Raw genomic sequence first — 72,089 nt, 5'->3', positions numbered from 1 at the left:
CTCATTTCTATCTCTTCACTGCAAACTCTCAATGCTTCACATTCTTCATCCTCAATTTTTAATTTATTAATTACCACTTCTAACTTTTGTCCCTTTGCTGCTCACTACTCACTGCTCACTCTCTAAAGCCCACTTCTCATTGCATACTTCTCACTGACTCCTCATCACTAATAATTCACTGCTCATTTCATATTACTCAATCTTCATTCCCCACTTCTCACTCCTCTTCATTACTTCACTGCTCACTCCTTACAGTTCACTTCTTATTTCGCATCTATCTTTTCTTACTTCTAACTTATCGCTGGCTAATCCTCACTGCTCACTTCTCAATGCTTAGCATTCCATAGTACTCACTTGTTATTCTTCTCTTTACACTGCTACACAACGGTAAGCATGACTATTGCACGGTTCGATTCGTATTCATAGTGGCTGTGTTTATAAGTAGAAAAAGTTAACAAAATCAACTTAAAAAGAAAGAAAATTGAGTAAGTAGATCAACACGATCGAAATGAAACCAATCTAGAGTGCGGTGCAGCAATGACCTCTATAGTTGTCAAACCACCACAGTTTGGCAAGACAAAGTTTGCCAGGGCAGCTAATACTTGATACAGTGATAGAGATTCGTTTAGCCGAGGTAAATGAAAAGTTGATTTTCAAAAGGTATTTTTTGCAATTTCGTGACTATTTTTCGAGGATATACCATATAACGAGGCATTTAGTTTATGACGAGTTAGCAAGATACTTGACCTTAAAAATTTATTTATTTGTGAGATTCAGAGAAATATTATAAAAAATGTATCGATAAGGAGAAGCGATGATAAACAAATTTATTTAAGAAAAATGATTCCTGTAAACACTCAAACGTAAGCTAGATTAGCAGTTTTGAAAATATGGCACAGAACAATTGTTAGAAATGTTCAAATTATTGCATAAAATGTCATGAAAAAATTAAGTATATTGGTTTTTGGTTGGTTAAACCTTAAAATGGGATTGATAAAAGCTATAATAAATAGTTCTGCGTTGAAATAATGACGTACCCTAATGCCTGTGGAGTATACCTTTTTGATACTAGCATTACTAAATGAGTTAGAAGACTGCAAAGTGAAAAAAAAAACTGCAAGAACTGTCAGAATTTTTGTACCCTGTTTATTCAAAAGCAGATGTTCATACAAAAATGTATGACATGGTCAAAACATTGGCTTATTTCATTCAATCTGAAGAAATATATCATAAACGAGTCTAAGATTTGAACAACATTCATTTTTACCATGATTTATCTGAAAAGAACGTCTAAATTATAAAACAAGTAGTTCGTGCTAAAATTTTGAATACTTTCGGTGCCATTTCTCGAAATGTGAGCCATCCAAAGTATGTTATTTAAGCCAGAATACAGTCTGGAAGATATTGGGAGCTATAAGAAAACGTCATAGTAGTAAACGCTGTGATTTATGCAAGTGAAAGCATCATATTTCATTAAAACAATACTTAAATACTTGATTTTTTGATGGTTTGCATTAATTTTTTCTGTTAAAAACATTGTTTTTCGTAAATTTTCATCCTGCACTCGCCATGAAACTTTCATTTGATTCTTTTAAAACACTTCCGATAAAAATAACTACATCAAATCTCAATTTGGAAACATTTACAATATTAGGGTGGGGCGGGGCAAGATGGGTCGCCTAAGGATGGATCACCATAACTTTGTAAATACAAATCATATTGGTTCGTATTGGTCCGCTACTCTTTAATACACTAGTTTGCTATGCTAAAAGTCGATAAAAAGTTCATTAAATACAAAATGTGATGTTAAACAAGCAGTTTTAAAAAGTGATCGATTTTGCACCGTGAAAAAAGTGCGGGGCAAGATGGGTCACCTTTTAAGTATTTCACATTTTCTCAACGAAAAACGTCAAAATGTAAGATTTGTTCCGCATTCATATATGCTCCATATCCATACTGAGTAAACAAGAGCTACTAGTAAACATATAATAACTTTATTTGAAATATAAAAAACTTTACGATTTGAGTGGTTCAAAGGCGACTTGACCCAGTCAACCAGTCATCGTATAAGATGTTGTATAAGATGTTAAAGTGGAGGCGATATGCGTACATTTTACATGCGCCTAAATGGAGGCATGTACGCATATGGCCTCCACTTTATCATCTTATGCAACATCTTATACGATGACTGGTTGTCTGGGGAAAATCGATGTTTTCACTAAAAAATTATCTTAATTTTATGTTAGAATTTTGAGCGTTCATTCCGCTTGATTGAAGTCGTTTATGAGATAGTCTTGTAATAAAAAATAAATAGCTTTTAAATGCTCCAAAAATACGTTCAAAATTGAAGGTGACCCATCTTGCCCCGCGGCCGTTTATATGGCGATTATATGGAATGTATCGCATAAGAAAAATGGCTAAAAACCATTTTATTTTTTATTTCCAATGAAAATGAATAATTTTTCAATCAATGCCCCAAACTTTTGTATATTCATGCAGGTCATCTAACAAAATTATTAACATAATCAAAACATGAGTAATGCGCCCGAAAATGGCACTGACCCATCTTGCCCCGCGACCCATCTTGCCCCGCCCCACCCTATGTCATACATATTTATATGAGATGCATGTAAAATTAAAATGGCAACACTTCCAAAAACGATCTAATTCATGATGTACAAGTCGATCTATAATGCAGGTCACCAAACCAAATGATTTTTTGGATTTTTTTTCGAAGAAATGATTGCTTGCGCTCTGAATCTATCAAACGGGCGTATCTACAATGATGGATTTCTCTTCGTCGATTGTCTCTTAGGTTCATTACTTGGCCTGCAAATTATTTTCGGTTGTTTCAGATGCTAGTTTTAGTCGTCCTTCGCTAAAACACACCGAGAGATCATCTGAAAATTGGTCGAATTTTCCGAAATAATCCGAAGAGAAAATCGATGAAGAGAAATCGATCATTGTAGTTACGCCTACATGATGCAAAACGCGAGACTGAGAAATGACAATCTAAAGTTGAATAGTTTATACAGGAAAATGATTTTGGAGCATTTATATTGTCCGATACTGTAACTTTTCGTCATTGCTTCACTTTTCAATACCCACTGTACACACCTCACTACACTACATAATCCAAACTCCTCACTTATAATTCCACTGGTCACTTCTCGATGCACATATTCTTCACTCATCACTAGTGACTCCTCCCTTTTTTTTCACCTGATCATTCTTAATTGCTTATCGCTTCTGATTCACATGCAGATGGTCCTGGTGTCAATTACTGGCTCGTCCCTTTTGTCCTACTTTGTATCTTTCTATCTACTTTCTCTCTCTGCTACATATGTATGCATCTCTAATGTTTATTCGTATGTTCGTAGCGATCGCTAGAACCAGAAACGGATTGAATAAAAAACAGGTACCACATTTGTCACACAAGAGTCACTGCAGCGCAGAGTTTGGTTGCGGAAAAGTCACTGTGACCTACATCTTAGCAAGTAAATATTTATTTGTAAGAAGTCACAGTGACTTCTGCAAAACAAAAACCTGCGCTGCCGTGACTCTTCCGTGACAATATTGTGTTACTTGGGAAACCATTTTCCTTCCTTCCAGGCTTGTCCGCACTGAACGCATGAAAATTCTGCTCTTTTGATTTACACCACCAAAACCATCGTATTTATGCAATCTTCCTATCTTACTCGATAAAAGGATATTGGAATTAACTAAATTTCATTTAGAACTGTCAAAAAACCGCATCGCAGAGCCACAGTGTGCGCGCATAGAGAATTTCACCCGGGTGAATTCACCCCAGTGAATTTCTCTTTGCACGCTCAGTGCGGCACTGCGGTGCGATTTTTTGACAGTTCGAAATGCCATTTAGGATATTCAAACATCCTTCTGTCAGGTAGGATAAGAAGATTACATAAACATAAATGTTTTTGTGGTGTAAATCAAAAGAGCAGAATTTTCATGCGCTCAGTGTGGACAAGCCTGCTTCCTTCATTATAACACAATGCCAATCTATCATATAACACCTACAGTTTATGCAACCAAGCGAACTGTGCCGCTTCACAGCAATATTCATATAATCTATAACTTAACGCCTGTCATCCACGCACCAATGCAGGAGCCCTGTGCCAAAAATAAACATTTCCCACCAATAGAGTAATAGTCAGGGAGTGATAAACTCGGCACAAAGTGTTCGGTACACTTCGGGCACTCCTGCCGGCATGTTTTGGAAGCACTTGATCTCTAGCAGCAAGATCAAGGCTTACCTGATTTTATTATGATTGAGCGCAGAAAGCTGGGGATTTTCATCGATACTGATTCACTCGCCGGAGTGAATTATTTTGCCAAAAATATGCTTTCAAATATCAGCAAGATCGCAGCTTGATCAGGAGATTGCTTTGATCACAAGTTGCAAGAATCGAGATCAGAACACAAAATCAAAAACAAAACAAGCGAAAGGTTGCCAGATACACAAAAAGTAAAGAATCAACTGACAGCATGACTGCCAGCACGACGGCACACTTCAGCGCATCACCAAGACATCACGTATACCAGTGGTGCTCATCCTGCGGCCCGCGGGCCGCATGCGGCCCTCCAAGCCATAAGATGCGGCCCGCGGAGTACTTTAGACGAATCAAAATTTTAGAACGATTATTTGAAATAACTCGTTAAATTTATTAAGAAATCAAACAAAAAAAAATTGCTGATCAATTTTTACAGTGTTGAACAAAAATAAATAATAAATAAACAAAAATAACAATCCGTTCTGGTGAGATTCAAAATCGCAACTCCGAAATATTTAGGCATTTCAGCTAAGTCATGAAGCCAGCTTATAGTTATTTATAAGTGGTACGAATGAAATGGAAGTTTTAAAAATAGTTGCAGTTTTTAAGCGCAGCCAATGCAACGCAGAGCAAATATTTCACATTTCGCCTTTCCGTAGAACATAAAAACACAAAGCACGAAGTTTTTGACAAAATTCTCAACAAATCTCAACTTGGTTGCCAATATTGTTTAATTTTCACTGTTTGTTTAAATTTCTTTTAAAAGACTCACACATTTTTCGAAACAAAACTTACGAATCCAATTTGAATTGTCCAAGCGAAACTCTTGAACGAACTTAAAGAAAAAAAAATATCTCAGGCGACATTCATAAAGCGTCTCCTGTGCACTTTTTGAGAAACTTTTGGATACATTTTTGGAGAAACTCCAGGAAACATTATTGGAGAAAAATTTCAAGCAACTCTAATCGAAATATATGGAGAAACTCAAATCATCCTGGAGAAAATAAACCTGAAGAACTCAATGAGAAAGTTGTGGCGATACTGCATGGAAATTATAGGAGCATCTACTGGAAAAAATTTCTGGTGCCACTCTATCAGAAATTTCTTAAACAAATTTAGAATAAATCCCTCGAGCAACAAAAAGAGAATTTTCAGGAGTAACTACAACCAAGATTCCAGGACCAACTGCACCAAGACACAAAAGATGCCTAGAACACCTGAGGAAAATTTGAACAATAAATTGAAGCAACTTATGCAGCAACTTTAGAAGATAATGTTGAAGAAACTTCCGGAAACAATTGTTAAAAATCTAATTTTTGGAGAAATTTAATGGTGAAGTATTTCATCAACTTTAGAAGAGACTTATGGAAATAATTTACTAAAATCTTCAAGAAACTTTTGGACTTAACTTCAGGGCAGTTCAAAAAGCTAATCTAAGAGGAGTTCTTGGAGATGTTACAAGAGAATTCTAGAAAAACTAAAAGAAACTTCAAGAAATTTCTCGAAAACCTTCTGGAGCAACTCCACAAGAAATTTCAGGAGAAAATCCAGCAAAATTTTTTGGAGCGATTTATAAGAAATTCTTGTAAAAGCTGTTGAAAAGGTCTTGAAGTGGCTTCAAGGCAAATCTAGGGGCAACTTCTAATTGTTTGTTTGAATTTCAATTTGAAGCTCACACGTTTTTCTCAACCAAACTTATGAATCTAAATTGAACTCCACGAAGGGCAATAGATTATAAAGTTTGACCCTTACACATGTTCTAAACAGTTTAGATTCTTAATAAATATGCTTTAGAATTGTTCTTTTTGTGGTTTTTGTGCATCGTTGTTTTATGCGGCCCGCAGGTCGATCCCGAATTGCAAATTTGGCCCGTGGTATCCTCCAGCCTGAGCACCACTGCATTAGGCACAAAATGAAGTGTGCCGAGTTTCTCACTCCTTGAGCCATTTAGGATTTTCAGGTCATCTTTTTTGGACACCGAATATCTTTCCCAACTACTAAAGAGTTCCATATTGTATGGTTTCAGGGCATAAACTTCAGAAAACAATCGCCATCTTAAACATTGAGAAACCATTGTTTATATTCTGGTACTCATTTTTTGACTCCGGACGTATTTCTCATGCTGAATATATCCATATTGCTTGGTTTTAGCACCTAAAATTACATTAAACAGTTGCCAAATTCTGGTCATATTGCATGGTTTAAGAGACATCGTAAAACAGCGGACATCTTGGATTTTCTGAATACAAACTTTGAATTCTAGACATGTTTCCTGTATAAAATATGCCCGTATTGTAAGATTTCGAAACCCTACAAAATAGGCTCCAACTTAAGAGATGAGTCATCTTGGATTTTGGATCGCCATTTTGAACTCTGAAGTGACGATTTTTGTACTACAAACATCTTTTCCATACCAAATATGTACACTCATCTTGTATAGTTTTGAAACTCACAGCTGTATTAAACAGGTGCCATCTTGCATTTCGAACCGCAACATTAGATTTTTTGTTCATCATTTTTTGGACTCCGTACATCTTCCATGTCAAAGTTCAAGCTCAAAAATCCACAAAACAGCCATCATCTTGAATTGTTGTTGGCCATTTTGGGTTTTAGATCGCCATATTGGATTTTCCGGTCACAAATTTTTCACTCCGAACATTTTCCGCATGGTGTCCGAATGCTGTTTGGCCGAATCATGATCAAAACAATTTAGAGAAGTGTTTGACATTCTAATTGTCAATATGATCATCAGAAATATGTCCTTCTTTTGAGCATAGGCTATTCTTTCTAATTTTGATATTCAGGGATTAGTTAAGGTTGAAACTGCCTATATTTTATCAAAGATTTTTCCTTCTTTGAATCATAAGCTGTTCTTTCAAGTTATACTGAGGCTGGGAACAGTGGTATGGTCACTTTAGTTCATCATTCATTTTTCGGCCAAACGGCATTCGGCCAAATGACCCGGAACCTCGTCTACCATCTGGGATTTTAGAATGTCATCTTAGATTTTCTGGTCATTATTTCTGGAATCCGAGCATCTTCCTCATACCAAACATTCCCATATTTCATAGTTTTAAAGCTCAAAACTCAACAAAATAGCCGCCATCTTTAAGTTTAAGTCACTACATTTATACTGCGAACAAACTTCGTCTACTATGAGCAACATTACCCAATTTGGCGTGATTTGTTATGTCGCATGATAGGGTTTTGTGCAGTTTTGAATTTGCCCCCTCCCGCCGGTGCTGATCCGGATCACTAAAGTTTCCATAACTCCGGAATGCCTGCACCGATCCAAACGGTTTTGAAAAACAAACAACGGAGCGATTTCCGGTTCGATTCGTGCTTAAATCCGAACAATTGGCCAATTGGAAGTGTCTGAAAAGTGAGTGACCTTCGTTGTACCTATACCTATACATACACACATATAAACAACACACACACACTCATACAGACAACATCTCAATTCGTCGAATTGAGTTGATTGGTATGTGTGATATGATCCTCCAAACCTACTATCAAAAATCCGATTTTTGCGTGACCTTACAGCCTTACAGCCTTCAAGTACAGTATGACCCATAAAAAATGCGACAGTTTTCAAAGTCATCGTTCCCCTACTTCGAACTGATTAACCTCGCATGTATCTATTGGGTAGTATAGTAGAGCCACTAATCTTATAATGGCAAAGGAACATAGACTGATTCCATGCAAATACCTTCGGAAATATAACGTTGAACATATGGATGTCGAAATCGTCCACGCGCCAGAGGCCGTTTTTTAAGGATATAATTTTCTTTCAATTGCTTTCAATCACATTCAATCAAATTTTATTTTCAAAATAGCACTTTTATGGCTGGATAAGGTCTTCAGGAGTTGGTTGATTCGTCGGACAAGCACGAACAAAATATTAACTTATAAATTAAGAGACATTTTGTGAAAATTGAATTATTTGACAAATGATAATTTTTAGAAAATATTATGTTTTAAGCATGAAATTGTTTTTAAGTACATAGTATTTGTACCTATCATTAAGGTAGGTATATATGCCTTCATCGACAAAAAAATTTTTTGAAAAATGTTCTAACAGTGTTAAGTTTTTTTTATTAATTTATCTTAAATACGGTTTTTAATATGTAGCACCTTTTTAGTTTTTGTTTCCTAAACATTTGAAATTATTTTTAAAATATTTTTCAAACATGGGCGTATTAAAGAGTACATATTTCTTCATGGTTTCCATGTGTTTAAAAGTTTTTATCTTAGTTCATTTTGCTATGAAAATTATAGGAAAACTTGATTTTATTTAGAAATTGTTAACAATTATAAGGTATCCCATATACGTAACCAATGAATATTTTGACAAAAATTTTAGAGATCCTGTATGACAATGATCTCCTTATTGTATCCTAATCCAAAAAAATTTAATTCATTGGGATTAATTCATTAAAAATCATCAAATACTGCAAAAAAATGGAATGTCGCATTTTTTATGGGTCATACTGTACACCTCGGTGTACGAGAAGGGCGAAAAATAATAATAAAAGATTTGAATTGGAACAAATTCAGCTGAGGGAAATTGTTTATTTACGACAGTTCTGCTATTGAACTCAGAGTTGACCCCAAATTTGTCTCAACCTTTAGGAAATGAACCAGCCTGTGGCTAAAACCCTCACCAATAAAACAAAATCTAAACCAAGTTCAGGAAACTTAGCCGACACAACCCCCCATGACAAAGAGAATAAATCGGCCGATAATACCCATAGTCACCCTACACAGATCGAAAAAAGAGTGTAGAATTCTGTGATATATGATGCACATAATTGGAGCGTGGGATATCACAGAAGTTTACATGACATATCATGTAAAGTTCATGAAATATCATGTGAACTTCCATTATATGTCATGTAATTCAGCATGACTCTGAGAGTTTACATGGCATATAACACAAATTTACGTGATAATCATGTAAACCATCATAACACAAAGTTTACATGACTAAAATGAAGTTTACATGACGTGTAAATCTCATTATTTTTATCTGTGTAGTATTGAATTTCTTGAACATTAACACGTTATATTTCATGGTAACAAAACGCATCCCCTTTAGTATGAATTTTACTAGCTTCCTATCTGAGAGTAACTGAAGGGAAGAAAAGGGACCGGAAGTCACGATTTTTTTCACCCCGGTCTCTGTAGGGAAAGGTCCAGTTTAACGCCGTTGAAAGAAGGAAAAGGGCCAAAGCCTTTGATGATGGAGAACATCGTGGAGAGAGAGCCCATGTGCGTTTGATTATGATGGGAAATTTATGGGACAGAATGACGATGACGGTGGCACAAATTTGAACATCCAATAATGTAGAGCTGATTTTATGCAAATATTGTGTTTTTGCTTGATTTTAAATATGCGTTACAGAAAATTGTTTCCATTCGTATCGATTTTGCTCTGCAGGCATCCTATTCGCAGCAATCCTGATGGGCATTAACACACACATATTCCAGCGCATTTCAGAACTTGGCATCATGCTCCACCGAGCAAGCCTCATTCAGCCAGCCAGTCAACCGACCGGAAATGCTTTCAGAATAATGATAAGACAATAAAATGTACTCCAATGAATATGAAGAGGCTGCTCTTGCTGCACTTGCAAATGAGAGTAGGTGTAGTCCGCAGACAGACACCCATGCTCATGCTCATGCTCAGTCAGGCCCAAGTCAGACCAAAACGCATTCTCTCGGTCGCAAAGCTCTTCAGAATATCCGGCTCGAAGAGGCTGGCTGTATCTTGTACGACGGCTCATAAACCGTTATGCTTCTGCAGGCTGCAGGCTCGAATCTTCACCGTACTTTCAGGGAAATAATGGTAATAATTTATTCAGCACGTACATGTCATAATATTTAATACTCATAAGTCGCAAGCAGCAGCAGTAGCAGCAGCAGCATGATTGCAGTATACTGTCTGCGTCTGGTAGTTCTCACTGGCCGGAGAAATTGTGATCCCAATTCAATGCTTTTCGCATGAATCCCCACGAGCGTCATCGGATGGCCGTTCGGTGTGCTGTGCTCACTTCCGGCTATCTGGAGCATGGCGACATTTGAAGCAGTGAAGTTTGCAAAGGCAAACTGCGTCAATGGGGAAGAAATGGTCTCAGCTTGAAGCTATGATACGGGGGATTACGGGGACCATAGAGTAATTGAAGATATTATAATTTTGATCCAGTTTGTATGCGGTGGAAATTGTGTTTAATTAATAAAACATAAATCATCGTTTATTTATTGACTACTGATATTCACTCAATTATTTTACTTATTAACATGTTCCAAAAAACAATACTCTCTTGGAACGAATCTATCTTAAACTTTAATTTTCTAGTACAATTGAGATACTCCAGCCTGGTGGAATTTTCATTTCGAATAATTTGAGGGCAGCCACTTGAATGCCCCATAATAAATAAAACAAATTCCATAAACATGTCACAAATTGTCCATAAATAATAAGGGGTGGAAGCAATAATAAACTAAAAAAAAAAACAAATCCAAAAGAGCATAAAAAAATCAAAATTTCCCATAAATAATGGATTTTCGAGCAATCAAAATAATTTCCACAAATAAATCAACAATTGCAATAAAAAAACTATATTTTCCCACCAAAAAATTTCGAATGTGTTACATAATAGAACTATAAGAGAAAGACGAAATAGATGATAAAAACTATGTGTGCAATTTAACAGGCAATCGCTTGCTGTTCGAACTCGCTACAGCTCTTTGAAATATAACATCTCTATGTGCATTATATTGTGCAAATTCTTGGATCTATGCATTGCCTAGAACCGCATCGACGCAGTTTTGTCCTGCATAAAAAGAGGGAAAGCTACTCAGAACCAATATTGTGCACAATAATATTTAAAAATTACGGTAACTATTGCAACGGTGGCCGGGGGCTGTTTATAGGGATGAGCAAATGGAAGTCACAGGGAAGTTTCAGGGGGTCCCAAGGTGTTTCCGCGAGGTATCAGGAGATCTCAGGGGGGTTTTCGGGGGTCTGAGGGGGTTTTCGTAAGTATTGCAGAGAATTTCAGAGGTTTTTCAACGGGTTTTGGAGGCGTTACAAGTACGATATCAGGGGTTTCCAAGATCTCACGAGCAATGCATGATGCCCAAGTGGGTCTTAGAGGGACTCAAAGGCGTTAGGAAGGTGTTTTAGGGGGTTCATGAAGTTTCAGAGCATTTTTGGCGGGCTGTAGGGGCCTTACGGAGGCGTTTTCGGGGGTTTTGGAGGGTCCCCGGTGTGTTACATTGGGTCCGAGAGTATTTCGGGGGGATTTTAGAGGCATTTCAGGCAGTTTCAGCGCATTTTCGGCGAGATTCAGAGGTATTATGCAGGAGTTTTCGGGGGTTTCGAAACGTCTCAAATGCGTTATATGGGGTCCGTGAGGAATTAAAGGGGATTTTGGGGTTTCAGAATCGTTACTGAGGAGTTTTCGGGAGTTTCGGAGCGTCTCAGGTGCGTTACATGGGGTCCAACGGGGTTTAAAGGGGATTTCGGTGGCATTTCAGGATGTTTCAGAGCGTTTTCGGCGGAATTCAGAGGCGTTACGGAGGAGTTTTAGGGAGTTTCTGAGCGTCTCTGGTGCGTTACATGGGGTCCGAGAGGGTTTTCGGGGATCTTCGAGGAGTTTCAGGAAGTGGCTTTGGGACAGAAGGTCGAAGGACAAAAGGTCGAAGGACAAAAAGTAAAATGGACAAGAGGTCGAAGGGACAAAAGCTCGAATGGACAAAAGGTCGAATGCAACAACACTTTTAGCTGTGACGTACTTCGTGGATCAATCTTATAATACCCAAAGATCAGTCTTTTTCTAATTCATAGACGGTTTGGCTTTATTTAATCGCTGTAATGATTGGAGTTTCAAACAAGGATCGGTAAATTCGCCTCACTCCATTCATATTCACACCTCTTTGCTGAAGCGAATCGAGAAAGATGCAGCAAACGGATAGTGGTGATCAAACACGCAAGCCCATCACCAGTGGGAAGCGATGCGCAAGCTGGTTGACATGGATATTCGTGGCCGATCGTCGCAGTTTGGATCGCAAGCGAATGAATGAATGGCGAATGGTGACGAATGCTGGTGAGCGATCGAAGCGGCTATTATCATAACTAGAAGAAAATTTCTACATGTAATGCATACGTTTTTAGTGTATTGTTGTTGAAATGCTAGATTAGCAAGAATAAACATTTTTTGAAAACTTCAAATATTCGTACGCGCAATATCATTCACGAATCGCATCACCTCTCCATCGCTTGCGATGCGAATGTGGACGAATGTTCAAATTCCATGTATGGCTTCCCACCGTTCGCCGGTGTTTGCTGTCGTCGCTGACAAGCAAACACACAAACTAAAGCGACAACCGTTCGCTGCTGACTGTATTCGAGTGTGGAAGAAGATGAAAAGTGGAAATCAGGAACCCTGGTTTCAAATGACAATATTCTGATCTATGATCTATCCTTTTTCAACCAATAGGCTATTCTTTCAAGGATTATTGTTTTCCACATTTGAATTTGATGAATAACATTATTTTCCATCATATATGGGCCTCTATTTCAATGCGGTAATAATTGCAATGCGGTAATAAATTGCTGCATACAAGCCATTGCAAGTTTTAGTAGACACTTTCCTAACATCATGATTTTTTTTAAGTTGTTGAATATTTTTTTCATGTCTTCCAATTTGTCTTTGGTCTAGCCAATCCGTTCATTTAAGCTTCTGTCCATTCGACCTTTTGCCCTTCGATCTTTTGTCCGTCGATTTTATGTATTTCGACCTTTTGTCATAGATTCTCATGAAGTAGCAGATAATTTTCAGGGACCCCATCCCAACATCTTTTGATAAGCCCCTGAAATGCTATTTGATTTAAAGATGTTCTTGAAATCCTCTGATACGACCCTGACCTGAAATACCTCGAAACGTCCCTGAAATGCTATCATACATCCCTAAAATTTCTAGGAACGCCCTTAAAATGCTCCTGAAACCCCCAGAAATTCTCTGAAATTACTCTGAAATGCCGATTTTGAAAGGCTACTGAGATCCCCTGAATTGCGCTTAAAGCACCTTGAAACGTCCCTGAAATCCCCTTAAATCTATTACTTACCTTACCTTACCGATCAGGTAAGGCAAGTAAAAGAATTCTAAATTCTATTGAAATGCTCTTGAGTTTCCCGGAATCCCATGAAAACGCCATCAAAACCTGACAGAACGCCATTACAATGCACCCCAAATCCCCTGAAACAAACCCTTGGAACCCCCTTTTCTGGGCTCTCTGGGAACTTTAAGGAAACCCCCTTAGCTCCACCTCAAATGCCCAGAAGCATAACCTGTTCTAGTGGAAAAAAATCATTTTGCAAAAACCATTTTTTTTAAATTTTGTTTAAAAATAGTTTGTGCATGAACGAAAATCATTTTCTACAGGAAATAAACAGGAGACTCTTCCTTTAAATATCTTCGAAACCCAGTTTTAAAAAGTTTTCTCCGTTATTTTTAGAAAAAAAATCAAAAACCAAGAGATGTATCCAGTTTTGCTTGAATTTTTTTTCCAAAATAGTTGAGAGAAGTTATTTACTCATGATTCTTAATAATATCTAGAAAACGGACTTTAAAATCAGCATTTATCAGTATAGTATAAAACCTAGAGCTACAAAATGTTTACTAAATTAAGTATACTGCAAGAACATTGTAATTCTATTTGGCAATGACTTGTAACATAATATGGATTTCATTCGGGAAATGCCATTCATTCCTTTGATAATGTATTTTGAAAAATTTTCGATAATTTATTTATACATTTTTTGTTATTTTCATAAAAAGTCCCTTAACGATGGGGGTTCTTTTAGCATTTTTGTTTTAATTTTTTATTGCAATTCCTTTGCGATTTGCTACAGTTATAACTTGTTCGTTTATTTGTTTAAGAATTTATCGGAAAGATTTTCAGAAACTTTGTCGACAACTCCTTCGAAAATCCTTTCTTGGAAATCTTATTGACAACTCCTTCCTTCCTTACTCTTTTGAAATTTTTTGTGTAGAAAACTAGCTAGTAAGTCAAAATTCGAAAAAATATAAAATAAATAAAATTGGAAATTTGGACGGCAATTTTTAGTAATTCCATTGTAAATTTATGAGGAAATTGATAAGTAAATTCGTTTTGCTACACCATTTAAAAATTCCTTTACGTTTCTTTGTACTAATAGTATTGTTCCTCCGAAAACAACTGAAGCACTCCGTCGGCAAATTGTTTGGAATTTTTTTTGAAAATTTCTTTGAAAAATTTGTTATGGACTGCTAAAATACTTCTTCAAGAATTCATTCGGCAAATTCTAAAAAAAAAATTATGGTAAATAAAGGTTTTTTACTTTTTTTTTAATTTCACAGGCAACAATAATACCTTCCACAATTATGTCGCAAACTATTTTGAATGATTTTTTTCAGAGACAACGAAATTTCTAAACGAATCACTGAAAGACCTTTCAAAGAAGAAGGCTATTTAAAATAAATTGATGAAAATTTATACAGCTGAAGGAATTATCAAAAAAAAAAAATCTTAAAAAAAAACAAAAAAAAAAAATAAAAAAAATACCGAAAAAAATTCAAAGATATTTGCCTGAGAAAAGGTTAAAAGAATTCCTTAAAAAGCAAAAAAAAAAACAAAACCATGATTAAAACTTTTTGAAGAATTCATTAGAACAACAGATGTAATTAACAAAAAAAATATACATTCATTCTGCAAACATTTTTTATGGGAATAACAGTGAGATTTCCAATAAAATACGATCAGTACAATCGCCTATACTATGCTATACTATTACTGTGAGATTCCTAATAAAATTCGACAGCATGTGCAGAAAACATGCCCAAAATGTTGTGGGAATTCAAATGGAGTGGCCGAAAAAATGTCCAAAGATATTTCCGAAGCAATTCTCAGAAGCATTGCCCAATTATTTACGGATGGCAATACTTAAGGAATTCTCAGAAGGAATTCTCTTACTGGAGCAGTTGCTGGAACAAATCTAGAAAAAAAAAAAATGGCAGAACAATTGCAAAGAAAACTACCAAATGAACTGCAGAAACTATCACATATTTTTTTGATAACTTCCCTGAATGTTCGAAATAACCTGAGGCAGCTGCTCTGGCAAATTGTGATTGTAATTGTAATTTTTATTGAAAACGATAACCAGTTAGTTTACACTTTTTATCGGGTCAAGGAAACTGTCGGAAGAAACTAGTAAAACGTTGGAAAGACAAAAAATTTACAAAAACTACTTGAACTTGAAAATAATTGAAATTGAAAAGCTACATGGACAAAGTTACACAAAAAAATTAAACTATCAAAAATGGTTGCAATACTTCTAAACTAATCTTTTAACAGTTGCTTTGAAGGACGTCAACGTTGGTTTCATCTTTGCTTCGAGTGGTAGGCCATTCCAGCAGGAGACACCGTATATCAGCAAACTCTTCCCGCTTGACGTTGTGTGGCGAGGGACGATGAAGGAGCGTTCCTGGCGTCCTTGCTGCATGTGGTCCATGATGTAACTGGGTAATTGATTGAAATAGGCCTGTCGCATTATGCAACAGATCCGCAGCTTGTAATTAGATGGCAAATCGTGTCCCAAAATTGAACTCCGGACGGCTTCGGTTGAGTCTCTACGACGAAGACCGTGCACAAACCGTAGCGTTGACTTGAAGCATCGATGTAGTCGATCCTTAAGGGAAACTGTGAGACCAGGATAATACACAGCATCGCAGTACGTGAAGATGGGCATTATCACCGACTGCACAAGTTTCATTCTGGTCGGCATGGAGAGCACAGGAGCAAAGCGACGAAGTGTTCGCAGGGTGTTGTAGGTTTTCTGTATTACACCGTTAACTTGGTGGGTCCACGACAGATTGTTGTCTAATTCCAATCCCAAATTCGTTTGTTTTGTTCGAGACTGGTATGATTTCTCCGCAAAACACGATGTTTGTTTGGGGGGTTACGACTCCGGTCCTGCTAAAAATAATTGCCTTCGTTTTTTTAGGATTTGGTGACAAACAGTTCGCCTCAGCCCATGTGAGGATTGATCGAAGATCTTCGTTGATGGAACTCACAAGTCGTTCGACTTCCGAGGATGGACCGGAAACATAAACTTGCAAACCATCCGCGTATAGGTGATATCTACATCTTAATGTTGACGGAAGGCTGTTTATGTAAAGGCTAAAAAGCAGTGCACTTAGTGATGACCCCTGGGGAGTGCCATCAAGTACATCGCGCTCGGCCGATACAGCATTTCCCAAACGGACCGATTGTTTCCGTCGCGCGAGGAATGAAGATACCAATTCGCAGGCTGCCTGAGAAAACTGGAACTCGTTCCGCAGTTTAGTTTCGAGGATCAGGTGATTAACGCAATTAAATGCCAGAGAAAAATCGACAAAAACCATAACCGTACAGAAGCTGTCAAAATTAACTTGAATTACTATCCACCGTTTATTTTGAAATTTCACAGGCAATTATGTTTATGTTTTCTTCCATAATTCTTTCGCAATATTTTTGGGACTTGCCCAGGCAGTTCTTTGATGAAATTTCTTAAACAATTTCTTTGTATATTCAGAAACTCCTAATTCGAAATAATTGCTGAAAAAAGAATACTTCAGAAGGAATGTCGAATAAAACCTGAAGAAATGTTGGGAAAATGGCATTGCCGCAAGAATTTCAATAAAAGTTTCCGAAGAAATCGGGGAAACCGACGTCTCATACGAATTGACAAAGAAATTTCTAAACCGATAGAAAAAAAAACAAATCTTTTGATTTGTTAAAGAGTTTATAATGAAAAAAAAAAATAAATCAGCAAGAATTCCAGACAAAAAAAACTGAAGAACCTTGTAAAGAACATGTTGATATTTTTCTATACGGTTTTCAAATGAATTACAGATGATATTTTTATAAGATGTGTCGAAAGATTTTTTGAAGAAATTTCCAAAGGGAATCTAAAATAATTTCTGCGTAAATTTTCAAATGCATTACTGAGGAGTTTCCCAAAGAAAAAGTCGGAGGAGCTCCTGAAACACTAGCCTAAAAAATATAAAAATAACACAAATAAATAAACACTGAAGAAAATTTCGAGAAAATTTCCAATAGAATAACTTTCACGCTGGAATTTCGTTCACAAAAATTAGGAAAAATGCTCTCAATTAGAGGGTCTTGCCCGGGATTTCCCGGGACAAAAATCCCGGGATATCCCGGGATCTGAAAAATCCCGAATCCCGGGATATTTTTCAGAAATTCCCGGGTTTTCCCGAAAATAAAAAAATGGCAATACTAAAACAAATCTTTTCACTTTGAAATCTTCTCTTTATCAATGTTTCCTTTTTTCCATCCAATTCTACGCTATCTGTCAGGTATAGTTTATTTCTACTTAAATCAAGTTTAGATGAAAGTCCAACTAATTATACCAAAGATATTTTGGCTGAATTTATGTCATTCATTTTTCATTTTTCTTTTATTTGGAAGGCTCGGGCGCCACATGGGCCTAAACCTTTTGTTTTTACATTGATTTTACATTTTACAATTTATTACTGCCTTTCCATTTTTCATTTATGTGGCGTTACATTACAATTATAATCAAACTGAATCAACAGACAGAATATCGGAATGTGAAATAAATTGATTTATTTTAAGCTACATTGTTCTGATAGTATTCTTGGAATTTATGGCAATGTTCAACATTTTCACAATTTGTGAAATATGTAAACTGTTGCAAATATTTTTAGATGTTTCTGGAGTTATCCATTAAGAATACTGTGGTGTTATATAATATTCAACAGCACTGATCAATTGCTTGCACATTTACGTTTAAATTATGAGAAAAAATCGCAGAATTTTCAAAAGAAAACGGATAAACAATCCCTAACCTCTGCAGGACTTTGAAAATCTTTGAAATATTTGTTGACGATTTCGTAAAGATATTTCTGATAAAATTCGTTGAGACATTTTGTTCTTAAGTCCAGGCGAAATTTTCTGCGGAACTCATTTCAACAATCACTAGAGAAAATACAAGTGCTAATTTTGACGAAATTTCTAAGAGAAATCAGTAATTTATTTACAATAAGGAACAGCACACCGTTTTTAGATCAACTGCAGAAATTTCTGTGAAAAAACAGAGCAATATCGAATTGCAAAAAAAAAATAAAGCGAATCGTACAATAAAATCGAAGAATATAATTTAATACCATATACTAGGAATAACAGAAATATAAAAGTTGTTGTAAAAACCACAAAAAAAACATCTGAAGGAATTGTTAAAGTTGTCATGCTGCCAAATAAATCGAAAAAAAAAAAGATCAATGGACTTTTGGGATAGAAATGTTGAAATGGAAATCATAAATAAATTTTTGAAAGAATTTTATAAGGATTTTTTTTTTCAAGATATTCATAACAGTTTAACAAGAAGTTTGTTGAGAGGATCTGTCTTGAATTATTCTGGATTTTTTTCCACAGTTTCTTCAATGTATTTCACCAAAAAAACTAATCGAAATTCTAAAATGTTAACATGAATGTATATCCAAATATAATTGAAATAGTCACACATTTTCTTAAAGAAAAAAAAATACAAAATGCGGACAAATAATATCTTAAGAAATTGCCGTTTGAAATTTTCAAATCTCCATTCTAACACTGCCATTTTAACTCCGTCATAAAATTCTCACACAGAATTCATTCACGTCTCAGGGTAAATTATAAGGGATTACTCTAGAAATATCATCAAGTTCTGTCATAAAATTCCTTCGGATAAGTAAGGCAGAAATAAACCTATAGCCCAAGTTAACTTATTGCGGAAGAAAAACTTTATTTGATGAACTTTATTTGAAAGTTTTCAAATTACTTTGAATGTCTCCAACTGCCCTCACACAATCAAATGTCTATGAAATATGTATTTTCTTTTGAATATAATGGTTTTTTTTTTTGTTTGTATTTATGTGTATTTTAACTTATGCTAATTCTACACTTAAATATAATGGTTATTAGTTGATCGAATTAAATAAAAAGTGCTTAAGAAATCGTTTCATTAGCTTTTTCATCGTTTTTTAGAAAATTTAGATTTTTTCCGGGATCCCGGGAAATCCCGGGATTTGGAAAATAAAAATCGCGAATCCCGGGATTTTTTCCAGTCCGGGAAACAAGACCCTCTACTCTCAATATATTCGATCAATTGAATCGAATATTGATAATAATTGTTCACTTTTCAAAACATCACAAATGTTTCGTTATTTCTTAGAATTTATGATGTAGTACTACAAATCTAGATAGAGTTTGAATAAGAGTGAAAGCAACATGATCTATTTCTCTTCATCGATTTTCTCTTCTTCAAATTAAAGTGACATTTGATTGTACTTGGTTACCAATGATGCACGTAACCATTAGCTAGCAAACATTATCAGCACTTGGCATTTTAACACATTCAAATATAGCTTACAAGTGCAGAGCTTCACGGTTGGTGATCTCTTTCCTCACACCTAAAGAGTAGCCTCTATGCATTAAATTCGCTGAGATATTGTAACTTTGGCAGAAAATATATTCCATTCTGTCTGCCAATTCACTTAAACAAAATCATTTCAGGTGTCATCGTTAAGGCGAAACTGGAAGCATTTCCTCACTTTTTGGTTTTTGATTTTTTATTAAATAATAAAGCAATATTTTAAAAATCGGTTTTCGTGCACATGTAGAGTATGGGTCAAGGTAACTTCTGATTTTTTTTGAAGTGGAAAATATTTTCCATTTTTGCAGAAACCATTTTTTATGAAATTTTGTTCAAAAATGGTTTCTGCAAAAACGAAAAAGATTTTCTACTACAAAAAAATTCAGAAGATACCTTGATCCATACTCTACATGTGCACGAAAACCGATTTTGAAAATATTGCTTCATTATTTAATAAAAAATCAAAAACCAAAAAGTGAGGAAATGCTTCCAGTTTTGCCTTAAGGGCAAAGCTGTTTAGGTCCAAAATCTGAAGCAAAATTCTTCATATATTATTATTTTATTTATTTTTATTGGAAAGTTGTAGCTAAATGTGAATACAGGATTTTTTTCTGTATTAACGAGATTTTTAGCCCTAGGCTAGTTCATATCGGGACCCACGCTTAACTTCCCTTCCGAAGGAAGAACTCACATTTTGTGAGTTTGTCGGGAGTGGGATTCGATCCCGGGTCCTCGGAGTGATAGTCAGGTGATTTAACCATCACACCAGGTCCACTCCACATACAAGAAAATGCCTCACGAACACATTCGCCTTAAAACCCATAAACTTCCACTCGAGTTCCACCGTCACGCCTGATGTCGACCATAAAACGTTAACGGTAATCCTCAAAAAGCTCAATCCAGCTTTTAATGTCGAAAATTTTGACGACGCGACACAGGCAACCATCAAATATGTATGATTTTATCGCGTTGCTTCTCCGCTGCCAGCACAAACCATAGCCGCATTGAGCTCCTAGGAATTTCAATTTTGACAGATATGCAAGCGTTGGCGTATACAATATCACCCATTCGTTCGTCACCGTCACCATCCAGGCAGGAGCCAGTCAGTCAGTCACTGCAGCCAGTCAGTGGTGTGAAAAACTTGTTTCACCAATAGCAATTCATCTATGCTGTACCAACAACCAACGGCATCAAATCGGCAGCTGTGCAGCTATGCATGTAGATTTATATCATTCTAACCTACCGTTTTCACGGGAAGAGTTTTTGTCGCTGGTTCACGACGATCGCCATGCCAACACTAGGTATCTGAAGCATCCTCCAAAGTGGAGTGCTGCTGCCGTGTTCGTCACATTTACAACCCTCTACCAGATTGTGGCGTTCCAACGCCGTTTCCTAGATCTGCGGCAAACTTTCAATTTGTCCATTTTTCTTCAAGAAGCGCAACTTCGGTAACCAAGAAGGTAGACAACTATTCATCGTGACGGAGGCTCTCAAATGATATTGGTGTTTTTGTGGAATGCATCATGTAAATTTATTGCGCCAAGGGGTTGAAAGCGATTTTCGTTGCTTTATTTTATAAAGGGGAAATATTTTGAATTCCTAAACAAATCTTCCATGGAGAAATTTACAGTTTGTGGACATATTTCCAGAGAGTCAGCTCTCTACAATAATATCAAAAATAGTTAGTACAAAATATTGCAATTCTTCAACTCTTATGATATTAATGGGATTATTACAGTATGAGTTGACGGTTTTGAATTCTAACCTCTCCTAGAGGTCCTCTAGTTATGCTCCAAAATTAAACGTGTAATCTGAATAGTTTTCATAATTCCAAAAACTCGCCTTATTCTATCAGCAACCGCAATCTGTAGTGGGAAAACCCAGAAAACTAACGTTCCGCCAGCTCAACTCTTTGCAGTTGCCGCCTGTCCAGTAGTTACCGCTCTACTTTTTTTCATTTTCATAAAATTTACGACAAACAATACCAAATTTATAGTTGTGCCTTCCACTTTCGCTCCCGGCAAAATGTTCATCCATGGCCGGCCAGGCCAGCACCCATATTTCCGAGTAGCGCGAACCATGAGACAGAAGACAACGTGACGGACGCAACGCAACGCGGAAGCTCAGCATTTTGATTTGGGCGAAACTTCGAGCCGGGATTTATGTGGAGCAAGCAACAACAGCAGTAGCTGTACTTATTGTTTTATTTCCGACAAAGGGAAAAACTTTTACGAATCCACACTGATGCAGCGAAGCAACACAACAACAAAAAATGTGTTGTTGGTGTGATTTGGTTGGGTGGGATAGGGGGGTGGGGAAATAATTTAGGCTGGCATTTTTCATGGATATTCTTCTTTTTTCGCACCAAATAGAGAGATTTCGAAAAAAAAACGGCCACTTGTGCTTTGTTGAAAGCGGGGAAATAATTGTAGTTGGGATCTTGGTTGGGATTATATAACAATGCTTCTTTTCTTTCGCGTATTAACTGAAAATAATCTTTAGGACTCATCATTTGTTAAGCAGTTCTCCTTCCTCTTATTTCTTATTCTGCCCATGATCGCATATCAGTCCCATCGTTGCTGGGTTTCCTATTCATATGGGACAATTATGCGATCATGGTCAGTATTCCTGTGATAATACCTCTACAGAAGTTTATCCCAATTCCTTACATTGTGTTTTTAGAGCAGTGGTTATGTGTATAGATAGTAGAGTAAACATAGATCCGTGTTGATGAATCCGTTGTATCCAAACGAACTGTCAAAATCTGTATCCAAACGAGCATGTCGTCACGATTTGGACAACATCAATGGAGCACATGACGTCATATTCAACCGCCGCACTCTTGAAAATTATTACTTACACGCTTGAAACATTTTAGTCAGCGGTGTCCGCGGATCTATGTTTACTCTACTATCTATAGTTATGTGTAACGGAACCGACGGAACGACTGATTTGTCTGCGAGTGTAAAGAACTTTCGCACGCGGGTAATTACAAATGTATACTGCAGCATGGAACTGGGCAGAACGTTACATGACATAAGTAGAAGCGTATAGCAGCAGCCTCGCTACCTGTAAAAAGCAGTTTGCAGAGAAATAGCTACAAACAATCCACATTTTCATTCCTAGTATCACTCACACAGATCACATAGTAAATAAACAGACTAACAATGATGGATTGAGTACGACATACGCAGCAGTGTTGTACGACATAAAAAGTAGAAGGCAGTAAAATGCCCTAAAGATAAATGATAGCATAAATGAGGGAGACTCAATTAGGGAATCGCGCCACTTGGGCGGTGGCTTCTATATTCGTCTGTTTTCCACTATAACTCAGTCAAATTTGAACCAATTGACACAACTTTTGGAATGTGGTGAGATAGGTATAGTATCTACCCGTGTACAACATTTCAAGTCAATTGGTTCAAAATTGACTGAGTTATAGTGGAAAACAGACGAATATAGAAGCCCGGGCCTTCACAGTTTGAAACCGAAGTTTGTATGAAGAACTTGGGGTGTTTAATTGATATGTGGAACGTGCCGTGCATATTTTTAGGCGTTTTCGGTATTTGGGTTAGTTTCGTTATTGTCTCACGCCTAAATATATGCAGAGCGCGTTCTAATGCACATATCAATTGAACATCCCAAGTTCTCCATACAAACTTCGGTTTTAAACTGTGATGGCCCGGGCCATTATTTTTCAAAAATTCTTTCACTATGACACTTCTTTTTTTTTCATCCCATATCAAAATTTAGTGTTGAGCGGTGTAATGAATAACATCATTTAAATATTTTTAATTATTATGAAGAATGGGTCAAATTCTGAGGGATTTCGACTAAGTATTACGCGTTGAAACATATATCGCATGCCAATATCATAATAGAATGTTGTGAATAGTATCAGTATTGGTATTAATTGCGATTTTATCAATAGGTTTTATTTCTGCTGCTATGAAAAAATATATAAAACTGAAGCTTTTTCCTCAGAAAATACAGAAAAATCATAACGAATCGAAATAGTATGTATAAATACAGTATCAAATACCCAATATTAATAATTCTGAAACAAAATTTCAATTACAGAATCAATCACTTCTTAATTTATTTCAAACAAATATTTAGCAATAATTCAAAATACGTACGTAAAAGAATATTTTCAAACCGTAAATATAACACATTAACACAGTTATATGCCATATAAATCATGGGCCTGCGTTTTTCACAATGAAAACGATTCAAGTTTTTCCGTCATTTTAGGTTCTAGCAATTGCATTGGAAATGCTATCCAGTAATGTAGTACATGGATATAGCTATAAACCAAGAAAAGAAATATATAAAAATACTGCTCTACATTGCAAAATATTTGACGCCTGCAATAATATCAAAGGAATCAATTTGATTACTAAGATTAAACGTCAATAAATTGATCAAATATTCAGATTTGGGAAAGGAATCAGAAAAGTTATGTCCTGTAAATATTTCTCAAAGGACGTATTTACTGCTGCTTCTTCCAGAACTAGAGTTTTAGGTACTGGATTGGTTTTGAAGAAACTTTGCCAATGTTGGCAGTAAACGCAAAATTTCTTATCCAATTTGACAATTACAAAGGTAAGTTTTGACGAGGTCAAATGAGTATGGTTGCTATTCAGTTAGTCATACCTCGTCATTCCTCCATAACTGTATTTTTCTTAAAAACTGGAAAAAAACATTTACGAAGTTTGTTTGCAAACTAAATATCCCTCAGCTATCTCAGCTAGGTCTCCAGTAAGCCTAGTGGTTGAGGCTATGGATCGACCGGATTGGCGGGTTCGATTCCCGTTCCGGTCAAGAAAATTTGCTCGACTCCCTGGGCATAGTGTATTATTGTGCTTGCCTCACAATATACATATCCATGCAATGGCAGGCAAAGAAATCCCTTCAATTAATACAAAGAACACTAAGTTGAAGAGAGGCAGGGCTAGGAATTCATACCGATATTTTTGACAAATTTCTTAAAATACCTTTAGGAGCGTGTTTACGCCAATTTCTCTATTTTTGTGTTGATCTTCAACTAATCCAATTCCATTAAGAATAGTTCCAAGTGTACAAGTTTAGAGCGTTACCATAATGAAATAATAGACAAAAAGTCCCTTCTGTACACAGTATAGAACAATAACCATAGTGAACAGTAGAACTTGTGTTCTTCCGAAAATGTACCCAATTGTAGCAATCCCATTCAAACATATTGTATAAAACCAAGTAATGAACCCAATAAAGTCAGTTATAGTCAGGCTTGACAGAAACTCCCTCGCGAGAAAATGAGGAAGCGATTTTGGCGATTTTCTGAGGAGTGAAAATAAAACTCAGAAATCACAACGCAAATCCTCAACAGCACCGAGCGCGAGCTTGCCGCGCAGCGAGGAGTTCGTCCAACACTCATAATCTCTTGTTATGTTTCTCACGTCCAGTCACACTCAAAAAGCTCTCGCGAGTTCCACTCCTATACAAAGAAAGACTCTCGAGGCGAAAATCGCACTCAAAAACCCGAAATAATCATCGGCTCTTTTTTCGTTCCCCTCTTCCTCGCTCAGTTTTTATTGCCTCTCTGTTTGGGGTGCGTTCGCTCCCTCGCGACGAGGCAAAAGCAAAACACCGCTCTAGAGCATGATGCAAGACTCTTTTGATTTCGAGGAGGATTATCAAGCCTGGTTATAGTTAACCAAGAGACCAGCACAAACCGAAATACATCACTCTCGTTATCCAGTGTACCAGTACACGTGAGAAACTATTCCCCCTGCTGCAAAGGTGTCTTCCAGAGCCATCCATATGATTCTTGCGTTAACATTTGGTCCTTCGAGCCGGATGGTGAAGGCACTAACCTCGACGCAGCGCAGTATTTGATTCGAAAGTGTGTGAGTGTGAACGATTACCCGAACGCAACGCGTAGTGATAAAGAATTCGAAACGAACTCATACTTACGAACGAAAATGAACCTATCCGACAAACGAGAGAGTGAGTGCCCCGCCTCGGGTGGGAAAAGAAATCGAAGCGAGTTACACCAGTAGTGTTAGCTTGACCGCGGTGCTGTACGGACTTGTGCAAACGTCCCTCTGTACTTATCGAGTGCGCGAGTGTACAGTGAAGCGAATTAATTGAACCATCCGCCGAAACCCAACCAGAATGGAAAGTGTACCACCAGTGAGCGATTTGGAACAATCGCTGCCATCAGCTATCCGTCGTCATTTCCAGCTCGTCCGCTTGCTGGAAGCGGAAACCATTTTACAGAGCAGCTGTTCGAAATTGGATTATGCATCGCTTGCCCATGTGATCGCGATGTGAAGATTTTCGGCGGGGTTTCCTCGACGCCATCTTAACTTACCGTCCGAGCACAAAGGTACGGTTGATCAAAATGGAGTTTTGCGGCTTTGGTCGCAAGTGGCGATCATCGTCTACCGACAATTGCTTTCGGTGGAAGTTTCTGTGGATCCAGCGGCAAACAACCTTGTCAGCGAAATCAACCAAGCCGCAGCACCAACCGCCGAAAAAAGTGACAAGAAATGTGAAACCAAAACTTTGAAGAAAGTCGAAGCAAAGTGTCTAGTGTGCGCAAATTGCCATAATCTCAATCAGTGCGCAAAGTTCGAGCAAATGAAAGGCCATGAGAAGTGGCTTTTCATGAAGGATTATTGCCTGTGTTTTTTTGTGCCTCCAGTCCGGGCACACCAAGAGCGAGTGCAGGAGCACCAAATCGTGTGAGTTGTGTGGTAACCGCCATGCCACCATCATCCACGACATCATCAAGGTCATCGGAAAGGCAGTTGAAGTTAAGAAGCGATGTCCGTGCATTATTTGCGGCTACGGGCACATGCTTTTCCAGTGTGACAAGTTCGGCGAAATGAAACCAGCAAGACGAATGGATTTAGTGGATCGTGACCAGCTGTGCGTGAACTGTCTCCATACGTCTCCATTCCAACGAACTATTTGAACATCCGGTCAGTTGCCGTCACTGTGGAAAATGGCACCACTCCCTGCTGCACCTTGCGTTTGGACCTCCAGTGCAGGGCAAGTAACGAAAGAAAATTATTCGACCACTTCGTGACTTTCGTTTGACCTTTGGATTCGGCCGTATTGAATTGAGGCCATTTTGATTTGAAATAAAAGTACTTTGATTTGCCTAACAATTGTTGACTCCTTTGTTATGGACCACAACGCATCCCTATCAATCCACCATCCTGCATCGAAAGTCTACTTGAACGAGAATCAGCTTTTGGGTCACACACAATGATGCCGAAATGTTTGATGTATCCGCCGTGTCATCTTCTGCTGAATCGTCGTGTCCTAAATCGATATCTCCTCTAGTCAGGAGTTCCGTGCGCCATCATCGGTGGAATTTGCCTTTTTGTCATCTTTGAACAGCAAAGCTTGGCTTGCAGTAATGGCTGCAAGTATTCCTTCAATCGATCTCTCCGTCACCTCGGAGTTCCGTCACTTGTACGAGTGAATCTTGCAGTTGCATCGTTCGTCAGACAAGGCTTTCCTGTCTCGAGCGCTCGCGAGGCGGGTTATTTGGGATTTGTTCGTCAATGAGCAAAGAAAGGTCAAAGTAGTAATCAGTGTTTCGTCGACTACTTTGAAAACCACAGGAGCGCTTAGGACATGAACGATACCTAGTGAATCGAGATTTATACCATCGGAATGAAGAGCTCCAGTCAGCAATGAGCAGCAGAAGTAGCACGTACCACATAGACAACGGATCAAGACAAGTGACCAACAATCACCAACCAAAATCAGATGTGAATTATATCCACGTGTCCAACCATTTGGCTGCCATCATCAGCAGTTCCCGAATTGAAGTTCTTCATTGACAACCGTTCCAGAATTCGTTACCACCATCGAAGACCTGTGAAGTATTCGAAGACGTCAAGGCATCCTGATCGTCTACCAGCACCATTTGAAATTGTACTATGTACCAGCAATTCTACACAAAACCGAGGAATTTCTGGATAGCGATGCTGCAAACCTTAGGTAAGCAGTGAACCAATAGTGTAAGAATGAAAATTTGAATTTGTTATTATATGCAATACCAAATATTTTTGTTGAAATACAACATATTTCAAGGGCGGCGGTATATGTTTACGCCAATTTCTCTATTTTTGTGTTGATCTTCAACTAATCCAATTCCATTAACCCTCTAATACCCAAATTTTTGATTTTGATCTAAATATAATTTTTCGTTGTCTAAATTCGATTTAAACATGTTTTGGAAGATGATTCTTTTTAATTCACGATTTTGTGAATTTCGGTTTTTGATTTTTCTAATTTTTATTTTTGAACATCCTTACACTTTTATATTTTACCTGGAAGCCTATTCGGTAGACGGATTTTTTGAGACGAAAACATTTTGAGATTTTATGATAATTGTTGAAATATAATTATTTTAATTTTTTTTTTCATATGAAATTTTATTTTCCGTGTAATTTGAAGAAAAATAATTTAAGAGTGTATTCGATTCTTTTTAACTGTTTTGCTATGATAGTATGATTTGGGAAAAAATTAAAATATGTAAATTGAAGCGATTCAATACAAAATATACAATGACTTCTGAAAAGTGACTAGAACATCAATTTTTCAATGTTTTTTAAAAATGTAAATAAGCTTCGAAAGACAGCAAAAACCTTTTTGAGATATACAGAATAGTCCTTAATATCAGCCAAAAACATAAAAAAATTGATTGTCCACGAAACAAAAATTACAAAAATGCTCAAACTATACCCCGTCTAAAGGCGGGGTTGGGTATTAGAGGGTTAAGAATAGTTCCAAGTGTTCAAGTTTAGAGCGTTACCATCGTGAAATAATAGACAAAAAGTCCCCTCTGTACACAGTATAGAACAATAACCATAGTGAACAGTAGAACTTGTATTCTTCCTAAAATGAACCCATCTGTATTAATCCCATTCAAACATATTGTATAAAACCAAGTAATGAATCCAATTAAGTCAGCTATAGTTAACCAAGACACCAGTACAAACCGAAATACATCACTCTCGTTATCCAGTGTACCAGTACATGTGAGAAACTATTCCCCCTGCTGCAAAGGTGTCTTCCAGAGCCATCCATATGATTCTTGCGTTAACAGAGTGAATTGAAAATGTCAAAAGGTTAAATAAGCACTCTAATATCGCTGGGTGCGCAGCCAACTTTTATACTAAATTCCGGTAAAAAAGACGTTTGTTAGCTGGATTTCATCAACCTATTCACCAACATACTCTGGGCTGCTGATATTAGGTGATATATGAGGGTTTCAACTGGATGTTTGATCGATGGGTGCCTTTGAGGAATGCCAAATTGCATAACAGTACTCACGCTCTCAAACAAAATATGCAACAGAAACATACATAAAAATGGCTTTTTCACATTCTTGGGAACATATTTGATTTTTCAAAATTATACAAACTCATGAGTTAAAAAATCATTTTTTCGATTTTTGGTCTATGACGGCAGGCACCTCTGTGCGATAGCGAGCAATACTTTGAACGGAGATCGTTTACGTCGACCCGAGTGTCGACCCTTTGCACCACCATGGGTCAACGTACTTGAAAGCAAGTTCTCAGGATTCAGGAATGTGTAACAGATGCAGAAATTGTTTTAACCAACGCATATGAAAATGTTTGATGATTGTTTTTCTTACCCTGGATTAAATTTTCAATTCGATGCACTTTTTTACAACTTATTTCTAGGAGCAATAAACTATTTATCACGTATATTTTTTTCTTTATTTTCAGGTAACCGACGGAAGCTATTGATCAAACCCAAACGATGAAACAACCAGGTACTGCAGGACGAATTGTTATTTTACTATCCGCAGAAGTATTAAATCGTTTGCCTAATACATTGATTGTCAAACTTTCTCGTCCTTCCACGCTATCTCTAAATTTAACGCGTATGCAGTGGCAATAGCGACATCCGGTTGCTTCACTGCCGTGTGCAGCATAGTTGTTCCATGTTCTATGGAAATCCCGATTGACATAGGACAACTATGCTGCACACGGCGCAGTTCAGTCGCTCCAGATTATATCGAGGCGGCTGTCGGTATAGTATGAGCGTTTAGGACTCCAATGATGATCTTTACGGCGTGTCTTTGGCAGCTACGGTACGGGAAAAATTTTATAACTTTTGATTGCATGGCTGATTTTTCAACCAGCAACAGTTTATTATGTGTAGGTGATGCCATACAAGTTTCATCAGAATCGGTTTAGTATTGACGGAGAAATCTCCGACGCGAGAAATTTAGATTTTGGGAATCTTGTACAAACAAAGAATAAACATAACAAATATTGTACATATATGTAACGCTTGAGTCAGAAATACTGAACCGATTACAATAAAAAAAATTTCTGTAGGTGTCGTATGTATATAGAAATATTGTATTAACATTCCATTCGATTTGGTCAAACGGATGAAAAGTTGTAGCCAAAATTCGCAATATGCAAATTGTTTTATTGTACTGTGACATTCAAAGTTTCAAGCCAAAATGGCTGAAATTTTGATTGAAAACTTGTTACTATAATAGGTTAACACTGTTTTATAGAAAATCGCAGCAGTATTGACAGTTTTATAGTTAAAAACTGTTGCAAACGGACCTTGAAATTGTTAAGAAGCCCCTAAAATTCACTCTAAAGCGCTTTGAGTTTTGAATTTTATAAAAATAAGTACTCAACCGATTGCGATGAAAATTTTACTACTTTATATTTATTGTGTCAAACTTTCAGACGTTTTGACACACTAACAGTAAAATTATAGCCTGAACCATTTTCAGAATGATTGTACAAGATTTCCAAAATCTAACATTCTCGCATCGGAGATATCTCCGTCAATACTCATCCGATTCTGATGAAATTTGTATGGCATCATCTACACATAATATACTGTTGTTGAATAAAAAACAACCATTTTTATGCATGCAATCAGAAGTTACGCACTATTTTCCGTGGCGCAATTTGGGTCGGGCATACGAGTGCTCCCGATGAAATTGAGGGATCTGCAGTTCCACGTACCGAGGTTCCAAACGAAAGTCAATTTTGTTCGCTGGGGTTATTGCCGTTGGTCTCGGTTCGTGTTGATTATTCTTGCGCTTGTTTTTCACAGCCGGCTTGCGGGGCCTAAAACCGACCATCACTTTTGTCCAGAAGGGCAAATTTCCGAAGCAAACCAACGGCCCTGTCTGTATACATACGACCAAAGTTCCCATTGGGTTTGATTACCCAATCTTCCTGACCAGTTGCAACTAGGAGGCATGGATCGGAGTTCTATGGCAAAGAGCTGAGGGACCTTACAAGAGCTCTGAATCGATGTGTCAGCGTTTACCGTTTATCATGATAGCTACACGATATTCAACCGCAAAAGTGGAAACTTACACTTGGAATGCAAATCCATGGGAAAATAATAAAAACCACCAAGCATAAGGAGTATCCCACATAATAAAATTTTGTTTCCATTCGAAACATAATTATTCCCAACCGTGTGCATGTGTCTTTTTGTTCTTCTCACACCCCATACGAGAGACAGAGAGAGAGAAAGCAAACCACCCAGCGGCAATGGCTTTAATCAAGTCATAAAATTTTCCCCGGTCCCCATCGTTCTCGGGTCCCATCGGAGTGGGATGTTCCTTGCAATTGACCTCCCAGGAGCCAGATCCATTTCGCTGGCCTGACCAGTCAGTCCAATCAAGCTGGGCAACCATCTCATCCGGGTTCCGCACTCGTAAGCACATTCGTAAAGCTAACATACCTCCCACCGCACCGCACCGCTGGCTGTGCTGCGCCACAGAGTCCCCGATGGGAATTGCTCATTCCTTGGATGGAGCTGCCGTGTTGCATGAAATCACGTCCCGACAAAAATGGCACACTACTGTGTTTACTCAGCCACCTCTCTAGGTATAGCGCTGTTAGCTGCAGCATATGGAGTGAGAAGTGGCTTTGCTAGCTCTCTGCAGCATGAAATACAAACAATATTTTCCAAGCTGCTATTTGAGCCGGTTGGCACCAACATCTGAATGTTTATATGAACCCGTTCGTATGAGTGGTGTGAAATGTGGGAAAGCAAATAATCCTAAGGGATATCACTCATTTTCTGTGAGCGACGACTCCATTACCCGAAGCTCGCCCCGTGTTGTTAGCTTCTTCGGGAAGTGTTTAGCCAACACGTTCCCTGCCCTGGTAGTGGAGCCATATGATAGTGACGAGATCCGGATCCTGCCTGGTGCCTGCTGCCGTTGTTGTTGGTTGCCGTACTGCCCGTCGAGCGGAATGAGCAATGCATCCTTGTCCTGGTGCGAGACGGGGCTTATTTATCATTTCGAGTCCTGGGTTACATACTGGATTGCATTGCAGCAGCTGGTTGGGCTGCTGCTGCATGGCCACTGGGTTCGTTCGGTGATGATAATCCAACGTGCAACTGTGGGCCAAAAAGAGGTTTTTGGGGACAGTTACCATTTTTTGGGTTTCATTTTGGAGCTATATCAAATGTGAAAAAAGTCAGTTCGATCGGATGGGAACCTTAAACTTTAAAATACGTGCAAAAGTAGTATTGTGACGGCCAAGGAAAAGTGCTCACCTAGGTGCTCACAATAATTTTACTTATTTAATCACTTTATTAATTGGAAAAATAACAATGCGCAATCATGGTATATCGATGTAGGTGTATAAGAAAAGTAGCAAGGTTTATATAATGCAAGATATAATCAGTAGATTCAACAATAAGCCACAGACAAACAAACGTAACACTTGCGAAATTTCCATCGACCACGCTTTTAACGATAATTTTAAATTTTCATAGTTGTGACTTTCACAAACAAAGGCGCGCGCATCGTTCTTCCATGCGTTTGACGTTTCACACTAGCGCCATCTGTTGACGATATAGCACAACACAGTGATTCGTGCAACTTTTCCACCAGGTGATGGTAGTGTGAACTGCGCGATGGATTTCCATGAAAATCGTACAAGGTGTTACGTCTGTTTGTCTGTGGATAAGCATATATAATGCAATAAATTCAAGGTTAGAGTAACTATTCAGCCCGACAGTTATAGTTAGACAAAACAAAGGACAATCCCTTACGTAATAAATGAAAGATTTCCTAGTCAGACCCAGTGAATAAGAACATTTTGTCACTCAATCCACTATCCTGACCCACAGCTCACAGAACAAAGAGTCAGCATTTCCCGAGGACCCATGGGCGGCGGAAGCCAGATTTTGCAGCAGCAGTGTGTGTGGTTGGCTTTCGGACTCGCCGATGCCATCGGATAAGCAGTTGTGTATGGCTTCCGATGGCCACCGACCCGACCGGATCGGGGCTTCCGTTGTCGGTTTAATCAATGTCAGATTTGACTTTTTCGCTGATAAATTGCCAACTGCGATGGCAGCTGGCAGAGTGGCTGCCTCATTTCAGGGCTACGTAGCCACATGTTCAAACCGTGTCGAAACAAGTATTTGAATCAGCACCATCGAAAAACTAGCAGAGCAACAATCATTAAACAAATCATACTTCGCGCTGGCTCCCCCGCCGCCATTACCAGAGGTCGTAAAACTCATCCTCGGTGTCATCATGGTTGAACATTTGTCGTCATAAAATCCACATCCACTATCAGAGCTGCGACACACGTTTTTCTCCGATTTCCTGACGCACGTGTGTTCTTCCTCCTCCGGTGTCCGTAAATTATAGAAAAGCTTCTAACATCCCATCAATGTGATACATTACCGACACGTACACGTCCGAACAAACTGGGGGCAGCTGAGCTGACGGCTGCTGCAGTCAGTACCTAGTGATGAAGCATCCGTTCCGGTTCCCCCCTTTTCGATGTTACACATGTATGTAATCCAGTCGAGCGATTCCGTGTCAGAGGTACGTTTCCATAAATCATACAACTTTTTATTACCACTACCTTCTAATAAAATGAAATTTATCTCGTCAGACCACGGCTGGGTCCCGTTTCCACCGGTTTTCGGGGAGGTTATCGAGAGCTTGTCGTCCACTACCTATGTTTTTATGTTGGAGAACCATGTTGTCTAACAGAATAACCGAAGAGCTACAAACTTTCATCCAGGCACGCATCATGCGTGTCAGGTTGAATGACTTCTTTTTGTACAGTTTTGTTGCCGGATCATATTGCTTTTTTTCATGCTGGCCTAACATCCTAACATGCTCACTGGTACTCCCAGCCTGCATCATAGTATGACCGAAAGTTAGATTTAATTTTGATCTTCGTGATCGTTGTTGTTTTTGAGTGTGTGTGCCCTGTAGCGGTGGTTACCTACCGGAATGGGTGATGATGATGATGATGATGGCGGGGTTACGTCGTATCCCATCAATGAGGCCTTGCTGTTGACGCCAGGTGCACCGAACCAGCAAAATGTTAACAATGTGAAACCCTTTAGCACCCCTTAATTTGGCGTTTCTGTAATGCATGCCAATAATACTCCTTCGACGTCTCCCCGCCTCAAGGCCTGCCCTCTCGACTTTGGGCGGCCATACGTTGTTTTCTTCCGACTCAAAGACAAACGTTTGACATCAGCAAAGATCTGACTAAGCGTTATTCTTTCGTTGCTTCCATTGACAGTTTCGGTACAGCTAAGCTTCGGGTCACGGTAGGTGACCGAAAACAGGCTAATGAGATTGCGGCCTGTGAACTTTTTACGCATGAATACCATGTTAACCTTCCAAGCCACCAGATCCAGTTTTCGGGGAAGATCACCGACGAATCTTTGATCTGCGAAGCGATCATGCAAGGCTGTGGTCGAAATGGACACCCATCGGGGCATAATAGACACTCCTGCACATTTTATATTTTTCTTTGATTACATTGACCAGTTAAGTAATTTGCCTACGAACATCAATAACACAGATATAATAACAGATGCATAACAGTATGCTTATAAGTTTTGTAGCATCATGAAAATCGAATAGATTTTCTTGTACACCTAAAAGTAAAAAAGAACAGAGATCAATTTCGTTCTCGAGAAAACCCTGACTTATTGCACGTACCGCCAGAAAAAGATTCATATTAAGCGGTACCATCCCGACACAAGAGAGTTTCTGCGTCCGTTGTGATTTGGTCAGCATAAAATTCAGCATTTTCTGCTCAACATTTGACATCGCATGCCACGAAATGTCATACACCTGCTCGATAAAGAGGTCACACTTGATCTCGATCATTGTTCCCAACATGCAGGGTAGGAAAAGCTGAAACGTGCTGACCGTTATTACCAACCATCCGGGAAACCAAAATTCCTGTTGAATTGAAAATGTGATGAACAATATTTCCTATATGTTTGAAACAAAAATCTTACAATGTGTAGTACAAACAACGTCATCACAATTTGCAGAGCATTGCAAGCCACTTCCAAGAAGGTTTGAAATGCATACAGATCTTCAAGATCGGATATGAACTGTACCAAACGTTGTTGATACTTTATCACCGTGATTAGATTCGTGCGAATTTCGCCATCCAAACTGCCGTTCACATTGTTGGCGATGAGGTTATCAACGCCCTGCAGTTTTACCACCAGGACGTCAAACTGAATGCATATGTTGAACGACAAAGCAAAGTAGAAACTCTGCGAAGCTATCAATCCGGGTGGTGTCCAAAGCATGAAGCTAACCTGGTACATGTAGTTCATCTGATAGCCATCGGGTGTCTCGGGGTCTACGAAAGGTATCACGACACCAAATGGTAATATCTTATTTCCAGTCCACAAGTAAACTGCCAGTGGAAGGAAACCCGTCAAGACAACGCCCCCCATGAATATTACGGAGTAGAATATAACACTCTTTTCCAGATAGTTCGTGTACGTTTGAAGAATCAAAGTCTCCTTTGGATCTCGTGAAGCATCTCGATATACGGTTTTCATGTGTTGGACTAACGGAGCCGCGGCAGCGGCACGTCTCACTAGTATACTCAATCGTCCAAAACCAACCAACGCGTAGAAAATGGTCACCATAACGAATGTAAAGTTGAAAATATCCTGCCGAAAGAGCACCAAATCAATCACAGATATCACAAAAAACAAGCCTGCGAGAAAAACGAAGAAATAGGTGATAGCCGAACGTCGAAAGTCCGCTCCAAAACCATCCACGCCGATCAGCTTGAGCACCAAATGCTGCCAGTAAAGGATGCGCTCGAAATTTTCCTGCGGATTTTCTTTGAGAGTCATTATGAGGCGGTCGTCCATTCTGGTTCGAGTCTGGGGTACTTGTGCGATTGGTTTGCACAAAAGAGTAAATGATTATGTACAAAGAGAATAACTGATGCAACCATTATTCACGCGTTCGTAAATGGTGGTTGCAGATCAAACGAACGTAGGTAATTGGTTATTACTGTAGAATGCTTTAATTGTTTCTTTGCCATTATCGGATGGCTCTCGAAAGTACATATTCATGGAACTGAACTGGAACAGTAACCGAAAGTAATAGTAGGATAGTAACCGAATCTGCACAACAACCAGTCATGGATTCCTTATCTACGTGGTAACAAATCTGCATTCTGGGAGGAATACTCATGGAACACCTGGATGACTTTTCGGATTGCTTTTAAGAATTCATGGAAATAAATACGAGGAACTTCTTAAGGAATTTTCGAGAAAAACCATGAAAAATACTAGGGAACACCTGGAGAGAACCATGCATTATTGCTGGAGGAGTTCTTGGTTAACTTCTGAAGTAAATTTTATGTAAATTCTGGAGGTAATTTCCCGGGAAATTCCTGGAGAAATTTTCGGTGCCTCTTGGAGAAATTTCCATGAAACTCCTGAAGGAATTTCATGGTAGCTTCAAGATTTACTCTCGGGGACTTCTATAGAAATTGCCTGGAAAATCTAGTAGGAATTCCTGAAAAACTGATGAAGGGATTTCTTAGGATCTTCGAGAGGAATTCCCATGGATCTCCTGGAGGAATTGCCGATGATCTCCAGAAGGAATTCCCGTGGCTTCCTGGAGAAATTTCCGAAGAACTCATGGTGGAATTCCCGAAGAACTCCTGGAGGAAAGTCCGACGAACTTCTGGAGGAATTCCTAAGGAACTTCTGGAGGAGTTCCCGAAGAACTCCTGGAGGAATTTCCGAGATACTTCTGAAAGAGCTCCCGTAACATTCCTGGAAGAATTCAAGAAGAACTTGTGGAAGAATTTCCGAAAATTCCTTGAAGAATTCCCGAGATACTTCTGGAGGAAATCCCAAGGGACTGCTGGAGGAATTCCCGAGGAATTTCCGAGAATCTACTGTAGAAATTCCCAATTATCTTCTGGAGGAATTCCCGAAGAACTCTTTGAGGAATTCCTTATGAGCTCAAGGATGAATTCCCGAGGATCTGCTGGAAAAATTTCCGAATATGTTGAATTTAGATTGTTTTCAAGTATAGCTTAGGCAGCCAGCACCGCTTGTGTAGACATTTCTCATCTCTCATTTTGTGATCTTCGGATGCTGAGCTAGAAACGATTGTATTCGCTTTACCTAGTTTAGTTATGAGCCGACCACCGATGTGATCAGAACCGTTTTCGTATAGAGCCCAATAAAATCTAAACCTACAGTCGGTCTGCATGAAAGGTTCGCGTTGTCTAGTGCATGTGTCCAGAGCCCGAAGAAATTGTCGCGGTCCCGGGGGGAGTTTGATCGGAGATTTTACGAAAACGCGTGCCGATTAACTCAGTGATACAATTCAACTAACTTTATTTGTGAATTCAATATAGAAAAATCGTTTGTGTATTGGAGTGTGGGAAATCTAAGTTTACATAAGTAAGTGTATATCAAGTGATTGGATTCTGCAATATCAGCTAGAGGTGCTCGAAGATTTGCGTGAACATAACCGCCCACCAAAATCCGATCAGGAATTTCAGTTGCTTCTCCTTGGTAGGTACTCATCGGAGTCCAATGGGATAACTCTTACCTTTCGGATGTCTCGACGAGTCGTGTTTGTCCCAGTCTTCACCAACACCACTCGAGTTAGCCCATCTTGCCCAGGAAAGACTTCCATGATCCTCCCGATAGGCCATTGCTTCGGCCTTGAATTCTCGTCCACCAGTAACACGAAATCACCGATGGAAATGTTGTTCGACGAACGTTGCCATTTAGTCATTCGTTGCAATGACCGTACGTACTCCGTCTGCCATCTAACTCTGAACTCCTGCGAGAGACGCTGGATGAATGTCCAACGCGAGAGGGATGATATTTGCCGCTCCAACAGATTGATCTCCGGAACCGATGTGAGTGGCCTTCCAATAGTGAAATGAGCTGGAGTTAATGGTTGTGCATCTGCAGGACTGTTCGAAATTGGTGTAAGGGGGCGGGAATTCATTGTAGCGGCGATTTGAGAAATTAACGTGGATAATTCCTCGAAGGTGAAGATGTAGTTTGTGGTTAACTTGGAAAGATGCTGTTTGGCAACCTTAATTGCTGACTCCCACAAACCTCCATGATGAGGAGATCGAGCTGGAATAAAGTTCCATTGAACACCTTTATCTGTCAGGAAGTCAGCCACACTGTCCAGATGAGCCGTTGAGTGTAGCAGGTCATACATTTCACGGAAGTGTTTCGAAGCTGCTCTAAACGTGGTTGCGTTATCAGAATACACCTTGGCTGGTAATCCGTAGCGGCTACTGAACCGCGTAAAAGCTGCTAGAAATGAACTAGTGGTGAGATCCGATACAGCTTCCATGTGTACCACCTTGGTCGTAAAACACACGAATAGTGCAATATAGCCTTTGCTAGGTTTTGCCCCTCTTACTCGACGTCCGACGATTTGTACAGGACCAGCGTAATCGATTCCTGTTATGGCAAAGACCGGATTCGGGCTAACTCGGTCTGATGGAAGTTGACCCATTTGCTGATACAACGGTACGGGCTTGGCACGTGCACAAACTACGCATTGACGATAAACCTTCCCTTCAGCGCTGGAACCACGAATTATCCAAAAACGTCTTCGTGAAACCGCCAACAAAGTTTGAGGCCCGCAATGATGGTGAGTGATGTGATCGTGATTCAGTATGTACGAAGTTAAAATAGATTTTCTAGGCAGAAGTACTGGGTGTCGAACATCATAGCTGAGACTTGACAGCTGTAGCCTTCCGCCCACCCTGAGCAATCCCGCGTCGTCCAAAAACGGCTTTAGTTGATAGAGACTACTGCTTGAGTAAACATCTCTTTGTAGTCTTAGACGCTCGAGCTCTTCGTGGAAATGTTGTTGCTGCACATGGCGAATGTAAACTGCTTGAGCTCGATCTAGTTCGATAGGCAGTAAGTGAGAAGAGGATCGAAACTCCGGAGAGCGTAAACGAAGAATGCGAGAGGTAACCCGAAGAAGCTTCGTGAAATCGGGATAATATCGGGTCAACATCTCATCGAGAAATCGGTTTTCATAGACAGTGAGAAGAGAGACTGCCAATATACGTTGTTCCCTGGAGATCTGTTGATTATCAGTGCTAGTTAGTTATTTATTTATTTATTTATTTATTTATTTTTAACTTTTAATTTTGTAAGAGGGGAAAAGCCCCTTTGAGTGATTTCCAAATTTACATGTTGAAATCGTTCTCAAAAAGGCATAAAACCTCTTAATCTTTTCAAAATACATTATAAACATTTTTAAAAAACTAAATAAAGGCTCCTCCGGAAATAATCCATAGCCGAGCCGTGATCTTGATAAAAACTTGTTAGGGAGGGTCCATGATCCGAGGTACTCTGTATGGGAACCAACTTTGAAATGCTGAAAATATATAAGTACAAAAAAAAAATACAAAACAGTATCAAATATTATAAGAAATATCTTGTAAATATGAATAAAGAAGCTTCATTATAGGCAAACATTTGTTGCCAAGAATATTTCGTGTAGAATCAGGTAAAGAGAAGTTTAAATTTAAAATACTATCCATAAATTTTTGTCTAGGTAAATTGTAGCGCTTGCAATGAAAAACTATATGATCAATGTCTTGGTACGATTCACCACAATCACATAAATTTGATTCTTCAATATTAATACGATATAAATGACTATTACAAATATAATGATTTGAAATAAGTCTTGAAAATGTACAAATAAAATTTCTCCCTACATTCAAATTTTTAAACCATGGGTTATTATTTACCATCGGATATATAGAATGACACCATCGGCCTTTCTCACTTGAATTCCAATCAATTTGCCAAGTTTCGAGTGAATTCCTTTTCAATTGAACAAAGTATTCTGAAGGAAAAATTTCACGATTGAATGTAATACCACGATTGGCACCTAACTTGGCCAAAGAATCAGCTTGTTCATTACCATAAATTTGACAATGAGAAGGAATCCACACAAATTTAATGATAAAACCCCTAGATTGCAATTTGAATAATAATTCCTTCAACATTAAAATAATATGATGTGATTTACAATTGAATCTATTGTTTCTGATAGAATTAATGGAGCTCAAACTGTCAGAACCAGTGTTGCAATTTTTCGACAGGCCTTTATGATAGCGATATTTTGCTTTTTTCATTTTCTCCGTTTTGGTTTTCCTGTCAAAGTTGCTTTCCGATCAGCAACACGGGAGCGAAATGAAATAGGTACTCACACTCGCACGCAGCGTGCTGAAAGCGAGAGCTGACAGGGCTAAATTTCCATTCAATTTTCTGTAGTTGAGTGTTTTCACCCGTGCTAACGTATAGGGCACTCACTCTCACAAGCTACCGCTTGAGACGAATAGCTTTTCAGCATGAGTAGTGTGTGGATGATTGGGAATTGATCTTGTTGGGTCGCTCACGAATGGAGCTCTCGGACTCTGTCAGTTCTCACATCGAGGAACTGAAAACGACCGCCACAGTCATTCATTTTCGGCTGAAAAACAGGCACTGAGACTGATATTTTGCAGGACTGGTCAGAACAAATGATAAACAAGCTAGGAGATAACTCCTTAATTAAATTGCATGCAAAATACAAAGCGATTAGTTCAGCTACAAAAATAGAACAAGGAGATTGCAATTTAAAAAAATGTGCTGAACATAAATTATACACACCAAAACCTGCATTGTTTCAAATAAGAGATCCATCAGTATAAAAGAATTGATTTTGATAAATTCCAACAAATTTACGTTCAAATAATATTCTAGCATATCGAGAATATTCAGTATCTGGAATTTGCTTCAATTCCAATTGCAAAGATGTATCGATTATTGGTGAAAATGAATGAGCCTGAATATCACAATTTTTGAAATAATTTTTAGTTGAAGGGATTATTTGTTGTCCACAACAATGAATGAATGATTCTAAAATTCTACACGAAGGATTGATTTCATATAAATCATTTAATATACTAATTATTGAATGATTATTAGAAAAACATTGTACTAAAAATTTATTATTCAGCTCTTGAAAACGAATTTTATGCTAGTTAGTTCGTTGCAGGTAGTTGACTTGTAACGATCGGTGTCTGGGTTCCAGTGGGACCATTCCACCATAACATATTGTGTTGAATTTGCTCTGCTGATGCTCCGCGCGAAATAAGGTCAGCCGGATTATTTTCCGACTCGATGTGGTTCCAAATGATGGCTGGAAGATGCGTTGAAATTTCAGCCACACGATTGGCAACGAAGGTCTTCCAGCGTGATGCACCACCGTTTAGCCAAGCCAGCACCACCTTGGAGTCGACCCAAGCTTGAATCTCGTCAAAAGGTTGTTCCACGGCCTTTGTCACATTACTGATTAATCGGGAAAGGATCACGGCCGCGCAAAGCTCCAATCGTGGCAATGTTGAGCGTTTGTTCCCAATCGGCGCGACCTTCGATTTTGCACATAATAGGAGCGGGCTTTGATTCCCAGCGTCGTCGATCGTTCGGATGTACACACATGCACCCATGGCCCGCTCGGATGCATCACTGAAGCCGTGCAGAAAAACTTGCGATGTCCTGGTTGTGCCAATCACTCGTCTTGGGATCTGAAAGGAATTAAGAAGAGCCAGACTTTGCACGAAACTTTGCCAGATGTCAATCAACTCACCAGGGGGAATAGTATCCCAGTCCACCTTCAGTTCCCACAAACGCTGCATCAGTAGTTTGGCGTTGATGATGATCGGCGCGATGAGGCCAAGCGGGTCAAACAAGCTTGCGATTTCGGATAAAATGATGCGCTTTGTGGGCTGAAGGATCTTGGGTGGTTGAACGCTGAACCGGAACTCGTCGCTGCACGGCTTCCAGTGGATTCCGAGGGCCTTGATTGTGTTTGGTTCATTGAAGTCGATGTGAATCTTCATTTCGCGATCCTCTTCAGGTACTCCTTCGAGGGCTTCAGGCTTATTTGAAGCCCATTTCCGCAGGTGGAAACCTCCGGCAGCAAATATTTGGCAGAGCTCTTGGCGAAGCTGTTTCGCTTCATCGATGGTTTCAGCGCCGGTCAGGACATCGTCAACATAAGTGCCCTTGATGGCTCGTTGGACAGTCTTCGGGAAGTATTCCTCATGCGAAAGCAGAAGTTGTTGAACGCATTTTGTCGCTAGATACGATGCACTTTTAGTACCGTAAGTTACGGTATTCAAGCAATATTCTAGCAGTGGTTCCTCCTTAGACCAGCGCCACAATATTCTGCAAATGTCCCTATGATCGTTGCAGAGGAGCACCATGCGGTACATTTGCCTAACGTCACCTGCCAGTACGACGGAAGGAAACCGGAACCGCAATAGGATGTTCACCAGAGAATCTTGTAATACGGGACCAGTCATAAGGATATCGTTGAGCGATTTGCCGTTGCTTGTTTTGGCTGATGCATCAAAAACGACTCTACATTTTGTCGTAGAGCTACCTTCTTTAACAGCGCAATGGTGTGGAAGGAACACGCATTCATCTGGAGCACTACTCGTGGCGAGGCTCATATGACCGAGGTCAATATACTCTTGTATGAACGTGTGATATTGTTCTCGTAGTTTGGGATACCTTTCTAGCCTTCGCTTGAGATGATGCATTCTCTTCTCAGCAATATCCCGCGATTTGCCGAGAGCTGCAGGGCTCTCCGAGAATGGAAGCCGAACAACGAATCTACCTGTGCAGTCGCGATTCGTATATTTGGCGAAGTGTTCTTCGCATCGGATCTCCTCATCGCTGTAGTGAGGAGGTGTGTTGGTGTACTCTTCCAGCTCCCAGAACAATCGCAGCTGCTCTGACAAGGTTTCATTCGAAGTGACTAGTAGGCATGAAGGTTCGTTAGAGATCGGTTGAGTTTGAAGCTCCTTGTAACCACCGGAAACTACCCAGCCGAGTTTTGTATTTTGGAGTACAGGAAATTTGTCGTCCAGGCTAAGCTTCATTGTTCCCGGCTCAAGTTACTGGAAGAAAAGCTTGTTTCCTAGAAGAATGCTGATTTTCCCGGGGTGATGAAATTGCGGATCAGCTAACTGAATCGATCCCGGAATGGGCCAATCTGTGATGTCGATTGGTTTAAGTGGAAGCTCAGAAGTTAGTCGATCTAATACGATGCAAGGCACTTCGGTGCGATAATCGGAGCAACGTGACGCGATTGTCACTAGTGCCCCTCGACTTGCATGACCAGCAGAACCCGCGATTCCGCCAAATTCGAAGTCCACTTCGGCAGTGGGCAGGCCCAGTGTGCTGCACAACTCCTTCGTAACATAACTAGTGTGTGAAGCGCAGTCTAGAACGGCCCGACAAGCGTGAGGGCGTCCATGTTTATCAACCACGTTAATGGTAGCGGTCAAAAGTAGTACGTTGGTATCCATGAGGTCAGTAGCTAGACTGAGAGACGAAACTAAAGTTTGAGGCATGTTGGAGTAACCGCATTGCTCAACCGCAGGTGTTGGATTGTTGTCGGAATTTGACGATGCTGGAGATTGGAAGGCTTCATGAAGGCGAGTGTGGTGAAAGAGATTGCACTTGCGACATTTTCCGGACTGGCATGGCTCACCGGAATGTTGTCGAAGGCAATTTTCACAGAGGCCACGTCTGCCAATATACCGTAGCCGTTCTTCGCAGCTGACATGGAGGAACTTACCGCACTGGTACAACTGATGGGGAGACCTTTCACAATAGTCACAAGGCATAGAGGATGATTGAGCTCCTGTGGCTACCAAAGCAGCTGGATTTCTGTTAGCAATCGGTTTGTGTGTGGGTGAAGGGACAAACAGTGGCCTTTTTTGTCGAGTCGGTTGAACGGATTTCAAGGCGCAGCTTTGTGTATCAACGAAGTTCAAAAATCTCTCCAAGGTAACTTCGTCATCCGTCAGCTCCGATTTTTTCTGGTACCACAGCTGCTTACTTTCAGGATCCAGTTTCTCGGTCAGGATGTACAGCAACCATATGTCGCGTCCCACTTGATTCATAGCTTCCAAGGCACGGATTACTTCATCGGAAGTATCGTGCAAGGTCCGCAAGCCCGTCGCTGATGGAGTCGTCATCGAAGGTTGATTGAGAAAACGGTGAATATGTTGCGAAGCTATTTCCAAAGGCTTGTTATATCTAGCCTTCAACTTGGCCAACGCTGGTGCATAGTTGGCGTCCTCAATACGAAGGTGGGATATCAATGCAGCTGCCTCTCCAACAAGGTTGGTCTTCAGAAAATAAAGCTTCTGACTGTCCTGCAGAGAAACGTTTCGGTGCACAGCGCTTTCGAACAGGTCGAAAAATGAAGGCCATTCGAGTATGTTGCCACCAAAACTAGGCAGATTCATTCGGGGAAGCTTGACGTCTGTGTGCGGCAGCGTAGTGTTCGTATTGATAGCCGAACTACTGCCTCCGCTGCTAGCGCCGGCCATGTTGAAGCTTGTCGAAATCAAACGGATGAACTCAGCTTGTTGCTGTGCCAACTGTTGAATAGCACTTGCGCCATCTTGTTGTGTTATATCCTCATGGCGAGTTGATGAGAAGTCAACCTTCTTTTTTAGCTTTAGCAGCGTTGTCTTCAGCGCAAGAAAGGTCCTTTCAAACAAAGATTGATGCTCCAAGATCTCATCCATTTGTTCGTCGGAGCAGTTGTCTACCATTCGTTTGTGGATCGATAGATATGCAGCCCATGTTTCCAGAAGGTTATCTAACTCGGCTTGAATGTCGACCTCATCGATTCCTTCTTTCTTGCACAAGCTGTGGACATTTTGCTTCGCTCGCTCAATGCGGGCATCGAGAGCCTTTCTTTCACGGACCAGCTTATCCATGGTAAGTAATCACTTCTTGAGTCACAATCCCGTAGCGTTCTTCGGAGGTGCTATTCCAACCTCACTCTTGCACTCACTATCGCGAATCGAGGCACGGCGATAAAAAGCGGATAAAAAACGCACTTCGTTACACCGACGGCCCGATCCGGTTCGAAGGACCAATTTTGGAGTGTCCAGAGCCCGAAGAAATTGTCGCGGTCCCGGGGGGAGTTTCATCGGAGATTTTACGAAAACGCGTGCCGATTAACTCAGTGATACAATTCAACTAACTTTATTTGTGAATTCAATATAGAAAAATCGTTTGTGTATTGGAGTGTGGGAAATCTAAGTTTACATAAGTAAGTGTATATCAAGTGATTGGATTCTGCAATATCAGCTAGAGGTGCTCGAAGATTTGCGTGAACAGTGGACATTTGAACGCAATAAAGAATAGTGCTTTTAACTTTAACGGAGTTGTAAAGTGCTGTGCCGGATCCCCCCAAGTACAACGCCTTCGACGTGGTATTTAGAGCGGCGGAGCAAGATAAAGGTGAGCCCCGATCTGCAACAGAATATTTTTTTGAAAAACTCTTGGAAATAAATCGGAGGAACCATGCATTATTGCTGGAGGAGTTTTCGGAAGACTTCTGAAGTAAAGTTGTAGATGGAATTTCCGGATAATTTATGTAGTTAATTAAAGACAATCGTTGGGAAATTGCCTGGAAAATCCCTGAGGGATTCTACCACAAATACAGCAGCAATAGTTCGGTTGCTTCTAAGGGGATTCCCGTGATATTCTTGGGGAATCCATGAAGGGATTCCCGGGAAATTTCTGGAGAAATTCTCTGGGACTTGTGGAGAAATTTCAATGAAACTCATAAAGGAATTTCCTTGGAGCTCTAAGATACACTACACTCTCTGGGACTTTTGTAGAAATTGCCTGGAATTTTTTGCAGTAATTTCTAAAGGACTGATGGTGGAGTCTCCAGTTAACCTAGTGGTTAAGGCTATGGACCGCCAATCCGGAGACGGTGGGTTCGATTCCCGTTCCGGTCGGGAAAATTTTCTCGACTCCCTGGGCATAGTGTATCATTGTACTTGCCTCACAATATACAAATTCATGCAATGGCAGGCAAAGATAGCCCTTCAATTAATAACTTTGGAAGTGCTCAAAGAACACTAAGTTGAAGCAAGACAGGCCAAGTCCCAGTGGGGACGTAGTGCCGTAAAGAAGAAGACGATGATGGTGGAATTTCCAAGGAACTCTTGAAGAAATTTCCAAGGGATTCCTGGATGAATTCGCAAGGATCTTCTGAAGGAATTTTTGTAGAAATAAATCCGAGGAACTTCTTGAGGAATTTTGGGAAAAACCGTGAAATATTTGAGGGAAATCCTGAGGAAACCATGCATTATTGCTGGAGGACTTCTTGGGGAACTCGAAGTAAATTTCATGGAAGCTCAGGAGGGAATTTTCGAATAATTTATGTTATTATTTTCAGTAAAATCATGGAGAAATTCCCTGGGTAATTCTGGAGGAATTCTACCCCAAATGCTGCAAGAATTCTTCGAAAGCTTCTAAAAGAATTTGCATGGTATTCTTGTGGAAACCATGAACGAATTCCCGAGAAACTCCTGGAGAAGCGGAAAGCGAGTTTCGAGAATGGTTGGACGTAAGATGATTTTGCCTAAAACCCCCCGTGGCTACGCCGCCAGTGCGGGAGGATATTCAGAATATGGTTGAAGGCGAATCGTACAAACATCCCCGGTTCTTGCAACTTAGAGGCATTCACCACACAGCTATCAAGAAGGAACTGCAGGAGAAGTTCTTGCATCGAGGCAACTGTGTTCTAAAGAGCTTTCTGTAAGTCGGCAACAAGGTGAAGGCGATCAACACGTTAGTTGTGCCCCTGTTATGAATGACCTCGAGGCGCTACCTTATTTGGGTATAACATCATACTTTACTGGCGGAAGTACTTCGTATAGGCCTTTTCAGCTGACAGGTACGTGTATGCCACTGTTTACAATCGCCGAACAAAGGCGCAAACTGTCATTTTCATAGGAGAACTGTCAAAGACCCGAAAAATTAGCTGATTTAAGATGTCAAATGAGAAGGCCCATACCAGGCTTGCATTATTTGTCGGCACTCACCTCAGCTATCATCCATCTCGCTTCCAAATACCAAAGGGGTGCTGATGCGCGGTGATAAAAATTCAATTCTCCATGCTCAACAGCTTTGCCCAGCCTTGCTTTTCCAATCCTACTGCAAATCGAAGAGAGCAAAAAAAATAAAAAAAATACATGCAAGGTGTGTTTGTGACACGTGATCCATACAAACGAACCACGCAACCGACAGCAATCAATGGTTTTGTATGTAGCTACGGAAATCGAAAACTCATCTCTTCGTCGGTATTGTCCATCCAGGGTTCCGGTTATTTTTCAGTGCAATCTGCTTGCCTAGCATGCAAATGCTGATCTCATGGGTTTTCAGAAGGCGATTTTGCAATAGGGTGCCTTGGAAAATGAGTGTGGTGCGAAGTTCGTAATATTTGATTTTTTAATCATTTCACATAAACTCTAATATCCTAGATCACTAACAAAATATTGCAATGCTTTTTTCACAGTAGATTCTTCCGTTTCGATTATTTAACGATATTCTCACTGGTACCCTACCTCACAAATATTCCCTTGTACCTCCTCTCCTCTTCTTGGCGTAACGTCCTCACTGGGACAAAGCCTGCTTCTCAGCTTAGTGTTCAATGAGCACTTCCACAGTTTTTAACTGAGAGCTTCCTCTGCCAATGACCATTTTGCATATGTATATCGTGTGGCAGGCACGAAGATACTCTATGCCCAAGGAAGTCAAGGAAATTTCCTTTACGAAAAGATCCTGGACCGACCGGGAATCGAACCCGTCACCCTCAGCATGGTCATGCTGAATACCCGTGCGTTTACCGCCTCGGCTATATGGGCCCTTGTACCTACTGAAATTGAATAGACATTTCGGGAAACCTCCGCTTTGAAATTGAGACTTTAACAAGCAAACGTTTTGAACTCACCTACCGGTGCACCTGACAGTCCGGGGGAAAACGAAGCAAAATTGAAATGAAATTAAATATCTGTTAAACGTTGGGGCGTCCCGTGTTCGCCGATGGATGTGGGAAGCTATCCGCCAGCGGGCAGCTCACCAGTTCCAGCGTACGACGATCCCTTCCATCAAAGGATTCGATTTCGGCTGCAATTTCCCGGAGCGTCATCGCACCCAACCCGAGTGGTTTCGTCGATGCGGACGGGAAGTAAAGTGCTCCCGGGAAGGGTCTCTTTTCGTTGCAAAGATCGATGGGACATGAAATTGGCGAATGGTTTCGGGAACCGATTCAGTCGGTGATAGGTATCTGTCTTTTGGCAGTGTGAGTTGGTGATGGGAAAATGCATTTTGTTGGATTGATTGAGGTGCTTAATCAAAACGGTGATAACGATTCCAAAGAAGATTAGATTTTTGTAATTCACTGGTCAAATTTTTGACACTGAGAGTTCCAAAAAAAAAAAACTGGGTTAGAATATACTTCTCAGTTTAATATTATCTTAACACTTTCCTCTCCCTTTCTACTGGTGCACTTCTTTCAGCTCAACCCTCCTTTGGCGTTAGGGTCATTTTTTGACCCAAACCGTACACTACGTCAGTGAGCTGCTGCCTACAAGATGCAAAAGGAAGGTTAATATTTTAATAGATATTAAATGAAAGCTTTCGATGGCAGGCACAAATATACTCTATTCCCAAGAAATTCAAGGAAATTTCCATTGCGAAAAGTTCCTGATCTGACCGGGAATCAATCAAACGCACCTAGGGGTCGCAGTACCGACCACTTTTGATGAGTACCGGTATTTCGGTACTGGAACTTACAGTACCGGTAGTACCGGTAAAGTACCGGTACTGGGATTTTTTTTTCACCTAAATGAAGAATAAGCTATTATTGCACTCCATGGAAATGTACATTTTACAGTTGAATTCCGGTTTTCAGGGATGCCATATAAGCTAACCAGAAAATACTAAATTGAACAAAAATATAGATAGACAAAAAAGATAGAAAGAAATGAGCTATATGAAACTGTTTTAAGAGCTATTCTTAAGCTTCTGCGCAGTTTCACAGGCAGTATCTTGATCAGTCTAAAATGAAACAGGAACAACTTTACATGTACTCAAATCTAGCTGCAAGGTGAAGACAGAAAAAATTTTCACTGATTTTTCCTTGATGATGCTAGCAACGGATTCTAAACAATGCACAGTGGCGGGCCTCCATACAAAGGTCGGACAAAACCTCAAATGTTAACCAAAATCGCCTAAATTCACAGGTTATGATGATTTTAGTGCCCTAAATCTATTTCTGATATGGAACTTTTCAAACATTTTGATTTTACTATACTAGGGTGGTTTAAAATTTTTAAATCTGCTGATTATGGATACATGTAAAAAGTAATCGATAATAAGCTATCACGGTGTGCTTTTTGATCGTAGATTTTGATAAACCTTTTAATTTGGGAGTTCTTAAATCATGTAATAGTATTGAAGTTAACTATAATTGCTGTTAGGGTGGTCCAAAATCTTTAAAACTACATAAATCATTAGAAAAAATCGATTGCCTACGTTTTCTTTCAATGGATCAATTCAGATACACACCAATGTTGGCTGACAAGAGGTGGTCTATTCTCAGGGACCGTCCATACATCACGTGACGTTTTACGATGGGTACACAGCGGTGAGTTAACGATTCAAAATAGGGTCAGATAGTCTCATATAGTGAACTGCGTAAAACTTGAACTTCTTTTTATCAATCTCGTTTCAACGACTTCATATGTGCTCGTCCGTGTTTGGGTTGTAGTGTATGTACATTGATCTCTGTTATCACTTGTCGAAGCAATCAAAACAATCCTATTTATAAAGAAATGGCAATACATATTCGCAATATTGAATGGAGTTGTTGAAAACGATCATCAGAGATCGGAAATCATCTTTTATAACTCTTTGTGTCGTTAAGTAGAAATGTGGTCTACGAAATGACATGAATAACATACAATAAAACATAAGTTTTTGAAAAAAATATATAAAGGGTTACCTCAAGAGCGTAAAACGTTCGTTTCATAAAATTGCGATTAAAATAACCAAAGATTGCCTTGGATATCGTGTTGTTACCGCGAAAAAGACTTAACGTAGCGATTTACGCAATTTAGTGAATTCTAGAGTGAATTCTTTTTATATTTTATAGATGACAGTTGCTTCGAACTGTAGCGATGTGCGTGTAAAGAAGAAACGCGTAGATGTCGATGAATTTATGTCACTATATATTGAAACTACGATAAAAGTTCGTGAATATATTGCTTATTAGCTTTTTGAGCAATTCTAACGATTGAGATGAATCGAAGAAATGACCAGTTTAAGAAAATCAATGAGCAATGGTTTTTAGTTATTGCTACATGTTTTTCAGATTTTTTTTTTTGTCTTTATTTTTATGGTTAAAAGAGTTAGTTGTATTTGGTAAAGCAACACCATCTTTAACAATCGAGATGTAGATAGTGTCTAAGTAAATAAAGACTTAATTATTCTTAGTCATCACTCCCCTCTCCTCCAGCTCAATGTTTTTTAACTGAAACACCCATCTTGTTGTGATTTTCTGTCAAAAAATAAAATAATATTGAAATAAAATATAATAAAAAAAATGCCAGACTGTGACCATCACGTTATCAATCAACCACCCCCCCCCCCCATATTTAGCTCCCTTCCCCCCTATCACCACGTGCCTGAGTGAAGGCCTCTTACTAGAATGAGGATTACCTGAAGTCAATTTGAATTATGTGAAGATAAAATATAAACTTACAATATCACCTCCTCCGCAACCATGCGGCTCCATTGTGACCTGATAGAAAAAAAATTGTTTTCGAGCTTAGCGCAAAAATGCGCAAACAGTGACCTATATAGCCAAAAACTAGACAAAATTACAAGTCAGATCCGGGGTACGGCGTCGTTTTCTGATGTTTCCTAAACAAGTACTAGATCTCTTCAATACGAAGTTTTTCTTTAAAATTTCATAAAAATCAATATTTTTGCATGTTGTAAAAACACAATAGTTTTGTGATTAGATTCGAAACAAACCCTGAAATGTAATGGTTATTTATACCCAAAAACACCAATAATATTGTCACATTATCCAAATCTTCCTGAGTTTTACAACGAGCTCATGAAGAAAGCTCATAAAATAAAGACAAATAACACTAGTAAAGTACCACACAAAACCTCAACTTTGAAAAAATCTACAAGACTCAATTTTTGACCAAATGGCTTGAAAATTTGGGGTTTTCTTAGTTGAAGTATCTATAATGGAAGAAAAATATTAGAAATATAAAAAATTGAAGTCGATTTTTGAGGTTTTGTCCGGCTTCCGGCCACTGTGCAATGAAGGAATATCAAGAACTCCTAATCTAACAAGTTTAATTCTAAGCTAGTTAGTTCATTCCCAAAATTCAAGGATCATTGAACCAATCATTACTAAGATATCCTGGATTTGCAGAAAGGTTGCATATAGGTATGACATGATTGTTTGTCAGTAGTTGGATTTAAATATTTTCGTATATTTCCATTGCATATTGGCTATAATAATGACCGGGTTTCAGAGATTTGCCGGTACCGAAAGTACCGGTACCAAGGATCAGTCAGTACCGGTATTTCGGTAACAAAAAATTGTCGGTAATACCGGTATTTTCGGTACCGGTACTACCGGTACTACATCCCTAAACGCACCCCCTTTAACATGGTCTTGCTGAATACTCACGCGGTTACCTCTTCGATCATATGGCATTCCACATGTAATCTAAAACTGACAGCTCTTTGATGCTTCCACGTAATCAATCATTAGTCACTTGCTCTTGCCACAGCTTCTATTCCCCCCATTATTCAACATATTGAAACCACTGACCGAGCATTACGGCAGTAACCGGAGCAACGCATGCATCGCTCTTCGACAGTAATTTCAAATTATTCACGCTTGATTAAGGTGATTATGTGACCAATGATTGTCCAGCCTGCCACACCAAACTCAACAACTAAACACCCTCCAGCTACAGCCCTTTTGCCGAGCGCCACATCTAAGAGCAGATTTGGACGTAATAATTTGCATAATTGCAAAACCACAAATCGACCACAAGAAGGCCATAAATCACTCCGACCGACCGGCGTACATCTTCCAGACCCCCCGAGGGGGGGAGAGCACTCGAGCCGGAAGCCCCGGGCAAATGTAATTGACCACACACCATTAGAATGGGGCACCACCACCACAGTTGGGACAGGAGACTTGAGGAGTTTATCCTGTGGCATGGGTAGGTGCAAGAGTACTCAGCTTGGATCTAGTGTCATATAAATCGGCTGATGGCGACGGTTGACTGCCTGCTTGGTATCCACTGACCACTGGATGGTCCGGACATGTGTGGACTTGTGTAGTGTGTGTATAGAAGCAGATTAAGGTGACAGGAAATTGAAGGAAATTAAACCACACCCGGTTGCATGTGTTGCATACACACACGCGCTCTACACTGTACGATCGATTGTCGGTCGGTCGGTTTGCACAATAGAAATACACTAGAACGCCAATGGCGCTGTACTCAGTTTTCTCATTTAATTATTTTAATAACCTTAGTTGTAATAATTGATTATTTTTAAGTGCCCATCTCGTAGAGGACCTTTTGTTTTGGTAAACAAAATTTATTTGACACTTATAGTACCGTAAACCGGGGTCAAATTGATCTTCGGGTCGAAATTGATCACACGTTTTTCGGTTAGGTTTAGCATATTTTAAGTAATTTCCTTTCAACTATCGTGCAGTTGGGAACCGATACTAAACGATATTTGCTTGGAAACTATTTGAAGAATGTTATATCTAACAGAAAATCGTCTGATCAATTTCGACCCGGAGATCAATTTGACCCCGGTTTACGGTACCGCTACTGACGCTGTAAGGGCGAGACAAACTAGATGTTAGTCACACGAACAGTCGCGACATTGGATTTCTGTGGCTGGTTATTCTAATGTTTGCACTGACATGTCGATTTCTGAGCCGGCTGTGAATGAGTACCTATTATGTGGTTCACATGGATACAGTAATTTAGGTGGGAGACGTTGATAAAGAAGTGAATTGACTAGAAATTAAGGCAATTCTTGCATTGATGGTTGCACCTTGTAAATTTAGTGTTTGCTACTTTCAATGAACATTGAATGGTGAACTTGCGTAGCATGCCTCGAGCATGTGTGCTTGCCAACAACGTAATTGTTGCTACGCTCTTTTCTTTGCAAGTTAACAGAAATGTGCGTGCTGTCACAATAGAGCATTGTATGCTGCGGTTGCTAAGGAAAATTTTTCTAAGTCCTTGACATTTCGTGGCCTTGTTGCTTACGATCTAGGCATATTATTATTATTATTATTATTATTCAATTATATATTCTCAATGCACCATGTACAAAACGCTAATAAGACCGGTGGTCCTCTACGAACACGAGACATGGGCCATGCTCAAGGAGGACCTGCAAGCACTCGGAGTTTTCGAGCGACACGTGCTATGGATGATCTTCGGCGGTGTCCAGGAGAACGGTTTGTGGCGGAGACGGATGAACCACAAGCTCGCTGCACTTTACGGTGAACTCAGCATCCAGAAGGTGGCCAAAGCCGGAAGGATACGGTGGGCAGGGCATGTTGCAAGAATGCCGGACAACAACCCTGCAAAGCTGGTGTTTGCTACTGACCCGGTTGGCATAAGAAGGCGTGGAGCGCAGAGAGTACGATGGGCGGACCAGGTTCAGCGTGACCTGGCGAGCATTGGGCGGGACCGAGGATAATGGAGAGCGGCAGCCACAAACCGAGTATTGTGGCGAACTATTGCTGATTATGTCTTGTCTTAAATGTGATATTGAACAAATACATGTATGTATGTATTGTCTTCTAAATTACTGCAGAAAACGAAGTCGTTCCATACAATCTCTCAGAACTTCTCAGGAATGTTGATTGTGCTATCGGAATAACTTATGATTTTTCCAGAGGTTTTTTAGGATTCCTTCTGAAGTTTCTTCTGCAACTCTGAAAGTGGTTCCATTTGAGTTTTTTTAAGACATTCCTTTATAGATTCCCTCCGGGAATTCTCTTGGAATTTTTTCGAAGTTTCTTAGCGAAATTCGTTCCGAAATTCTTCCAGGAGATTTTTCTGAGAGCCTCTAGAAGTTCCTAGATGTTCCTAGAAGTATAATTCCTCTAGTATTCCTTTCGGAGTTTCTTCAAAGATTTCTCATTTTAAGAGTTATTAGAAGTTTTTTTTGTTTGGGAATCCGAGAAGAATTTGAATAGTACAATTGGCATGACTAATGGAGGAAACTTGAAAGGAATTGAAAGGAAAATTGCAAGAGGATATGTTTACGAATATGTTGGAGGAGTTCCTCAAGGAAGTTATGTCGGAATTTAATAACTTACTCATCAAAGAATGCCATACGGAGCTTCTGGAGTTATTCCTCAATAAATGTTATAAAAAAATCCTGAGGGTTTTTGTTGTGAAACTCCGGGATTATTTTCAAAAGGAATATGAGTGAAAACTTCAGATCAAGCTTATGAAAGAATTTCAGAAGAATCTGCAAACATTGCAGAAGGAATTCCTGGATGATCTGGCATTACTCTTAAAGTTCTTGAAGGAATTCCGAAAGAATTTCCTGGATTTATCCCAGGACGAAATATTGGAAACTTTTCAGAAGGAACACATGGAGAAACTCCGTAAAGATTTCCTGTTGGAACTTCAGAAGAAGCTCATGGAGGAATCCTACAGGAGTTTCTAGAAGGAGTCCCGGAAAGGTTTTCTGGATAAATCCCAGAAAAAATACTGGAAAAATTCGCAAAATGAACACCTAAAGCAATCCAAGATCATTCTTCCAAAAATCTTGGAAAGATCCCATGAAAGCTTCCTAGTTGAATCTCAAAGGGAACTCTTTAACGCATACCGTCATCTTGCATAAATCAAATGGAAAACGGATTCTAGTGAATCGATAACGTTCAAAAGTGAAACGTGCGTTAACAAGAATGAGGGTGAAAATCCTTGGATGAATCACTGAAAGAATTTCTGGGGAAATTCCAAATGAAACTTCTAGAGCGATTTTATATGGAACTATTGGAAGAATTCCGGGAAAAACTCCTGAAGGAATCTCGGAAGGAATCCCAGAGGAAACTCCTTATGGAATCGCAGATGAAAATCCTGGAAGAAAAACTCGTAAAAAGATCCTTGAAGGAACTCCTGGTTGATCTCAGTAGAAAATCCCGGTGAAATTCCAGGTTGAACTCCTGAAGGATTCGTATAATTCCAGAAGGAGCTCCTCGAGGAATCCCGGAAGGTGCTTCTAGAGGAATAACAGAAGAAACTGCTGGTATAATATCAGAAAAATCTCTTGAAAGAATCTCAGTAAAAACTCCTGGAGAAATTCTAAAAAAGGAGAATGCTAAATATACTTCTTGAGAAATCCCAGAAAGAGTTTCTTAAGAAATCACAAGTTTCCTCCAAAATTTTCGTCTGAGATTCCTCGACGAGCTCCTTCTGTGATTCATTCAGATATTCCCCTAAGAATTCCGAAATACTATTTAAGATTCATTCACGAGTTGTTTCATCAGTGATTCCTCCAACAGTTTCATTTGAAATTTCTTACGATTTTTATTCAGGGATTCACACAGAAAAACCTTCCAGGATTCCTCCAGGAAATGTTGGCACGATTTCTCCAAGAACTTCTTCTGGGGTTCCTTCAGGAACTTCTAGAATGCCTCCGCAAGTTTGTTCTGCTATTCCTTTAGAAGAACCACATGAAAATCTTCCAGAGGTTTGTTTTCATGGAATTCTTTTATGAAATTCTTATACATTTGTTGCAGGACTTCGTTGAAAAAAATCCTCCAAACATTTCTCAAGGAGTAAGGAATTCCTTCTGTGATTCCTTCAATAGTCATTTCCGTAGTTTTATCAGAAAATTCAATGTCATAATCCCAGAAAGAAAGCTTTTTTTTTAAACTTATCTAGAGACTTTCCTAAATTTTCCTTTTGGCATTTTTTCGAGATTTTTTCAAAACTTCTTTGTGATTTTTTTTTGAAAATTTCTTCCGGTTTTCCTACAGGGGCTCTCGCATGTATTATACCAGCATGTTGCACCAGAAGTTTTTCATAGATTTCTCCAATAACGTATTTCTGAAATACCATGGCGTCCATTCTGGAATTTTAATAAGGATTTTTCCAGGGACTATTCTCGTTTATTTTTTCTTTATACCTTCTGAAGGGTCTATATGTATTCATCCGGATTTTTTTTTCTTTCTTCTTCCAATATATTTTTATGTATTCTTTGCAAGTGTTCATCAAAGTAATCTTACGGAAATCTTCCAGGGATTCTCTCTGGAATGCTCCCATGACTTCCTTCTTGAATCTCTCAGGGATTCCCGTAAGGACTCCTCTCAACGTTTCTCTACGCATTTCTCCCAGGAATCTTCCACAGATTCGTTCAGTAGATTTTCCTGAAACACTTCGAGAATTGTTTTGTTCAAGATTTTTTTTCAGAAATTTCTTCGATAAACCTTCCGGGATACTGTAGGAAATGTCTTCAATAATTCTTACAGAAGTTTGTGTATGCATATGTTCAATATCTTCAGGAGTTTTTCTTTGAGAATTCTCCAGGAGTTCTTCTAGAAATTTCTCAAAAAATTTAACTAGGAATTTATCCAGGGGTTTCTTCAAGAATTTCTATAAAGATTTCTTCAAAAGATGCAATTCTAGGAGATTTTCTGCAGAGACTCAGAAATATTTTCTGAAAATCTTTAATTTTTTTAGAGTTTTCCTTTAGACATGCAAGAGATTTTCAAGAAATTTGCCAGTAATTACTATTGATTTTTTTTTCAGATTGGTTTCTTTAGGTATAACTTCATATAAACAAGGATTCTCTCATGTTTTTATTTAGATATTTCTCTAGATTCTCGAGAATCTCAAGAGATAATTCTGAATGTTCCGCCAGGGAGTTCTCCACAAGATTTCTCTGGCATTACTTATGATTGGTTCAGACCTTAGGATTAGGATAACACTAATTGTTCCATAAATTTTTTTTTCGGCAATATTTCAGGAATCTCTGCAAATATTAGCTCTGTTTTTTGGAATTTTTCATTGAATTTTTCATGAAATTCTTTCATGTATTACTGCAAAGGCCTCTCCGGGTCTTCCCGGTATGCTCCAGTGATTTTTTTCTCAGAATTTTCTTCATTGGCACTCTTAAAAACTCATCCAGAGGTATCTCCAAGAATTTCTTCACGAAATCCCTCGAAAACTAAATGGCAAATTTCTTCAAGAATTTCACCGGTGTCTTTGTAAGCAACTTCAGACACTTTTTAAGGGATTGATTCGAAAATTCTTTTTCGGTTTTCTCCAGGAATCCCTCCAGAAATTTCCTAAGCAATTTTTCCTTTGGGTTAACACCCGAGTTCCTCCAGAAGTTTCTTATGATTTGTTTTGTTCTTGGAATCTTAAGGAGTTTCGTCAGATATTCTCCCAGGAATTCATTTGAGAACCTTTCTACTGAAAACTCTAGAAATTTTTGATATTTTTGATCAGATACTTCTTCTGAAAATATCAAGAATTTCTTCTAAGAGTCTTCAAAGCCATCATCAGAGGTTTTTCATCGTATCGTCAATAAAGTACCCCAAGAATTTGTTTAATAATTTCTTCTAGGATTCTTTCAAGTTTTCTTTAAGTTTTGTTTTGTTTAATTTCTGAAAGAGCGTAGAAAAATCGCGTAAATAATTCTGGAAATCGCGTAAAGTAATCCCGCAGCAATTTCTAAAAATAACCTTGCACAAATTTCTGCAGGGTTCTTTGAAGTAATTTATCAAGAAATTACTGGAAGAACAGTATGAAGAATTTCGTAAGAAATCTTTGTAGGATTTTGAAGATATTTTTAGAGGAAGTTCTGAAAAACTCTTTGAAAGAACTTTTGAGGAAATCCCTTAAAGAAACTCCTGAAGTAAGAATATATAGATCTTTTTGAAGAAACCTGTTGATATCTCCAGTCGAATCCCAGAAATCTAAGGAAGTACTCTGGAATGAATTTCAAGAGGAAATCTCAGGGAAATGCTTCGAAGAAATACCATGAGAAATTTATGAAGAGTTTCCTGGAGAAATTTCTCAGGAAACCCTTTGTTAATACTTAGAAAAGTTTATTGAGGAATTTTGAGGAAAATTCGTGTAAATAAGGTACACTGGGCAACTTGAAATGGGTGGGATAAGGTCAAATTGTGGATTAACATGATGTTATCTAATAATGGTAAATAATATAAATGTAACAATTAGTTTTTGATTCAATAAATGTTTTTGTTAGGGATAATTTCTCAAAATGTATTGAAATCCATCTCAAAACTTCGTGCCTCATCTGGCCCCACCCGTTTTAACTTGCCCAAGTGTACCTTAATCCTGATTTATTCTTAGAGAAAACATCGGAGATATTTCCGAGGAAATAAATGTAGAAATAACTGGAGGAAATCGTGAAGGATTCTTTGTATAAACTTCTGCAGGAATCTCTGGATGATTTTTTTGGAAGTATCATTAAAAGAAATAAGGTAAGAAACTTTGAATGATTCATACGAGAATATTCATAGGAATACCTAGAGTTACTCTTGAACAAATCTCTGTACGCATCTCTGAAGGAATCTCTAAAAGATTATCTAAAGAAATTGAAATAATTAATGAAAGTGTTTCTGAAGGAACTTCTGTTGAAAATTGTGAAGTAATGCTTGAATAAATTTTCAAGCTAATCCCTAGGTTTTTCAATTTATTCCTGGCGGTAATTCATAAGGAGCCCTTGGAAATCTATCTGAAAGAATTCTTGGAGAAATTCCTAGACGAATGTTTAGAAGAAATCAAAAGGAAATTCTATAGGAATTTCTTAAGCAATCCAAGGATGATGCTTGAGGGATTGTATATAGGAGGAATTTCCGAAGATATCCCTCGGATACCTACGGATTTCTTAATGAATCCACTGATAACATTGTTAGAGAAATCTTTCAAAAAATGTTCGAAGGAATTACTGAAGGATTTCCAAAGAAATTATTGCAAGATTTCCTATAATAATCTGATATAAAATTTCAGAGAAATAGCTAGTGAAATAAGCTTGAACTTGAGCTTTATTGATTGCTTGTGGATGCTACTCCAGTATCGCCAGACCAGCGGCAATCACACAAGGCACCAATTAGATATCTGCCGAGGACAAAGTAGACATCTTCATTGTGTGAGTGGTGGTGATCTTCTATTTTTGGGTGACAATGGCACCAGCCACGTCAGGAAGGAAGAGGAAGAACATCTTACACATCTAATTCATCTAATCCCATCCGAAGGAGATTTGGATTGTGAAAAGAAGCAAAAACCATGTGCGACTGTGGAATCGAGTTCAGTTCTAGGTGGCGATAGTCGAGTGACTCCATAGCTTGGAGGAACAGAAGCGTTAGTCTAGCAAATAGGGAGTTGTGAGTTCGAGTCTCACCGGAGTACGTGTATTTCTTTTCATAATTCAAATTTCAATTGGTTCATCGAGCACATGTTTCTGTTGTGCACATAGATGTCAAAGCATCTTCAACAGTATAGAAACAACAATTTTGCGCTATTAGAATATGCAAGGGACTTTGCATGGTATTTGTAAGGCATTCCTTCTGCTCAGGATGCCTAGCGTAAGTGTAATGTTCAGCTGATGTCTATCAGCCTATACAGATGTGGCAGATGTGAGTCCTGTTCAGGAGTTTTGTATCAATAAATATGTAGAATTCTAGTTTTTGCACAACTGACTTCTGAAACCTGAATCTTAATGTTGCTTTTTACCCAATGTGTTAAGGTGCTTTAGATTCTCTTCATGCCTCTCCAAGGCTATACCACAAGACCCTCCTCATTGCATCCAATAGTGAATCTATAAAAAAAAAACTGTTTTGACTCCACCAGCAGATTTTTCTGATGAAAGCTTACTATGTTACAAACCATTCGACATGATACCGATTTAGATCACACGTGCGCACAGTTTCCAGTCCTATACCTCACCGACGACGAGGCACCAGAGATGGTGGATTTATGACGGGGCGGACGACCGGAAGACTCGGAAGAGCGCAGCCAAGTTGGTACACGTAACGACATTCGTTTGAGCTAGCTCCATATAGGTACGTTCCCAGAGCCTGACACAAACGGTTTACTGATTGCGAGCGCAGTGTCTGCCACCCCAACCAACGTAAGGGGAGATTACTTCAATCAAAAAGGACTCATCTAGTGCGGGGATCAAAAGTCAAAACAGCCGACGACCGGCGGCAGTTCAAAGGCGCAAGCACCAAGATATGGGGCACCACCGCACCACCTACTTGAAACTTTTGCCTGGTATAGTGGATATGGATGTGTGTGTGGGGTTGTGTAGGGAAATTCGAGTTGAACGCTATCGATTTGCACAGTTGAACTTGATTGGTAAACCGGATGTGGAGCCATAGGATGTGTTCGGTGGAACCTCAGGACGGAACGAATTGATTTATGGAGAGCAATGATATGCGTGAGAGAAGGATGATAAGACGAGTGTCTTCTAGGAGAACGCACTGAACTGTGTCTGATTTAGGGAGAATTTTAAGCATGATTCAATTTAAATAAATCGCTTTTTGATCTCCCGAATGTCGAATAAATTTTACTGAAAAAATATCTTCAGCACTTGAGAAAGTATATGGAAGGTCCTTTAGAGCAATCGTGTGCTCAGTTGGTGAACAGGCATGTGCTTGACTTCAATAAGCATAGAGTATCTTTGTATCTTCGCATGTTATAGATTAAAAGACTCTGTGGAAGTACCCATACAATACTGCGCTGTGAAGCATGATCTGGGTGTATATCAAGTGTTTGTTAAATGTATTTGGCAATAGAAGTAGTATTTGAATCGATCTCTATTATTTTAGAAAAATGGAAAATGTGATTATACCCAAATGGTGCATATCAGAAATGGAATGACAAGAGCATTAATTAACATTCAACAAATCTATAGAAAATTGTTCGAAAGAAAACCATGACAGAGTAATTTGTCCAATCCAGCACAATGTCTTGCAAGAATCTCTGCATACTCTCTGAAAAGAATATCGACAAAAATCTTGAGAAAAATCTTGAGAAAAAAAACATGGAAAGAATCACTGAAGGCAAAGGTTTTAATTTATCTGGATATTACATGTAAAAATAGTTTCCGTAATACTGAAAAACATCAAACTATCTCCCATGTGCAATGCTTCCCCAATCACATGATATGATGAATCCCGGCAAATGTCTATGTCACAATTCGGTTTGTTTCCGCAGTGATATTTCCGCCCGAAACGCAATCGTCCGTGTTAAATCCAGTTCGACAACTGCGCTCTGGAGCCCATCTATAGATTCATCTGAAAACCCCAATTCCCAGCTGCACCCAGCACTGACTGGAAGTGTACCCCGGCAGCATTAATCTCATCTCTCTTGTCACACTCAATTGCACCCGACAGAGCACGTCTGCTGCCGAAGGAGTCCCAGTCCCAACAACACAAAAAAAAAAGTCCACTGACTGCACTCTGGAGGAAACGAGATTTTGGAGAAACATGCGCTACTCCGGCTGCGATACACAATGGCTGACGTTTGCTGAAAGCTCCCCACCAGGAAAGAGTATGAAAAAATCATTTGTCAAATTCGTTCGTTGGAAAATTTATAATCCTGACATTATAACCCTCGCCCGCACGCCCGGCTACCTCTTCATCGACGGCTTAGCTAGGCGAGTTTATGTATGACGATGACGACGACGACGACGCTTATGATGATGAAGGCAGCAGCAGCAGCAGCGTGGATGACGACCGGGGCGAGGTGGTGAAATGACAGAGCGTAATCCAGCCATCATCGTTTTTATTGCAATCAATTGTGATAGGAACGTGTACAATAAAGCATCGAAATTACCCCGGGCCGGCTTCCGGTTATCCGGATCTGGACTCACTGCACAGTGGAATAGGATTGTGAAATAAGGCCACTTGGAATTCCAAAAAATGAACTCCTGGATCCTGGCTATGAAGGACCTCTGGATGATTCGCGGGAAAAATTCCTGGAATAATCTTTGAAAGATCCTTATAAAAATTTCTGAAAGAATTTAATATCGAACACCTGAAATAAACTTTGGGAGAAATTTCGGGAAGACCCTTTCAAGAAATCCCTGGAGAAATTCTGAAAAGAACCCTGGGTGAAACTCTTGGAGAAATACCGGCAGTAGTCCGGTAAACACCCGAGCAGAAATTTTCAAAAGAAATACCGAGAATAATCTCTGGAGGAGTCCCAGAAAATTCCAGTAGTATTCCCGGGAGGAAGTGATGATAAAACCCATGCAGTAATCACGGAAATAATTCCTGAAAAACCTGTGGAAGGATACTGGAAAAATCACTGAATAAATCCCTGGAAGAATTCAAGAAGCAACAACTGATGGCAGGTTGCTAGATGAATACTGAAAGAAATGCCGGGAAAATCCTAAAAGGAATCCCTGGAAAGAATCCCAGCAAGAATTCTAAAAGAAATCCCGAGTGAAACTCGTATAAAAATTCTTACACTAGCAATCCCCAGGGAATTCTGACCAAAAACTGTGGAGAAATTCCGGATCAAATTTCGGGAGGAATCCTGGGAAGAATACTCGAGGAAAATCCAAGGAAGAATTCCGTAAGGAGTTCCAAAAGGAATCGTGGGAAGAATCCCGGGGGAAACCCAGAGATAAATCTCTGGAGGAATTCCTTTGAAAATTTGTAGAGGAACTTTTGGAGAAATCCTTGGATAAATCCCGGGAGGAATCTCTGGTAGAATGCCAGAAGAAAACTCTGTAAGAATTCCAAAAAAATCACAAAATAAATTTGGAGAAACATCACTATTGATTAATATTTTTAGCCCTAGCAGTGCTTACAAATTGAAGCGTTCTTCCCCAAACGAACCAAAATTTGCTCCTCTTTGACCGATGTTTTTCAACCCTGAGCGGGGAGAACGAATGATCTCCTGTCAGTTTGCTTGTCAGCCAACCGATCAATGAGGAACAGTGATCGCAGTTGGTTTGTTTGTTTTTGTTCCTTTTGCGTGTTCCTTCGCTGTGATTGCTGGCGCTGATAACTGGTCATATTTTTCATTCTCACTCATTTTCAAGCACTGAGTCCTACGCTAGTTCACCAGAACCTCGAAACCCACGCTTCACTTTTCTTTCAAAGTAAAAACTCACAATTTGGGATTTTGTCGGGAGTGGGATTTGATCTCAGGTCCTCGGCGTGATAGTCACGTGTTTTAACAATCATACCAGGTCCGCTAGACTAGACTAGAGAAATGGCAGAAGGAGTTTTTAGAGAAATTTCTGGTGTAATTTTGAAAACAAAAATCCAGTAAGAATCTCTGGTGAAACTGCTGGAAGTATTTTGAAGAAAGAAACTTTGCATAAAACAATTTCTATTTCACAAGATTGGGACCTACGTCCTACGATTTATAATATTTAATGAAACCACTCCTCGGACGCTTGGTGGACTTCTCCAAATATTATCACAGCTCCTTTCACTCTGATTATATTTAAAGATGAAACAATACTCATCGACTCATTTTATCATTTTTCTTGTCATTATAAATGTTTGCAGTACATTGGAAATGCATTACAAGCATTTAAGCGGTCAGGTTTACTGTGCAGCGTTATTGTGTTACCACAATAAAACCATTGGATGGGGAAATATTGTACAACCACTCAGTTTTATATAGAATAAAGTGAAAAATCTGTGGGAGTGATGTAGCTAAGAAGTATTTACTCCATGTCTCCTGGCCCTTTGCATAGGCTTAAGCACCTTTTCTCACTCTATGAAACGAAACAAAATTGCTTTTTCTGGTGCCAAGCAGTGCTGTCATGCTAAACACAGATTACTAAATGTTTCCAAATTTCAGTGCCCCCTAGGGAAAATGGCTTCACTAAATCTCTAATTAATCTAAAACTCTGTAATTATCGCGGAAAAGACATTCTTGCTGCATTTCCCTTTGTGAGTTTAGCAAGAGTTCTTTTTGAAATTCCTAAAACATTCTGCTAGTAACTCCGCTGGAAATTCCTTCTTCAGGATTTATCAAAATTTTCTGATAATTTTGCAGAATCAAGGATTACATGGAAATATTTCAGCAAGAATTTCTCTGAAGATTCGTTTAGATAAAACATGCATTCCTGCCCATACATTTCTTTGAAAATTTCTCAAGGGATTCCTTCAGAGATTCTTCCAGAAATTCCTCCAGGAATTTTTCTTGGGACTTCTTCAAGACCGGTCACGGTCGTGCGACTAGAGCTACCAAGCATTTAATCGCATCGTGCTGAGGAGCTCGGGTTAGATTCCCGCCGCAGCTATCAGGAAAAGTTTCGGCTGTGCCACTGGGCGTTGCATGCTAGTCCGTTGTCGTGCTTCCAGCGCATAGCTCACTAGAAGTATTAAACGTGTCCGTGTTTTTTTTTTTTCAAAGAAGAGTTTCTTACCAAATACAGGGGGTGGCCAAAATGTTTGGGATAGGCAACTTTTTATTCTCTTACAAAAAAGTTCAAAACGCTGTAACTTTTCATAGAGTGCATAAAAAATTCTCAAATTTTGACTGTTTTTTTACCTACTATATGTGCATTATTGGTACAATTTTGAGCTCGAATGGTTAATCTTTCGCGAAGCTAGTATGTATCACTATTGTATAGACATAACACTATTTTTAAGACAACTCGTAGTAACACTATTTTTTAGACAACTAATTTTTGAAATGTCATATCTCGGCAACCAGTGATCCGAATTTAATGAACTTCTGAACCTTTATCAACAATACATTGATGCTTCTCATGTCATTAAAACATATGCACTTTTTGAACGTTGAAAAAAGTTATCATGGATTGAAACTTTTTGGATCATTCTTGAAAAAATGTAAATTTTTTACATCAATGTCATTAAATTTTAGTGTTGATATCCAAAGATTTTCTGCATCTGTTCTCAAGATATCTGTGATAAGATGTATTAGAGCCCATTTGGATTGAAAGAATAACACATTTAGTCATTTTTGTATGATATTGTAAATTTGACTTATTTTCCTCTACATGGGTGAAAATGTCAAACCGCGCCGTATTAGGTATCAATATATTGTTGATAAACGTTCAAAATTTCATTCAATTCGGTTTACTGGTTTCCGAGATATGACAGTTCAAAAATTAGTTGTCTAAAAAATAGTGTTTTACCGGAACGATTCTAACTTTGCGAAATATTAACCAATCGAGCTCAAATTTGTACGAATAATGCACATATAATAGGTGAACAAACAGTTAAAATTTGAGAATTGTTGATGCATTCTATGAAAAGTTACAGCATGTTGAACATTTTTGTGAGAGAAAAAAAAGTTTCCTATCCCAAACATTTTGGCCATCCCCTGTATCTTAAAAGTTTCATTTTTAAACTGGTCCACGGGTTTCCTTAAGATGTTTTCTTCCGAAATTCTTTCTGGGATCCTAAGGCCGGATTCTTTTGGAAATTCCTTCAAAGATTGCTACATAAGTTCATCTTGTACCGACTTTTCGTACCCTCTAAGCAGAATACCCTATTCGAAAGAGTGTAATCAGTTTCGTACCTTAAAACATATTTTCCAGAAATTTCTCTAGAGGCTTTTTTTTAGAAATTCCTGTGAACGTTTCTGATTTTTCAAAAGATGCAATTCTTTAAGATTTTTCTTGAGAATTTTTTTTTAGAAATTATTGCTTGAATTTCTCTAGACGTATTCAGAGGTTTCTGTAGAAATTAGAAATTTCTCTAGAAGATTTTAAAGGAATTTTTTTAGAAGTTGCTCCAATCTCTCATCAACCCCTGCATAAATATTTCAAGAATCAACTCCTAAGCAATTTTCCAGGAGTTTTCAGTCAATTTTTCTTTGAATACATGCAGAGAGTTCTCCAGTTCTTGCAGGTATTCCTTCAAGGATTCTTTCAAAATTTTAATTGTTATAAATACTTCAGTGGTCCTTGAGGATTTACTTAATTTATTCCTTCAGATACCTAGTATACATAAAACAAACATTTCTGAACCTTACAATCGCCGTAAAAAATAAGTATACAAATTCCTATTCTATTTCATTGAGTCTTACATTTTAGTAATTTTGGTATGAAATGCCCAAGTAGCACCTGCAACTAAAATGGAAATGATCATCGTTGCAAACATGTTGCAACTGAGTTTTCATGAAACAAACAAAATTAAAACCTATTAAAATCCTGCCAAACTGAGGTGTAACAGTTTTATAACAACTAGCAAAATGAAAACAAACGTCATCATTAGTCGAAACTTGCGAAACCAATTTGTAACTGAAGTATAATCTGATTGTTTCAACGAATCTTAGTTACAGCTGTTTACAAACCAAAACATTGATTCTGATTGTTATAAACATGTTCCACCTTGAACTTATTTAGAACATAACGAACAATTTTGACAGGAGAAATAGAAGTTCCAAAATGTGCGGCAAAATGTTTTTGTGATCACGGAAATTATAAAATGCTCTATAAAACACCAAAATGTTATAAAAATAACGAAATCATGTACACATAAAATGTAACCTTTTCTTCATAAATTTATCGACATATTCCAAATTTTAAAAAATAAAGTGATAAATAGAAAAAAAATCTGATTGGAAGTACAATATTTACCCAATAAAAAAATTCTGCCTTATTTTCGCAGTACTGAACGACTGGTACCTACCACTTGGAAAATTCGAATATATGGGGTTTTGAGAAATCTTACGTAACGTAAAAAATATTAGGAGTTTCTCACCAAAAGTTTTACAATGGGTTTACATTTAAAAAAAAAACGTGAAATTTTCGTTACGTAATAAACGGACATCCTCTTGTCGAAGTAAAAGGGGAGTACACGTCCAAGTGTCAGCTTTTTTGGTTATTTATATCCTACACGGAAAATTCAAACTACCTTATTTTGGGTAAATTTAACCCTGAAATGAGTATATCAAATTGATTAGTTACCCAAAATTAGGTTGTTTTTCCTCTCTCCCCCACAGATATTGTAAATAAACAGAGATGCGTCTATCCAACGGGGATCCTTGAGGCCAATAAGTAAATTTTGGGTAAATGTAGATTTACCCAAATTTGGGTTGAATGAAGGGGGTCTTGGGTTGAATTTACCTACTCTTAAGTATATTTTAGTTGGAGGTAAAGGCAATTTACCATGCGTGAGTTTAATCCATTTACTCAAATGTTGACTTATTGGCCAAACTATAGGATTGCGTTAAAAGAATCCAATTTTTGGTAGTTTGGCGGTTCCGTGTACCACGTGCAGCATTATTGTACTTTGTCAATACGGATTCCCATAGACATGATTCAACAAATAGTATCTTTCTAAATTCTAAAATATTGTTTTAGCATTTTATGGGTGCATTAAATAAGCTGCTGAAATGCACTCCGCCAAAGCAATATGGCGAGTTAATTGCTCAATTTTCACTCGCCTTAATTTTCACTCGCAAAATGGTAGGTAGACTGAGGCGCGTTGAGAATACGGAGCTAAAATGCTTAACTTACCGCTAAATCTGGAACGGCACACAAATTGACGTTCCCGGTCAGCTTTATTTGGGGTATATTTATGCACACAATTTATTCATCACATGAACGAAACTTATGTATCAGCAGTGACGAACTGTAACTGGCAGTGATGAATGTGGTGACTAGCTGGCTAGGTGTCGAACCGGTCACCATTTTTTAAGTAGACTATAAGTTGTATCTTGGTTATAATTCGATAGCGTATTAAAACTGTTTATATCACGAATAGATGTTTTATATTGGCTCCACCTCTTGCGCTGTTTGGGTTGCAATTTAGACGATTGGTTCAAATGACATAACTTTCAATATAGTTGTATACAAATTACAGGAACTTATTAATGTCCAAGTGTGTTGCGAGCTTCATACTGAGAGCAAGCTGTAAATGTATAAACTGTTGCAAAAATGTACGCGATATGAGGGGATCACTTTGTTTAAGATTATGTTATTTTTTACTGTGTAATGCAGGAATTTTTGTGTACAAAATCCCATCAGAAATTGTGTAATAAAATTCTCTGAAAATTCCTCCAGAGACACCTCCAGCAGTTCTTCCTAGAATTTCTTCAGAAAATTCTCAGCATTCCTCGTCAGAGATTTATGTATGTATATCACTTTTTATTTTCCTAGATTTCTTCAGGAATCCCTCCAGAAATGTTTCATGCATTTTTTTTTCCAATTACTTCTAGACTACCTAGACTGTATATTTTAGGAATTTTCGAAGGGTATTCGCCCTGGTATTATCCTAGGCATTCCGGCAGGAATTGTTCCAGAGATAACTTTATAAATTGTATTAGCAATTTTTGTCCAGGATCCCCACTGAAAAAATTTCAATCTTTCTCTGGGATTTTCCAAAGGTAACTCAAGGAGTTTTTAAGGGATTTATTGAGACAATCATCCAAGGATTTGTTTAGAAATTCCTGCAAAGATTCCGTAAAGGTTTCGTCAGTAATTTTTGTGCATTTCTGGGAAAACTTCTGACGAATTCCTAGAGGATTATCTAAATAAGTTTTACAGGAAGCTCCAAAGAAATTGCAGGATACATTTCTGATAGAACCGCAGGATCAATTTCTTCAGGAATCCTAGTAGGAATTTTCGCCGCTAAGGCGAAACTGGAAACATTTTCTCATATTTTTGGTTTTTGATTTTTCATTAAATAACGAAGCAATATTTTCAAAATCGGTTTTCGTGCACATGGATCATGGTATCTTCTGAATTTTTTGTGGTGGAAAAAGTTTTCCAGTTTTGCAGAAACCATTTTTTTGTGAATTTTTTTTCAAAAATGGTTTCTGCAAAAACGAAAAACATTTTCCACCACGAAAAAAATCAGGAGATACCTTTATCCATACTCTACATGTGTACGAAAACCGATTTTGAAAATATTGCTTCGTTATTGTATGTTTACGATCAAAAACGATCAATTCTGACTATACATGTCAATGGTTGCTCCTCCGTGATTGATCTGAACTGGTACCAGTTGCACTGAGATCCAACTGAATAAGGGGCTGGGACATTCCACTTATTCTCAAAGTGCAATTTTAGCAGCTCATGCATATTTGATTCAATAACGGCGCCGGCCAAGTCCTTATAGTCAGCTGGGAAGGGAAAGGAATGTTAGAGTGTACTGGTTGTTTCTACTAGAGACCGAGAGCACTCTGCGTCCCACAACCCCCGCACGGACTGGGGTATTTGTTAGACGGAAAGGATGGGAGATCTGGGAGTCACCGTTGAGTCGGTGATGCGATCCATGGATAGGGTTATTTATAGTGTTCGTGATAGATTGTGTGGTGAATAAGGTCAAGCGGCACAGCACGCTTTGGTTGCATAACTTATAGGCGTTATATATACACTGTGCTGTGAGTGGAAGTTGGAAGGGAGGGAAACAATTTTTTTCAATTCGTTTCTGGTTCTAGAAATGGCTATGAACATATGAATATACATGAGTTGTATATGTAGAGAAGAGAAAGTGGATAGAAAGATACAAAGTAGGATGAAAAGGACGGGCCAGGGATTGAACCCATGACCTTCTGCATACGAATCAGAAGCGGTAGCCACTAGACCACCAAGCTTCGTTATTGTATAAAAAATCAAAAACCAAAAAGTGAGGAAATGGTTGCAGTTTCGTTTTAACGCTGAAGAGGTTCCACAAGAAGTTCTTGTAAAAACCCCATAAAAACCCTTGTAAAAATTTCCGAAGAAATCCTTGCAGAATTTTCAAAGAAATTTTCGAAAACAATCCCGAAAGAAATTTTCCAAAACAACAACTTTATTGAATACATCTTGAAGAACTATTTGCTGAAAATTGTGAACAAGTCCCTAACCCTCTAATACCCAACCCCGCCTTTAGACGGGGTATAGATTGAGCATTTTTGTATTTTTTTCTTGTGTGGGCAATCAAAACTTTTATATTTTTAGATAATATTTTGGACTGTTCTGTATATCTCAAAATAGTTTTTGGTGCCCTCTTTTGAATTATTGAAAAATTGATAATTTGGTCACCTTTCAGATGTCATTGTTTCTTTAGTATTTATTCGCAAAAAATAACATGTTTTAAATTTTTCCTCAATCATTCTATTATAGTAAAAGAGTTTATAGGAGTTTAATACACACTTAAATATTTTTTTCCAAAAGTTACACGAAAAAAAAATTCCATGAAAAAAAAATAAAAATATTTTAATAATAATAAAAAAATTTCAAAAAGTTTTAGTTTCAAAAAATCAGTTTGCCAAATAGGCTTCCAGGGAAACTATAAAAGTGTAGGGATGTTCAAAAAAAATTAGAAAAATCAAAAATCAAAATCCACAAACTCGATAATAATAAGAATCATCTTCCAAAACATGTTTAAATCGATTTCAGATGACGACAAATTATATTTAGATCAGAATAAAAAATTAGGGCTAATATTCTTGAAGAAGTCCCTGGAAACAAACCAATCTCTTAGAAGGTATTTAAGAAAGAATCCCTGCATGAATTTCAGAAAACCATTGAATTCAGAAACCAAATTTTAGAACATATCTTTGATAGAATTCTAGAAGATATGTTGAGAAGTAATTATAAATGAATCTCTGGAAGAATATCCCAAGGTTATTCTTGAGGGAATCTCAAGAGGAATTTTTGAAGAAATTTCTGAAGAAACAACAGGAAATCCTTTTCGGAAAGCCCTTGATGAAATTCCTACAGTAGTTTATTGGGAAATTTTAACAAACAACCTTGGAAAATCCTCAGATAAAATTATTGGAGGATTTTCAGGAAGTATTCCTGAAGCAATCTGTGGATGAATTTCTGGAAAATAAATCCAGTAAGAATACCTGAAAAACGCCCAGAAAACCGTCTGTAAAAAATCCTTGGAAATTCTTAAGATGTTCCTACAGGAATTTCTCAAGAAGTTCCAAGGAAATTAATCTAAATAAATTTCTTGAAGAATCTGTAGAGAAATTCTTGAAGTTATCCTTAAAGGAAATGTCAGATAAGTTTCTGGTGAAATACATGGAGGAGTATTTAGAGGATATTCTGACGGAACCTATGCATGAACTTCTACAGGAATCTCTGGAAGCATTCCTGCCTGCCATTGAATCATTGAAAGTTAATTATTATGCAAGATTTTTTTGAGAAATTCCAGTACACATTGGTATGGAAATTCGCAATGGAATCCCTAGAGCAATTCTTGAACGAATCTCTGATGGACTTCCTGAGGTAAATACCTATATGAATGTTTGGAGATGTTTTCGAAAAGTTTTTTGAAAAATCCAGTGGGATGAATTATGAAAAAGTCTTTGAAAGAATTCCTCACAAAATCTCTATTGAAAATTCTGAATTCCCTGGATAAGTTTCCCAAGATTTTTTTTATAGAAATCCCTTGAAAAAAATCTTAACTAGTTTCTGATGGACTTTCAGAAAAAACTAGGTGGTTTTCTTATCAATAGTTGAGCGAAAACAATTATTGTAGTTTCGTACTTACTTTCGTTGAATTGTCCGCCTTTGTTGCCTTTGCAAACGACTGAACGAGGTGACCTCTACAACTTCACCTGCTGCCTTGCGGCTAGAATGTTTTTGCCTTGCTATTTAAAAAAACACCTTCTAGAGCCTTTTCTTTTGTTGAAACAACTTTTGTTGTGCTCCACAGAATTTATCACTTTTTAATTCACGTATTTTACTTTTCATCACCTGTTTTCACTATTGTTTCACACGCGATCTTTTTTTACTCGTCGTCACTAGTAAACACTAGTTCACTTTTGGATGTAGTTATTCAACTGACAAGGCTACACATCCAGTGATGTATTTATTCAGAACCGATTACAATCGAATACGTGCTTAAAGTATACCACCAGGATGGAAGAAAGGGCATTGAAATTTCTTTTACTGAACGAAATCAATTTGAATGTACAGGTCTACGAAAGAATATCTTCAGTGTAGGCGCCTGAAAACGCCTTGAATCATCTTCTGGGTTTGAGTGGATTAGTTGGGATTTTAAAAGAGCAGAAACCTCGGAAGAGTTTCAAAGCATTTCAGGATACTTTAAAGGAAAATTCCAGAAGTTTCAGGAGAGC

General features: G+C 38.6%; 3 protein-coding genes across 3 annotated transcripts; all 3 read right to left on the bottom strand.

Annotated features, from left to right (window-relative positions):
- Window positions 1-34,566: 34,566 nt before the first annotated feature.
- LOC134288941 (putative odorant receptor 83c) lies at window positions 34,567-36,246 on the bottom strand. The gene is made up of 3 exons (XM_062854870.1): window positions 35,098-36,246; window positions 34,793-35,038; window positions 34,567-34,728 (listed from the first exon to the last, which is right to left on the bottom strand). Exons 1-3 carry the CDS (start codon window positions 35,977-35,979, stop codon window positions 34,681-34,683), a joined length of 1,176 nt encoding a protein of 391 aa, XP_062710854.1. The 5' UTR covers window positions 35,980-36,246; the 3' UTR covers window positions 34,567-34,680.
- Window positions 36,247-37,633: 1,387 nt separating this feature from the next.
- LOC134286064 (uncharacterized) lies at window positions 37,634-38,620 on the bottom strand. The gene has a single exon (XM_062847629.1). It carries the CDS (start codon window positions 38,618-38,620, stop codon window positions 37,634-37,636), a length of 987 nt encoding a protein of 328 aa, XP_062703613.1.
- Window positions 38,621-41,159: 2,539 nt separating this feature from the next.
- On the bottom strand, window positions 41,160-43,064 carry LOC134286063 (uncharacterized). Its single transcript, XM_062847628.1, has one exon. The coding sequence runs from the start codon at window positions 43,062-43,064 to the stop codon at window positions 41,160-41,162; it is 1,905 nt and encodes a 634-aa protein (XP_062703612.1).
- Window positions 43,065-72,089: the final 29,025 nt, after the last annotated feature.

This window comes from Aedes albopictus, chromosome 2 (assembly GCF_035046485.1).
Source record: "Aedes albopictus strain Foshan chromosome 2, AalbF5, whole genome shotgun sequence".
Lineage (NCBI taxonomy): Eukaryota > Metazoa > Arthropoda > Insecta > Diptera > Culicidae > Aedes > Aedes albopictus.
The sequence above is the reverse complement of the archived record's forward strand: the minus strand, read 5'-3'. Positions and strand labels throughout refer to the sequence as shown.

Coding starts and splice junctions, on each gene's coding strand:
- LOC134288941 (XM_062854870.1), bottom strand. CDS start 35,979: ATGGACGACCGCCTCATAATGACTCTCAAAGAAAATCCGCAGGAAAAT. Junction 35,039..35,097: donor CGTTGTTTGTACTACACATT/GTAAGATTTTTG, acceptor TCAATTCAACAG/GAATTTTGGTTTCCCGGATG. Junction 34,729..34,792: donor ATATGAATCTTTTTCTGGCG/GTACGTGCAATA, acceptor TTTTACTTTTAG/GTGTACAAGAAAATCTATTC.
- LOC134286063 (XM_062847628.1), bottom strand. CDS start 43,064: ATGAAGCTTAGCCTGGACGACAAATTTCCTGTACTCCAAAATACAAAA.
- LOC134286064 (XM_062847629.1), bottom strand. CDS start 38,620: ATGGGTCAACTTCCATCAGACCGAGTTAGCCCGAATCCGGTCTTTGCC.